Below are 72,089 nucleotides of genomic sequence, written 5' to 3'. Positions count from 1 at the left end.
GAACATGCGCACATAGAGTGCGCGTACACGCACACACACCACAAGCACACACATCCAAGCACGCGCCTCCTGCCACAGCAGCTGATTAGCTTGCGAGAACTGTCTACGGCATCCAGGGAGACAGAGCGAGAGGCAGCGTATCGGCTAAGCAGCATCAGCGAGTCTCATGCTGTGTGTGGATTAAACGGCTGCTGAAGAGAGCAACGTTATGCCAACAGGACTGGTACTGTGTTCCGTGGACTGTGCGCTCCAAACACAACTCGCTGGGAACGCTGGGCCCGGGTCCTAGAGCTCTGCGGTGGGGGAGGGGCGTCAACGCAGCAGGAGAGAGAAAGAGGATGTTTTTCCAGACCACCAATCTTTTGTAGTTTTACATTTGGCTAAGGGTTCTCTCGCTTCTGCATTTCCATGTCTCTCTGTTTGTGTCTTTTTCTGTCTGTCTCCTCTCAAACGTCTCCTCCTGCTGTTGCCTGTCTGACTGTTGCTGTTTTCATTCTTCATCCTTTCATACCTTAGTCTCCATCACCTGCTTCTCCTCTCTGTTAGCTGTTTGTTCGCCTCCATTTTTTCTCATTTCACCCTCGGTGTCTCTGTCCTCCTTCACACTGCATCCTCTCTGTGCCCTTCAGACAGTCCCCTCTCTCTGACTCTCCATCTTTGTCTGTTCCACCTCTCGTCGCTTTCTCCGCTAGACTGGGGTCAGCTCTACTCAGCTGCTGGGATGAGATGTAGTCCCTTTGGCCTGTGGATTTGGGTGGCTCCTGGCGGGCCATTCACAGGGGACATTTGTGTGCATATTGCCGTGGAACCAGGGCCTGATTACGGTAACACTTGCTGCATGTAGAGAGACAGTTTTTGCGAGTGCTCGCCGCCAAACTTCCGCCCTGCTTGCTCCCCTCCTGTTGGGGGCAGCCGTCACTCTGGAGCGTCCCGGCCGTCTAGGCTGCGGCCTTTCTGCCCACACCTTAACCACGTCCTCATGCCGCTGGGGCACCCGCCGTGCTTCTGCCCCTGTGCACTTCCGTGCCTCTTGCTTTTGCCAACGGCCCACACCGTCTGTCACCCTCAGCATGGGTGTGGTTGAGGCAATTGATGCTTCACCCTCTTCCTGCCCCTCACCTGTGCCCGGAGGCTACCGGCTGGCCCATTCCTCCAGCTACAGCCCTCTGCAGGGGAGAAGAGGGTCAGAGCTGGAGCTTGGGGCAACCGCAGATGGAGTGCTGGATGGAGGTGGCCAGGCCACCGAGCATAGGACCCCCTTCATGGATCTGTTCTGTGAGACCTGCTCCAAACCCTGGCTCATTGGCTGGTGGGATCAGGTAAGGCCAGTATCAACAGAAAGACGTCACTGAATATCTGTTAACAAAACTTGGCTAGATACTTAAAGGGTTAGTTCACCCCAAAAAGGAAATTCTGTCATCAATGGCTTATGTTGTTCCAAACCCAAGTGAACACAAAAGTGGATGTTAAGCAGAATGTTAGGGTTACTGACAGACTGAATGGAAAATAGATGCAATGAAAGTGAAAGATGACTGAGGTTAACATTCTGCCTATCATGAGGGTGAGTAAACAGAATAAACAGAATAGTCATGTTTGGGTGAATTATCCTTGTAAACAGAGAATGACTGATTGTTTAGGATGATGATGATGATAGGTAGAAATGCGGAAATGTAACTAGGGCAGGGAAAAGAGAAGTTGCTGAGGTGATTGAGCTGAAATGCTTCTGGATTTGACTACACGTGGGGCAGATGTTTGTTGTATGTTGGGTGGATCCAAATGCAATTCTTACACCTTCACGAAGCAAGAGAGAGCTTAGGTTTAAATCACAACTTGTGCACTTGTTCAGTGTCACTTTGAGAGGGAGGGTGAAAATGACTGCTGCAGTAGAATTTGACTTATGTTGTTTCTGTGCTAAAAGATGGATATGACAGAGAATCTGCATGCTAGGCTTGTGTCACAGGACGCCTCGACCTCACTCTTCCCCCTTCCTCCACACCTGCCCCCTCTTTCCTTCCGTCCAGCCTCCTCTCCAATGCTATGTCTCAAGCTAGCCCGGGCTCAGGCTCAGTTTGTCCAGTATGTGGTATAGTAGGCCCAGCTCTTTTTGCCTTTAAATGCTCTGTTGAATAGTTTCTTCATTCTATAGTTGTGTACTGCTGTTTGAGCTGCTTGACATGAATGTTTGTTATGTTAAATTTGGCAGAGTTACTCTTGGCTGGCAGTGCCTGTGTCCCACTGTTTTTAATTCCATTCTCTAGCAATGACAAACTTTGAGTTTTTGCCTGTGGTGTGGAATCGGATGCCCTCTTTGGTTTCAGTTAAATTTATTTTCTGTTCTTATTTCTATTTACCTAATCACTGAATGACAAACATGTTCTATCCAAATTTCTTAAAGGGATAGAATGCCCAAAAATGACATTTCTGTCATCATTTACTCACTCCCATGGTGTCCCAAATGACACACTATACACTGTGCACCTACACTACATGCTATGTATTCAGTCACATAGTGCATGAATTTTCAAAGTGTAGTATCGTCTCAAATGGAACTCTGAAGTTTTTTTTACTTAAGCTTTTTAAGCATTTGACATTTTTCAGCTGACGGAAGTGGTTTCAAATGCACACTGTAAAAAATTTACAGTATTTTAAAAGATGTAACAGTAATTTCTTACAATAAAATATTGCTTTCAACAACATTTTCTGTCATAACACAACATATTACTGTGAAAAAATAAATTACAATATCGCACTGCATTGTGGGATAATAGTGTTTCATTTTAAGTCACCATTACGGTGTTTAGTGTTCCCTTAGGATGGGAACTTTTACTAATTTATTTATAATTCATTTTCTTCCAGCTGGTGCAATTGTTTAAAAACACAATTTGTTGCACTGTGATGTATTCAGAAAATTAATTCAATTTAATGATTGATTTTGTCTGGTCATGATGTATAAATGAAAGTAAAGAAATACTATAAATTTAAATATAAAATGAGGGTGAGATGTTTGCAATGCTAGTCTATGATATGATTGGTTTTATCACTCAGGAACTTTTATTTAAAAAATTCAACCGTAGGCACCCACAGATATCAACACAGCATATAAAACTCAACAATGGTGACAAGTAACAAAAAAGCTAAAAATGTTTTAAAAAATAAAGATGATCAGTGTGATTCTACAACGCAGCATTGCTACATGACAGTAATTTCCTGGACCTGTTAACTGTGAAGTCACAGTATACAGTTGTCTATTAATTGTGATAAATTGTAGAAATACTACTGTAAAATATACTGTGAAAGTCAAGCAATTTGTAGCCAAGAATATACTTTAAAATCACACCAAAATATTTAACAGTGCATGTGAAGTGTTGCTGCTAGCTTTAGCATGTTAGCCAATCTCAGTCCAACACTTTTATCTCAAATGATGTACATATTCACACAGTGTGGGTTGATGGTAAAGCATTCAGCTTACATTTGCAAGGTGTTGTCTTCACAGAAATTTTGCTAGTTGCAACATTCACCATTAATTACGATTGTTTTGTCAGGCCAGCATTGCACCCAGGTAACACTGCCACTTCTGCTCCATACAGTAGGGCAAGCTGCGAGTGCTGAGTGCATGAATTGTCTGACATTACACACACTTTTATTTCGGTTGAAGAAATACATTATCCTGATACTCGTAGTAATCTTTTCGCTGGATTTTCAGTGTGAACACATTACTAACACAGCTTACAGTACAAAATGGCATAAAATAATGTAGAAGTATGGAGTCACACACCGGCCGCATCTGGCGGATGACATGGCGCATTCTAAAATTCAAAACATTTGTTTTTTATGAAGGTATGCACACCGCCTCTCGGCATCTGTCGGCGGTGCCCAGCGACGACTCCGGAGGCTGCTCAAAATCCTACAGCACCACGGAGTGCAACAAGCATAGTTTTCCATTAAATTCGACCCAAATCATAAAAAAGGACATAGATGATTTACTGTAGCCATCACTGAATGATATATTGTGTGTATGTATCTTTCATATAGCCTACACAACATATTTTCAGTTACAAATATGTCTTTTTGTGGTTTGATAGCTTGAATGAAACCTATTCAAGGCTACATGCACAAAAATTGCAGAAACGTTGCCATTAGTTCGCACAGTTACACCAGTTTAATACACTAACCTGCAAAGTCAACGTCACTTTGTTCATTTTTGAAGACATACAGAAACCTTTAGAACTTTTGTGGTGGCTATTCACAAATTTTTGACTGCCACCTGCACCGCATCGACATGTCCTGTCCTACCCGCGAAGAGGTGCTAATTTATGGGGAAAAGATGCAATAATAGTGAATGGTGATTGAGGCAGTTAATTAACATTCTAACATTCTGCCTAATATCTCCTTTTGTGCTCTATAGAAGAAAGTAAATTATACACATATAAAACAAATAAATAATGACAGAATTTTCATTTTAATGGATCTGCAGATAAATACAGTAGCACAAAATTTAAGTTTGGCATAATAAGAGGTGCCACACAGTATGCCTTATTATTATTATTATTATTATTATATTATTATTAATTTCAATTATTAATGTAATGATAATTAAGTATATTATAATGAGTGTTAAAAAAAACATTGGTATATGCCATATATTTACCATTAAGGATTTAAATATAATGTTGCCATTGCTTGTGCCCTTCTTTAATAGACACAACCAGCAGAGTCTGTCTTAGTCAATAAATGCAACAGATTGTATCATAGTCTCCTAGTAACACATATTTGTTTTGCTTTGGTCAGAATTTTCCCCACATGATCTGGTAGCAGCTTGGTCCTCCAGAGGATGCATATTAAAAACAGTTGGCAGTGGCACTCCGTGAATGTTTTAATAATGACTCAGGACAGTACGGACAGAGACTTGGTACAGTGTGTGACACGTACTTCCACAGAGAAAAAAAAAATGTAAATGAAGCTTTATATAAACTCAGACCTTGACTGCATGAGATAGACTGATAGACATGGTCTCTATTGATTCCTGAGGAAAATTTCAGGAAGATTCAGGTTTACGGTGTGCAAAATGGCATATACTATATATATGCTATACCATATTAATTGTTATTTTACCCATTGTGTCGTTTATTATAACTAACATGATAGATTCTGTCTTAAAGCCTGATGGGAGGAATATTACCATCGTAACATGTTGTTGCTTGCCTTGCATAATGTAACAATAACTTGTTGATGCATTATTTGCATATATCTATGTAAAAAGCATATTGTGGGGCAATTGAAGGCAGATCATGAAAGAAGAAGGAATCCAAATGCAAGCAATGGAAAAATATGACTGCAGAGGGCAATTGTATAGCTGTAGAATAATGGAGAGAATGTGGAGGACAGGGCTGAAGAGAGACAGGAAAGGAAGAGACAAAACAAGCTGACAGAGAGAGAGATAAAGACAGAATGGAGGAGAGCAGGAGAGATGGAGAGTGATACAAAGAGTGTTGACCTTGGAGGAGGTCAGAGACAGACACCTGCCTACTCTCTCAGATTGTCACCCAACCCATCGCATTGCTCCCATCATGCTGCAGGAGGGACTGTAAGGATGCAGTTGCTAAGGAAACCTGCTGGTTTCCATGGAGATTGTAATGTGTGAAGGACCAGTCAGTGGGACAGACCAGGGGTCTTTTCGGAGTCGTGCTGTGCGACTGTGTGGTTGTGTTACGCGTTGTCTGCTGAATTTGCACAATTTTGTTCATTTGAGGCAAACATATGGTGCTTATAAACAGCTAGTTCCTTTTATAACAAATACCTTTTTTCTCCTGTATGCTATAGCGATTTTTCCACTGTGCTCTCCCCCAATGGCCTCAACTTAATTACACTTTAATTAAAGACAGGCCTTTCTTCTAACCACACAATTTTACCATTGCTACATACGAATGGCCTTCATGGTTTTTTATTGTTTTATTTGTATGCGACTATCTCTAGACATAATACATATATAACCTTTCAGTACAGCAGTATACAGTGGTGTTTTGGTAAACATGACGCAGATATTTTCAACATGTGTGTTATTTTTGACCCTTTTAACTGTTAAAAACAGTGAAATAAACAACAAATCTTTATCTTGTATTTGGTCAAAATGCCTTTGGATTCTCCACTACAATTAATAAAAGAGTAAGTTAACAAATATATTACATTTTTATGATACTTGCTTATTTTTATGCAAAGTCAGGGTGTTTTGGGTGATTAATAGGGCGTTGCTAGGTGGTTCACAATGTATTCACAATGATTTTGCCGGCGATATGTAATTAAACAGCAATTAGCGCTTTTCCACCATGGGCCGAGAAGTTTTGAGCACAGTGATGAATGGTTCAAGCAGCATTTCTACTTAAGCACAAGTCAGCACGGTGTGATTACAAACCATTCTTGGTCCAGCCAGGTCTCCTAAGGAACCAGATTGGCCCGGTTGCTAGGGAGGGTAGAGTCACATGGGGTAATCTCCTCGTGGTCGCGATTAAGTGGTTCTCGCTCTCAATGGGGCGCGTGGTAAGTTATGCTTGGATCGCGGAGAGTAGCATGAACCTCCACATGCTGTGAGTCTCCGCAGTGTCATGTACAGTGAGCCATGTGATAAAATGTGCGGATTGACGGCAACTGAGACTTGTCCTCCGTCACCCGGATTGAGGTGAGTAACCGCGCCACCACGAGGACCTATTAAGTAGTGGGAATTGGGCATTCCAAAACTGGGGAGAAAAGGGGATAAAAACATTTTTAAAAAAAACATTCTTGGCCCAGATTTCTCTGCTCGGTAAGCTATTCCATACTCAACCGTGCTGGTGAAATGCCTTTGGTACATGTCTAATCGCAGGGGCGGATCTAGACATTTTTTTATGGGGTGGCAAGGGGGTGGCATGCAAACTATCAGGGGTGGCAACAGCAAAGCAAGCACCCTTGCGTAGTTCTTATGGATTAAGTACTAGTTCATTAATTGGAGTCACTGTCATATTACAAATGTCCATGAATTTACAATACAACTGCATTTCCACAGGAACCACCTAGTAACCATTTTGCAACATAATTTATGTATATATATATATATATATATATATATATATAATTATTATTATTTTTTTTGTCTATTAAACGCATCAACAAATTCTAAATGTTCCTAAGCTTCACATATAGAACCGGCAATCTGGACTAAATGTCACCACCTTATGCAGGCCAAATGTTTTTATTTTGTTAAGTGTACCCATGGATAGAAAATGCATGCATATCCCATCTTATTCTGCTAAAAAAAAGTCCTGTAGGCCTATCACCTTTGTAACAGCTGGAATAAGTCATTTGAAAGCGAAGATTAACACAAAGTTAGGTCTAAATAAAAATAAACTGTACAGAAAATTGTACTGTGGGGGGCAGTGCTGCAAAACTCATTAATATTAATTATGTTATGCACAGTAAAATATTCTTTTAAATTACCTGTTTCAATCAACAGTCATTCTTAATGACTGATTCAAGCACCCAAATATGTCACATAATATGGTTATTTCATCTCCACTGCCACTATCAGTCTTGGGATTTTGTTAGTTGGTAGATAAATACATAGATCAGCACTTTGATTAAGAACATGACTGATTGATCTAGTGGTAAATTTATTTAAATCTATTTCACCCAAATATAACTTTTTATTTTAATAAAACAAGATTGCATCTGTACATCAGTGGATGGGTGTTACACTTTAAAAATAAAATGCAATAACAGATGCAGGGAGATGAGAGTAGCGGAAACACAGACACATTTATTGACAGTTCTGTATATGAAAGAACAGCGGACTCCGAAATTTAGACAGCGACAACCACAAACTCTCCGCTCCAGCAGCAAGAACCCGGAAATCACACAACCCAGCCATGAAACACTCAAATTATATAGGAAGGAAACACACTGCGCACTGCTGCGCATCATGAACAATCAGCTCACCTGGTTACCGCACACCTGAGAGCGATTAAGAGAGAGGGCGAGAAAGAGAAAAGACAAACAATACGAACAAACAATACGGCCGAGAAGGCCATCACAATGTAGGAAACGGAAAAGAGAGGAGCTGCGGAAAAACTGCTGACACTAAACGACACAGATAACAGCTGCAACAAACATATATCATAACATTTAAAATAACACATTCCAGCGCCGGATCGCCAGTCGAAACACACAGATGAAATAGAAACTCCAACTCAAGAACTGGAGATGTTTCATCTAGATTATACACATACCTGACGACAGCTATTTCAAAAAGTGGTGAGGACACGTCCCACCTGTCTCAACCCATAACTGGCGATGTATCTAATAATCATTCAGTGAATACTTGGAAACAACTGAGAAATTCATCTTTTACCTCTTTTTTTTCCCACGTATTTGTCCATGTGTTTATTGTTGTTGAAGAAATAAGCTCATCAACCCGCGAGAGCCCAAACTCTGTACAGGCGCTGCAATAGTAGGTAGGCGATTAGATGATGTTGTGATTGGCCGCTGCAGCTGCTGTAAACAATCACGGGATTAGTTGCTGCTGTAATCAATCACGCTATGGGTCTGTAGTCATTTGTGCATTCGGTGAGAGTTTAAAATGAATAAACCACTACACAATGTCAACATCAACTATATTATACTTACATTTATATTTAATACATTTGGATACTTATGTTGGGGTGGCAGATGGGGTGGCATTGCTTTTTCTTAAGGTGGCAATTGCTACCCTATGCCACCCCGGTAGATCCACCCCTGGCGACTCGCAATTGTCAGTTTGCCAAGGTAACCCAGTTGTTTCTAGGTAGCTGGTCTAATTCAATAATATTTGAGCGAAGTCAATAAAAGTTAGTGTGTTTAGTGTATCATTCATGATTTTATGTTGATGGTTGAACTAGTAAGGTACATTATTTTGATGTACATGCTTTTTCATCAAGGAGGTAGATTATGATAGCCAGCTCATTTAATATATCAATCTATTACTCATACTGTATAATATTTTGTCAATAAATGTCCTTTTTAGCTAATCTGGAACTTTTACCGTTCTTTGTGTTGTGTCAGGTGACATCCACAACCCCTTACCATATGATGGTAATGCTCTCGCCTTTTTCTCTTTGCTTTCCTTTTTGCGACATGTCTTTGCTTTGCTTTAGCAGAGTTAAAACTAGGGAAAAAGTAGTCAAAAGAAAATTTGGAATATGTGATCATTCTCCATAGCGCACTCACTCCACCTCTCACGCCGTCACCAACTGATGTTTTTTTGTTGTTGTTGTTGTTGTTTTTTTACGTAAATTAATTATTTTGCAGGTCGTGGAAAAAGAAACCATAACCAACTGGCCCAAATTAGTACGGTTTCGCAATGGGAACCATTCGAAACGTTGGTGGAAAAGCGTCCATGAATACTGTGATGATCTGAATGCGCTTTTTAATTGACTGGCCATTAAGAATGTGCCATTATACTAGTTTCACAATCCTTCCTTGTCTCCTGAGTGTTAAGACAGAGATGATTTAATAGCATCTCTAATTTAAACTTTAATAGCAAAAATGGTGTTTGGAGTAATGGAATAAATTTGATTCATTACCATTAGTCAGTTCAAATCAGATTTGTTTTTGTCATCTCTCAATCTCTCATTATTTTTTGTGGAAGTCTCTGCATTGCATTTCTCTAAGATATTAAAGTGTTTTAGAAAAAAATAAATGTAGTTAAATATTGCTGTTTATTACTATGTACTGATATATTGATGCATATACATGACAATGAAAAACTACATTTCATTCTTCTTTGTATTCATGTAGTGGAAAACTGTGTGAAAATGTGCCCTGATTAATTTTAACTAGATATTTACAGTATTTTACCCCTTACATTAAATGTTCTGAATCTACTTGGCTACAAAGGCTACAAAGGTTTTAGGTATATTGACGAGCCCTATACAACATAGATTAATTTACAGTATGTCTGGTTTTAACATAGACTGACAAGCTGCATTATTACCATCCACTGTGTATCAGCAAAAATACTTATCACTCCCCCCTTTTCTCTGTCAATCTACCTCCATCTTTCCCTTTCTGATCTTTAGTTCAAGAGGATGTTAAACAGGGAACTGTCTCATCTGTCTGAGATGAGTCGCTCGGGGAATCAGGTGTCCGAATACATCTCTACCACCTTCTTAGGTAAGTATGTTCATGCTCTGTTCTGTAAGTCTAAGCCTTGCTTCTATTTTCAGAACCGTAGAACCTTAACTTCAGCAATGCAATTGTTTCCATTAGAGTACATTCACTGCTCTAAAATTCCTGAAGTTTCCTGATTTTAAATGAACTGTCATCTGTTAAAGGTTTATGTATTTTTTGTCTTAAAGACAAGCAGAATGAGGTTGAGATTCCTTCTCCTACACTCCGGGAGCGAGAGAAACCGATGTCTCACATCAGCGGTGTCAAGAAGCTTACTCATAGCTCAAGTCTCACTAGTGCAGCCCTGCCCCGCTTCGGGGTCAAAACCGAGCAGGAGGACGCACTGGCAAGGGTACGGCCACACTTATAAGCCACTTTCACAAATCAAACCCGTTCAATGGCAGTAAAATCGCTGGTGTGCCTTTTCTTGTAAAAAAAAAAAAAAAAAATCTGCTATTCACATAGGCAATGGCTTTCCGTCTTTTATCCATTTTGCTAGCATTCACATATCAGCACTAAAAATGCCGTTAAACTCTGGGATTTGCAGAGATACAGTATAACCTTTAAACAGCTGTGCCAGAAATGTAGGCTTTTGGTTTAAAAACATGGTGCAGTATGACTTCTTTGAGTCTGAACATACATGGTCCGTAATGTTGTTGATCTTGTCATTTTCTGGAGAATGTTTACATTTATGCAGTTGCTCATGACCCAATGACATCGTATTCAACAACTTCAAATGAAACTGTAAGGTACTTATTGCTACCATCCAAAGGCAGATGCTACCTGTGACTAAAAAGCATGGTAATGTTTATGCGTTAAATGGCGCGTAGTTGCGAAAAGTAATTGCATCATTTTCGTCAGAACTTTGTCGTTGGCCCAAGCAGACTTCTTACGTTAACACATCCTGACCTCATACATGCTCAAACCGTCAATCTTACGGCTTTGTTCACACATAGCATCAAAACTAAACTTTGCCGTAAATATTACAACTTCTCATCACGGGAAATTGCCAGAGCTGATTTACCGATATTTCCCAATGGGTCCTGTTCACACAAGTTAATACAAGTTAAACTCAATCGACAGCATGTGTGGCATAATATTGATTACCACAAAAAATAAATAAATAAATAAAAATATTAACATTTCTTAAAACAAAAGCTAAAATCTGGGTTACAGTGAGGCACTTACAAGTGAAGTGAATGGGGGCCAATCAGTAAATGTTAAAATACTCACTGTTTCAAAAGTATAGCCTCCTGAGAATCTGAGAGAGATGAGGGGAGGGAGAGGGGAGAGAGAAAGAGTGAGTTGGAGAGACAGAGAGAGAGAGAGAGGAGAGAGCGAGAGAGAGATAAAGAGAGAGAGAGAAGAAAAGAAAACACTCTTCATCGGCCCGGTCCTCAGCTGCTCCTCCTCCCCCTGGCGGCCAGCAGCAGCTCCTCCGTCCCCTGGCAGACGGCGGCGACTGCTCCGTCCCCTGGCAGACAGCATCGGCTCCTCCGTCTCCTGGCAGACGACAGGGGCTCCTCCGCCTCCTGGCGGACGGCAGCGGCGGCTCCTCCGCCTCCTAGTGGACGGCAGCGGCGAGTTCTCCTGGACAGCGTGCTCTCCTCCTTTCCCAGGTTTCGGTACAAATGTAACGCAGTTCAAAGGTGGGCAAGGAAGAGGCGGGAACTGGCTGAGCAGTCAATGTAAACTTTAATGGTACAAAGGAACTTAAGCATAACATAAAACACACACATGCACTCACATAGTGGCCGTGTGTGTCTCTCTCTTCCTCTCTCTCTCTCTGGCATCCCCTCCTTTATCTCTCTCACGCTGATTGGGCAACTCAGCGCCGGGCGTGCATCCTAACGGCCCAGCCACGTCCTCCTCGTCACATCCACAAATGCTGTCGATTGAGATGAACTTGTATTGAACCCAGAACATTATATGTGTGAAAGCGAATTTACTCGAACTCCAAACCTTCCCCACACCCAAAAAAATAACATCACTACTAATTGTCCGGTGGATTTCTTATGACTGAATTTACTGTATTTTTACAGGAGCTGGATGACTTAGACAAGTGGGGCCTTAATATCTTCCGTGTGGCTGAGTACTCCAATAACAGACCTCTAAGTTGCATCATGTTTGCTACCTTTCAGGTATGTGGTCCCTGGCTTTTGCTATAAATGTTGCTTTTAAAATATGACAAATGCAAACAGGGGACATTACTAAGATTTCTGTGAGGTTTCATTTGTCTTGTATGCTAGTTCAGGGTTCAACAATAAAGATTGTTTCTGCTGGCCCATTTGGGAAATTATAAGCTAAAATATCATTCATTGAAAACTATACACACACTTTTATTGGGAATTGATGGCATATTTATTTGATGCTTTTAAAACAATCACAAGTAATTCTTGAAATTTTACAAAAAATCTGTTGCCCAGCTAAATAATGTTTCTTTAGTGGCACATTATATCCACAGAATTCACAACAACCAAATTCAGTTAATCACAAAAAAACTAATGTTTATGTTTTCAAAGCATAAAAACGTTTCACTTTATTTCCTTAAACATTCTCTGTGTTCTATATACTTCATGTCCTCTATCTGTAATGTGTTAAAGGAAAGAGATCTATTGAAAACATTTCGGATTCCAGTGGACACGTTTATCACCTATGTGATGACACTGGAAGACCACTACCATGCCAACGTGGCCTATCACAACAGCCTGCATGCTGCTGATGTCACACAGTCAACACATGTGCTGCTCTCCACACCAGCACTGGACGTGAGTACATGCCAACAGGAGATATCCAATGAACATTAAAACAATTTCAAATAATTTTTTCATAATCTAAGTTCAAATGCTAAATCAATCTTTTTAAATAATGACCATTTTATCATACCACTGCATCTTCCCACCAGGCGGTTTTCACTGATCTTGAAATCCTGGCTGCATTGTTCGCTGCTGCCATTCATGATGTAGACCACCCTGGAGTTTCCAACCAGTTCCTCATCAATACCAGTGAGTCCACACTGTAACAACTAGATTTGAATATGCTGAAGAAAATAGCATTGTTTGGGCAAAAGAGTAATGTAAAACTTTTAGGCACTTTTAGGTACTAACTTTTTAGGTTTTACGCTTTGTTTCTGTAGCCCCGTTTATAGCTGTTTTTAAGATGTGTTTCAGGTGATTCTTTTAAAATGGGATGACGGTAAAGACAAGTGTTCACAGGGTCCAAACCTTTTTGAGATTTGTTCACTTCAACCACATTGGGAGATGGTTGAAAATGCATGTGACCACATTGGGCTTGTAGAGTAAACACTCATGTGTTAATGGATGATCTGAGGCTAAAAATCAGCCTGGGATCTATACCGGCCCATCACAGCCCACCGTTGTTGAACTCCCTCTATAGCATCATGCACATTATAATACAAGATCTTTGATGTTGTTTCAATCTCTCTAACATGCTTCTTATCACTTTTGTGCAAAATGGCATCAGATGGTTTAATTTTCTCTAAGTGGGGGGCATTACTCAAAGTACCCCTGGACCACATTCATATTCTATTTATCATGAAGGTCATATTTTTATGGCCCTATTCTTTGATGTTTTTTTTTCTCATGTGAACAAGCCACATCTGTCTCTCTCTCTCTCTCTTTCTCTCTCTTTCTCTCTCTCTCTCTCTCTCTCTCTCTCACTCACTCTCTCTCTCTCTTTCTCTCTCTCTCGTTGATCTGAAGCGAACAGTGTTGGCGGAATTAGAATGGACAAGTAATATAGGTTGTGAAAGTGTTGGAGAGACTCTTGAAATAAATATTTGATGATATCATAACTTTTTTCCCTCTTTGAAGAATTTGTTTATTAACAACTGCCAGAACCACAAGTTGACAAGTCCACAGGGAAAAGTCCCGGTACTCCTTATGGATAGCCACTGCATTTGTTAAAAAACATTCTTTCAATGTAAGTCAGTGGGTCATTTTCAAAATGTAATTTACATTTTCTTAATTTAAAAAAAAAAAAGGTTTATAAATACCAAAAATAGACAGCACACTTAGGGCTGAAATTATCTACAAAACAAAGTTTGAATGGGGTCTGCCCCACTTACACATTCCATTAACATACATTTCATATCCAGATAGCATGAATATTCATTACCTGGGTTGCATTTACACCTTGTTGTAAAAAAAAAAAAAAAAAAAAACACTTACATAATACATCAGAGGCTGTGGTAACACTGGTAGCAAATTATAAAAACAATGATAGATGCTTTCCATCACTTTGACAGTCAGTGTGGTCAGAATCAGTCCCTGACCACCTCCGAATGTGTTTTCAGTGATCCGATCATGATCTAATCAAAATGTGTCTTGGGTGCATTTACTGTACAACTATCATTTAATGTGTTTAAGTACTATCCAATCACTGAAAATGTAAGGTGTAAATGGGGCCTTTGTTAAACAGTTCGAGCTGAACTAAGAGCCCGTTTCCGCATGGTATTAAGATGCGGGTGATCTAAATTTAGGTCAGTGCTAAATTCAGATGTAAACCGGGTCTAAAAGCTTTTGTGATCAGATCACAAAAAAACACATACAAAGGTACTCAAAAATGCATGTGACCACAAAGCATTTGAGGTGTAAACGCTAATCTTCAAATGCTGAATGCTTCCCAGATAGCATCCCGAACAGCAGCAAAGCACCAAAAAGCACCACCACTAACCTGTCAATCAACTGCTGTGCTTAAACAAGAGTTTAAAACTTTGCCGGTTACAAGCCGCTTTAAAAAAAAATGTCCAATTGGAAAAATGTTATAAGCAAATACATACAGTATACAGTGCCAGCACGAGAACTTCAAGGAAGTTCTTCAGTGTGTCTGATATCAACATGCAGAGATGCAGATAACAAGCACACACATCTGAAGCTCAGCTAATACAGGTAATTTATTAAAATAATGGATAATTCAACTCGAAATGTTGCATTTGTGCTTTAATTAAATTTCAACTGCATCTGGGAGAAACAGTGGGTTTGTTATCATGCAGTAACACACTGACATCGTGATTGATGTATGTCGTCATGAAATCAGACTCTCCCATCTTAATCTGAACACAAGTGGTCACAGGAGACACCTTTGAGTGACAAGGTGTAAACAGCAATGTGTCTCGCCTGACCAAATGTGATCGAATCACCTGAAACGCATCATAACACCAGGTGTAAACGGAGTCTAAAGGTTTTCTAATACTCTTCTGGAACTTAAGCCAGACTTCGGACACTGAATTAAACACACCCCATCTTTCCAAAGCTACACCCTCCAAAAATGCTGTTTTACTGTTGTAATCAGAGATGGAGCAAGAAAGCAGCAATGAGTCATCTCAATGTTGTCAAAGTTGTCAAAAGCAACAGCAGCATAATAGCATTCTCAAACAACAAATTAACAACTGACAAAATGACAGTTGCTTATGAAGCTGAGCTTGTCGTTTTTCTTGAATGCTTTGCTTCAACTACTATACTCTCAGCTTCCTGCACCCAATATATAGGCTTCCTTGTCCAAAATGATTGACAGGCAGAAAGTCTTTTGATTGGCTAAACAAATAATTTCAAGACATCTATTCCATTGATATCTGTCAGGTGATAGGGACATTTTCTGTGTGCCATTTCATAAAAGTATTATACAGCACATTTAACTGCATAATTAAATACTTAGGAATTAATCATTAGGGTTAGGGATTATTTCAGTCCTTGGTTTAAGAATAAACCAAGGACTGAAATAAGAATGTTGGTAAATTTGCACCTTGTCCTGTATGTAAGACAAATATACTATATGTACTATATAAAAATGCCCTTGGTAAGTGCATCTGAGAACTGGTTCAGAGCATCACAGAATCCTCTGATAGCATTGTCTGCTCTGTTTCACAGACTCTGAACTGGCATTAATGTACAATGATGAGTCTGTATTGGAAAACCACCACCTGGCTGTAGGTTTCAAGCTTCTGCATGAGGAGAACTGTGACATCTTTCAGAACCTTACCAAAAGACAACGGCAGAGTCTGCGCAAACTGGTCATCGACATGGTGGGAGGCTGGACACACAATCCTCTCATTACACTGAACCTCAATTTGTTGTATTTATTTATGCAATTTGTTGAAGGGCTACATTTTTCAACCTCCTGTGTGCATGGTCCTGCTTGTCTTCTCAGGTTCTGGCGACAGACATGTCAAAGCATATGAGCTTGCTGGCAGATCTAAAGACAATGGTGGAGACCAAGAAAGTGACCAGCTCAGGAGTGTTGATGTTGGACCATTATAATGACCGGATACAGGTAAAAGCATGCATATCTCCATTGCCAGATTCATAAGTCTTGCATTGTCATAAACTGTGCAAACAGTCATGTCCCTCTTGCTTTCGGTTTCTGTCAGCCTCTGGGCAACATTTCATTAGTTTCAGGGTGGTTTATTCCTTTTCTGATGTCTGCAGCACAGTTCACTTATAAATGAAGTTACTTTTTACAATCAAACACTTGGGTTTTATTGGCACCCTAAAGAACTGCTTTCAATGGGCACTTCATTCAAATGTAATGATTTGGCTATATTTAATTTCCAAAGTGCAGCTGTGACAGATGTAAGGTCAAATATGATCTAAATCATCTTATAACACCATGTTAGATCTAACCGGACACAGTCTCCACTGCCACTGCTACTGTACCATATAAGCCCACTTACTGGTTTATTTTGAAATATAAAAATGTGGTTGCAGAGGAAATGCACACAATTGTTGGTATCTTGTTGGTAATTGTTGTTATTTTTTATTTGGAGCCAATCAAATGTTTCGGCTTGAGTTATTTGGGAACATGTGCTACCACTGTTCGATGGCCATTTTGGAAGTTGCTCCAAAGCTTCATTGTTTTTGATGACCTCAAAAAAAGCAATTTTTCTGGAGTCAGATGAACAAACCAGGTGAGGAATGATAACAACTGTAAAATTAAGAGATACATTTATCAAATTATACTTGATATTATTTATTTTCTTTGTGTTTAACAGCAATACTTTGTATTTGAAAAGATGGATTTCATGAGTATCTGGAGCTAGTGCAGGACACTGCCTGAGTGATGCTCACAAAGATAGATGCTGTAAAAGAAAATAAATGAATAAAAACTGCTGATAACCACATTAAATGAAAAAAATTTAAGAAGCTTCTTGAGCTCAAACAAGATTTAATGCTCTGTATGTAATTATAATCCAGAAATATAACTTTGATTTCATGTGGGCTTATAAGGAACAGGGGCCGGTTACACCAGCTATATGTTAGTTTCGACTTAGCCCTGTGGTGGTGTAAATGGGCACTAAGTCACAATTTATGCACTGATAAATATGTGAGCGTTGCGCCATTAAATTTAGGTAGGACGTAACACTACGTATAAACTAAATATTTACGGAAGCCTCCGACAAGGAGGAACTAAAAATGGAATAAAAAAAGCTGGGTCCATTGAATCTACAGTAGTTAAAACTGCTTCTGTCAATAGTTCTGAAAGTCAGTGAGTTGAAAGTCTAGTTGGTGCAATCACTATTATGCAACAAAACTATAATGTTAGAAACAACATTGGTCTGTAGGTGAAGACTATAAAAAAAATAATTTACTTAGTCATAAGTGTGTGTGTGTGTGTGTGTGTGTGTGTGTGTGTGTGTAGGTTCTAAGGAACATGGTGCACTGTGCTGACCTTAGTAACCCAACCAAGCCCCTGGCAGTGTACAGGCAGTGGACTGAGCGCATTATGGAGGAGTTCTTCCGGCAGGGTGATAAAGAACGAGAGCGTGGGATGGAAATCAGCCCCATGTGTGACAAACACACTGCATCCGTGGAAAAGAGTCAGGTACACATACGCACAAAAGAAATATCAATTCATGTCTTCTCCAGCAGCTCTTAAACTGTCTCTGTATATGTTGGATTTCCTGAATCAGGTGGGCTTTATCGATTATATTGTGCATCCCCTGTGGGAAACCTGGGGGGACCTGGTCCACCCTGATGCTCAGGAAATTTTGGACACCCTCGAGGACAACCGAGACTGGTACCAAAGCACCATTCCCCAGAGCCCTTCGCCACCACCTGACGGCCCAGATAACGAGCTTGAATCCTGTATGAACAAGTTCCAGTTTGAGCTCACCCTGGAGGGAGAAACGGGACAGGAAGACAACTCTCCTAGTCACAACCACATAGGAAACAATGGTCAAGAGGAACTAGAGGAAAAGAAAGAGGAGGAGGAGGCAGAGGAAGTTGAGGAGGAAGAAAAAATGGAGGACGAGGAGGAAGGGACAGAGGTAGTGGTAGAGAGGTCAGGACGGAGACGACTGCAGGTTCAGTCAGTGGTCGAGGAGGAGGACGAGAGACAGTCAGATGAGAGTCCTGTGGAGGAGGTGGACGAGGAGGAGAAGTCGTCCTCTCCTACTGATGACACGTAATATTTGAGACTCAAGGAACAACTGTCTGGCCCAGAGGGCTAAGTAGGGGATATACTTCAAAAACACTTTCCCTACTCTCTACCATTCACATAGGACTCTTCTGTTTCAGATAGATAACCAATTCAATAAGACATTTTATTTTATTTTTCAAAAAGGGAACAAAATAATATTGATATCAGAGAAGTATTTAACACAGCAACTGTAGATTTCACATTTGTGCTGGAGTTATCCCAGCCGAGAGGGTGAGATTTTATGGAGAAATTGAATTATGGTGGGGTTTGTAATGGGCCATTAAGTCAGTCTAGCACTCTGGATTTTCCACACACATACACACACACACACACACACACACACACACACACACACACACACACACACATCAGTCAATGTGTATACACACATTTGCAGTCACACATACATTTTAACCTAAAATAATGATACCACACACTTCATGCAAACACATGGTTGTGTGTCTGTGTATGTGTTCAGGGGGCTTGGATCTGAAAGGACTCTCTTTGGAAAAAGCCATCTCAAAAAATGGAGTATCAGCATCAATAATCAGTTTTTAAAGAATTCAAACAGGGACTAAAATCCTCAGAAATCACGTGATTAGTGAAATCTGAGATACTTTTTTCAATTTCTGTCATAAAGAGAACACAGTAATAACTGCAGAGAGAAATATAAGATTAGCCTGCTGTCCAGAAGACTATGGAGGAATGAGGATGTCTGAGCAAAGGAGGAAACACTGATGGCATGATTTGTTTGTGGGTCCCACCCCCTTTTTCCCTTTACCCAGGAGTGCTACCAGGGCGAGATGGCTGTGTGCCTTTCTGTACCACCAGCTTCAACTCTGGAGCTGTTGTGAAGCAATGCATCTTGGGACAGGAGTGTCTGCTTTTGTCTTCATTTTTGATTGTCTCTTTTTAAGCAATCTTATCTCCATCTACTATGCTTTGTGTGGACATGGAGTGTCTTTTGCATTGTCTTTGTGATAATTCCTTCTCTTATCTGTAAGTCTTCCTCGGTTGCTTTCAAGCTGGCTGAGCAGTTAGGGTCTAGATTAGGATTTATCACTGTCAATGCTCATGGACTGCCCTCATTTTCCGTGTGAATAATTAATGATGATCGTCACTTTTTGAGGATAAGCTATGGAATGCTTTGAAACATATGTTTTGCCTTCTTTTGTTTTTCTTTTGTTATATCCATTCCTGCCAAATTTGTAAAAGCACCACGCATTCACACAGATTCTCTCACCTTCACCCACTCACACTGGTAATACATTCTCTGTCTACACCACTAAAACACTTCATTATGTTTTGCTAAAGTAATGAGTGCCTAACTGGTCAGTTGGTGAAGCTTTGATCAGGGGGCTATACTGTAGGTGGAGCCTAAGACAAAGCATATCTAAGGGGCTGTTCAGACAAAACGTGTTCTTGCGAAAAAAAAATAAAATGCAAGACACAGTGCAAGCAGGTGTCTAATGATGCATTTTAAAAATTGTATGTTTTTTTAAAGGAATATTCTGGGTTCAATGCAAGTTAAGTTCAATCAACAGCATTTGTGGCATAATTTTGATTACCACAAAAATTATTTCAGCTCGTCCCTCCTTTTCTTTCAAAATAGCAAATATGAGTGAGACACTTACAATGGAAGTGAATGGGGCCAATTTTTGGAGGAATTAAAGGCAAAAATGTGAAGCTTATAGTTATATAAAAGCACTCACATGAATTCTGTAAAAACATGAGTATAATTTGAGCTGTAAAGTTGTTTAAAATGGTTTAAAAAAACATTTTAGGGGTTATGGTGATATGTCGTCATGGCAACAAAGTTGTAAAATTCTCTCTAGATAGAAAAGATTAGTAAGCGATTTTATCACTCTACAGTCATGCTAGCATGCATATAGTTTACGTCATGTTGCTACACTTTTGAAACAGTGAATATTCTAACGTTTACAGATTGGCCCCATTCACTACTATTGTAAGTGCCTCACTGTAACCCAGATTGACTTTTTTTAAAGAAAAGGAGGGTCGAGTCAAATCAACATTTTGCCACAAATGATGTCGATTCAGCTTAACTTTTATTGAACCCGGAATGTTCCTTTCACTTGACATGGCATCACAATAACAGCGCTCCTGCACGAGATGATGATAAAGAGTGAGACGCAGTGCAATGGTAAAAGGCGTCCATCTATTGCATGTCTACATAGAAAAACAACTGGAAAACAGCACAGACAGATGCAAAAACTGTTCGATGTGAACTGCCCCTAAGAGAAGAAGAGGTTGGTTGTCAGAGGGAGTTACATGCAGTCATATTGAGTTTGATGCTTTTTTGCCTTAATGTCAACTGCAGGGTTTCTACCTGTCACATTGTGGAATAATAAGATGTTGGCATTATATTCCAGAGTATTTGTTTCATGTCTATATGCCTTGCTAATTGTCTGTGAATACACCATATAGCATCATCTGCCCAGACATAGCTGGAGGTGTAAAGTAGTATTTTCTGCATGGCAAAGCTATACGATTTAGTACAACAGTCTTAAGAGCGAGCAAGCAGGTCATACCGTTAAATGAAACTTTTGCTCTAATGTATTTAATGTCTGTCATCTTTGTCTAGTTGTTTTTTTTTTTTTTTTGCACACATCACACATGTAATGAGAGGGAGAGAAAGTATAAAAATGAGAGAATGAGTTCTCAGGTTGATGTTAGAATTGCAATATTGCTTCTCTCTCAAATCTCAGAATTTCAGTTTGATTTTAGTTCAGTTGAATGAACCAATTGTTGCTACTGTATATTGTGTGGCAGCATTTACAAGAATCCCTCTTGAAACATGATGACAAGCTAGTTTCTGCTGGTCAGTAGCTTAGCTTAAGTCTGTGCCTGTCAGAGCAGAAACATGAGGTCATACCAGTACATATGTAATCACTGTCCTTGTCTGCGACAGGATTAAAGGATATCATGGTATGACATCTAAGTTTTACTTAGTGGACAACAAAAGGAAATCCCAAGGTTTCACGATCGACTTGTGTGAACTGACGACATTCCCATTTACATTTGCCTGTCTTACCTTAAATGCTTCGTTGTGTGGCTTTTCGTTAATGATGTGAGCGCTAAGCTAACAAATAATATTTGCCATTTTAACACGACACTGTAGCAATCGTTTCTTATTAAGAAATTATTCTAATTAATTCCTTGCTGCCATTCTTTTTGGATATCAAAAGGAAAAACAAGTGTTTTCTTTAAACAGTTTGTGTACAGTTTTTATTTTTGTATCATTCTGGTTTGATGGTTTGGAAATAAAAAAAACTACTATCTAATATAAATAGTAGGCTAATCACTGCTTGTTTTGTATATACTGTAATGTTGAATTGTAAATTTGAAATCTCTCAGAATCAATCATTGTCACAATTAATCATTTTTACTTGTAATGAACTATAGTTGAATTCTGGAATTTCATAAGCACCCTCCACTTTCCCATTTCTTTCTCTATCTCCCTGTCACTCTTTGGGGGGATTTCAGAAAATCTCCCATCACATTTATATGTGTATATTTGAATTGTATTGGAAAATAGACTATTAATTGGTTATTTCTAAAAAAAAAATTTTACCAGCACTTTATTTTCCGTAGGTTGTGAGATGGCCGATATCAGGGGGAATGATACTTATTGAATTGTGTATTGAAAGTAGTTGGATTGCGTGACACAGGGTGAATGGCTTGGTCCAAAATTCTTCATTTTGGTCCTAAATGCCATTTTCTGCTTAAGCACTGAGCAACATCAGCTCCTCTGTATCAATAATCCACATGGTAATGGCTTTTCACAGGGTTTTGAAATACTTCTGTGAGGTTAATAACCAAGTGACAGTCAGAAAGATGATGTGGCTTAATCAGAGAACAGTTTTTCTTTGTAATTTGTCATGCCTCATGAGACTCTCCAATGAAATTATTCTCTGGGCTTTAAATAATATGTTACTTGTTCACAAGTTGTGGTAATATAAATGAAAAAGAAAACACAGGAAAATGATTGTAATATTTGTACATTATATTGCTGTATGTGTATAATGTGTCCAAGTTATTTTATATTATATTATTTTTATGAAAGGTTTTCCTCTGAGAGAACTGAGTTGTCATTTTGTGAATATAATGCATTTAATAAGCAAACAGCTATATATAAAAAACAAATATATATACCAGTATATTTTTTTTCTTTCACTGTTCAGTACTGTAAAGTGTGTCGGAAATACAAATAAAGAATGATTTTTCTAATAAATGCAATAATAATATCAGAATTTCCCATTTATTTTTCCCATGTGCAGCTGTATGTTACTATAACAGTTTTGCATGTCATAAAGCCAGTTTGTGTGGTTCATTACACACCTTTTCACTGTACACATAATTTTAAAATATGCCACAACCTCCACCTTCAAGAATGCAATAGTACTATTCAGTGAAAACTGTAGTTATGATGTACTGTATGGGCTGTTTTGCCCAAACTGTGACACTTTACTGACACCTACAGACTAGCTTTATATAGAGACAAACATAAATGTCTTTAGTTATATTGAAATTCAGTTGATTTATTGCTTAGTATTGTTTTAATTAGGAGTTTTATTAAGTTTTATTCAGATTCATTTCACATCTTTAGTCGTTTATTAATTTACAGACTCAGAACCCTTTAAATGAAATGACCTGTGATGTAATTTTCATGGTCTGTATTTCTTGATCAATGGTTTTGGTCAAACAAAACATTTTGCAAATGGAACAGTGGTTATTACATTTAAATATAGAATGTTAATGTAAATGTAAAGGCATCGGCACTGTAATAATATTAATTATAAATGTTATTTCAAATATAACAGCATCTTAGACATGTTCTGCCACTATTTTAGTTATTTTGCTTTGTTTATTTATTTAAAACTAAAGTAGGGGAATATCAGTTCAAGGGATAGTTCACCCAAAAGTGAACATTCTCTCATGATTTAGTCACCCTCATGCTATCCTAGATGTGTGACTTTCTTTCTTCTGCAGAACACAAAGATTTTTAGAAGAATATCTGAGCTCTGTATGTCATACAATGCAAGTGAATGGTGACCAAAACTTTGAAGCTCCAAAAATGACATACAGGCAGCATAAAATTAGTCCATATCACTCCAGTGGTTTAATCCATGTCTTCAGAAGCTAAATGATGTTTGGGTGAGAAACAGATCAATATTTAAGTTCTTTTTTACTATAAATCTCTACCTTTAACCAGCCCTGACCAGTAGATGGTGATATGCATCAAGAATGTGAATTGCCAAAAAACAACAGAAGAAGAATGTGCAAGTGAAATTGGAGATTTATAGTAAAAAAAGGATTTCAATATTGATCTGTTTCTCACTCACACCTATCACATCGCTTCAGAAGACATAGGTTTAACTACTGGAGTCTTATGGATTACTTTTATGCTGCCTTTATGTGCTTTTTGGAGCTTCAAAGTTCTGGTTACCATTCACTTGCATTGTATGGACCAACAAAGCTGAGATATCCTTCTAAAAATCTTCATTTACTTTCAGCAGAAGAAAGTCATACACATCTGTGATGGCATGAGGGAATTTTCATTTTTGGGTGAACTATTACCTTAAGATGAAAATGCCTTTAAATTAAAGGTAGGGATCATTGGGGCTGCCTATAAATGAAAACACATTTGCATATATATATATATATATATATATATATATATATATATATATATATATATATATTCTTTTGTAGGATATCCTTTACAACAATAATACTTTACATAAATGTTTTAACTTTTTAATAGTTTAAGAATATGTATATGCTAATGAGTCATGAAAGGTATGTTACAACTGTAAACTAACATGTAATTTAATTCAATAAATGAGAGGAATAAGTAAGGGTTTTGGTGTTACTGGTAAAAGTCAGTTGTTCTTTTAGACAAGTTGCCCATTAACATCAAAATTTTCTCTTACATCAGTCACCATCATGTTAGCCCTCAAGCCTGTTTCCATTGTCCTGCTCTCTTCTTCCTTTGACCTGACTGCATTAAAGCAAATATTCAATAGTCATTCGATCATCATACCACATTGCTTAAAACTATCCAAACTAGAATTAATTTAAAATATGTTTGTTACAACTAGTCAAGTCAAGTCAAATTTATTTGTATAGCGCTTTTCACAACAGGCGGACTTCCTGTTCCGGTTGCTGCCAGCACGCTGCACGAGTGTTTGTAGCTTGCTAGCCTGCTTAGCATTGCTTATACCTATTCTTACACATTCATAGTTTTATCCTTTGCCATTTTACCACGCGCGTCGGGTTTCAACTGTGTGTATTTTATTTCCCATTTTCTCTCTTTTTTCTTTTTCCGCTTGTCTACACCTTGCGTCTCGATTGTGTGCACTCGTTTTCTCAACTGTGTTTTACATGAATTATTGCATCAGTCTCAAACATCTACTGATCTGGAACCACATCAAACCACATCGATCTCAAACCCTTGCCTCTCAAGAACAACCATAACAACAACAACAACAAACAATTGCGGTAAGTCATGGCATCTGCTCATGTGATTTCTTCCTGCACTGCATGCCACATGTTTACTATAGCTTCTTCCATCAGCAGTGAGGGATTCACATGTGATAAATGTAAGGAATTAGTCAGGCTGATGGAGAAGGTTAATGAGTTAAAGACATGCATCCAAACGCTAGTAGAGGTCAGTGAGAAAGAGAATCCGGTAGACACCGTCAGATATAAAGAAAAATCTCTGTCATCTTTTTCCCTTGCTACAGTATATAGATCACCCAGGCCGTACTCAGATTTCCTTGGTGAATTTGCAGATTTTCTATCAGATCTAGTAGATAATGTAGATAGAGCTTTAATTGTTGGTGACTTCAACATTCACATAGATAATGAAAATGACACATTGGGATTATCATTTAGCGATATTATCAACTCTCTTGGAGTCAGACAAAATGTGACAGGACTAACTCATCGCCATAATCATACGCTAGATTTAATTCTGTTATATGGAGTTGATGTTGATACTATAGAAATTCTACCGCAGAACGATGACATCTCAGATCATTACCTCATCTCTTGTTTTTTGTGATCAGCTAATGTTACTCAATCTACACCACGCTATCGTTCAAGTAGAACAGTTATTTCGACCACTGAAGATAGCTTCACTAATAATCTTCCAGAATTGTCTCACATACTCAGTAAGCCACAAAGTCTAGTAGAACTTCATGTAATAACAGAAAATGTAAATACAGTCTTCCCTAGCACTCTTGATAGTGTTGCCCCCCTTCGATTAAAGAAAATTCAAGAAAAAAGCCCTGCACCATGGTACAATGATCACACTCATGCTCTCAAGAGAACAGCTCAGAAAACGGAGCGCAAGTGGAAGAATACAAAATTAGAGGTATTTTGCGGTGCATGGAAAGATAGCGTCTGTAGCTACAGACAGGCACTAAAAGCTGCCAAGTCAGCATATTTCAGCAAACTCATAGAAAATAACCACAACAATCCTAGGTGTTTATTCAGTACTGTGGCTAAATTGGTTAGGAATAAAGCCTCAACTGATCCAGATATTCCATTGCAGCACAATAGTTATGACTTCATGAATTTCTTTACTGATAAAATTGAAGCACCTCAGAAAACAGTGTCTCATAATTTTCCTCATGAGCAGCTTCAATCCTTCACTGTCATAGGTCATGAAGAGCTAACAAAACTTATCGAAACATCAAAAGCCACAACATGTATGTTAGATCCAATACCAACTAAGCTCTTAAAAGAGGTATTCCCTGTAATCTCAGAACCTCTTCTTAATATTATTAACTCCTCACTAAAGACAGGCTCTAAAAACTGCCAGATCTGCATATTTGAGCAAACTCATAGAAAATAACCACAACAATCCTAGGTGTTTATTCAGTACTGTGACTAAATTGGTCAGGAATAAAACTTCTTTTGAACCAGATATTCCATCTCAACATTGTAGTAATGACTTTATGAATTTCTTTACTGATAAAATCAAAATCATCAGAAACAAAATTGGAATTACACATCCATCTGCCACAGCACCCAAGAAGACTAAATTATTCCCTATGAGCAACTTATATGTTCAAAGCATCAAAATCAACAACATGAATGTTAGATCCAATGCCGACTTAACTCCTAAAAGAGGTGTTTCCTGTAATCTCAGAGCCTCTTCTTAATGTTATTAACTCCTCATTATCCTTAGGACATGTCCCAAGAAACTTTAAACTGGCAGTTATCAAACCGCTTATCAAGGAGCCACAGCTTGATCCTGGAGCATTGGCTAATTATAGACTGATTTCAAATCTCCCATTTATGTAGAAAATACTAGAAAAGGTAGTGTCCTCCCAACTATATTCATTTTTACAGATAAATGGTATATATGAAGAATTTCAGTCAGGATTTCAGCCCCATCATAGTACAGAGACTGCACTTATCAGAGTTAAAAATGACTTGCTCTTATCATCTGATTGCGGTTGCATTTCTCTTCTAGTGCTCTTAGATCTTAGTTCTGCCTTCGACACCATAGATCATGACATTCTCTTGGATAGGCAAGAGAACTATGTTGCCATTTGTGAACAGAGATTAGCTTTGTTTGAGTCCTATCTCTCTGACTGCTACCACTTTGTCTGTGTAAATGTGGTCTCCCTATATATGCTCCCCCTGGGAGACATTATCAGGAACCATGAAATTAGTTTTCACTGTTATATCCAACTTTATATTTCTTCGAAACCCAATGAAATTTCACAATTTTCCAAATTAACAGTATATAAATTATATCAAAGAGTGGATGGCTAGAAATTTCCTTCTACTCAGTTCCGATAAAACAGAGGTACTAATTATTGGAACAAAAACCTAAAAAAATAAGATGCTAAAATACAGTCTGGCTCTTGATGTATGTACTGTAAGCAAAAAATGTAGGTGTTATATTTGATAGCAATCTAATCTTTGAAAAACAAATTTCCAATATTTGTAGAACTGCATTCTTCCACCTCAGAAATATTGCCAAGTTATGGCACTTGCTTTCTGTTTCTGATGCCGAAAAACTGATTCATGCTTTCAAGACCTCAAGACTAGATTATTGTAATGCATTACTTGGTGGATGTCCTGCAGGTTTAATAAATAAACTTCAGTTGGTTCAAAATGCAGCAGCGAGAGTGCTAACTAGAACCAGTAAAAAAGATCATATCAGCCCCATTTTATCTGTTACATTGGCTACCTGTTAAGTTTCGTATTACTTTTAAAATTCTGTAAATGGTTTTAAAGCTTTAAATTGTCTAGCTCCAGAGTACTTAAGTGACCATCTGTCTCGCTATAATCCATCACGCTCACTACGATCGCAAAACTCCGGCCTGTTAACAATACCGGGAATATCAAAATCCACAAAAGGAGGTAGATCATTTTCATATTTGGCTCCTAAACTATGGAATAGTCTTCCTATCAGTGTTCGGAACTCAGACACACTCTCTCAGTTTAAGTTTAGACTAAAGACTCATCTATTCAGCCAGGCATACAACTAATTTATCCCTCAATTCATAGCTATGCTGCTTTAGTTAGGTCTGCCGGAACCGAAAACACTTCTCGTATTCTTTAACCCTGCTTTAAATTGAATGGCTTCTACGCTAATTTTATTCTATTTCTTTCCCTGTCTAAACCTCTGGATTATATCCCGAGGTTACCAGAGCCTGCCAGATCGATCTCTGATCCTGCCTGATGTCCGATTCACACTGTGTTGCTGAGTGATGATGACCAACAGCAGCATGTGCCAGCCAGACTTCACTTCAGTCTACTAAGACAGACTCCACAGAGGATGAATTGATGCAAACTCAAAGACATGGGATTCTTCATGAGCCACTCTGCCTGAAGCATGGGCTCAGGATGGAGTTCACCAAAATTACCTGCCATAAGCTTCCAGCTGGACTGCAATGGTCCTAACTGAATGATCCCTATATTAATTTGGTCAAAGGAGGGACAACACACTCCTAAACTACATAGAAAATGAATTAACCACTAACAAAACCCTTCATCTGCAAAAATCAAAGGACAATGCATCTACGAACATTTCCTCAGTTAATTCGGGATGACTTCAAGGACTTTAACACTAAAACTTATAGTTAATATACAATCATTTTGTTTAATCATTGACCCACAACACTTACTTAGTTTACTAATTTTAACCACTAATAGTTCTAAACATAAATAACTAAAATTGGCATTATATTCTTTCATTTTCTGTTATAGCATCATTTCATGTACAGCTGCTTTGAAACAATGCCTGTTGTGAAAAGCGCTAAACAAATAATGAACAAATGACTTGAAAATTTGACTTCAGATATGATTTCTTGTTAGACATTGATCACTTGATGAACGCACTTATAATTAATAATCAAAAGAGCATGACATTTATGAATAGGTCTTTCTTAAGACAAAAAATAATTTATAAATGTATAATAGTATTTTATAAGTTTTGGAATTTTTAATGTTTACTTGTTTTTATTATAACGTCATTTTTTTTATTTTGATGTTTCTGACATATACATTTTTTATATTTCTTTACTGAGTGACTAAATTTTGTCTCAGTTTGTACTGAATTGCGTTTCATGTATATAACTGTTGAATGTTTGTACGGACTAAGGTTCTGAAGAAAAACAAACAACATCAACAACTTGAAAAGCTTGGAAATCAGACTTCCGGTTATGTTTTTAAGAACTACATTACCCACAATGCCATATAAATCCTCTTCAAATCCAATCCACCAATCACACGAGAACACCGCTTTGCCTACTGACGTCACATACGCTGCAAGAGCTTACTACGGAAGTAGGTCAGCGACTGTTACATAGATATTTTAAATATTTTTGTACAGTCGCACTCTTGGTTTAAATGACTTGAGTTAACACACAATAAATACTGCCGTAGTGATACTGTACCGTTTATAAATTCGGACTAGTCTGTACTAGTGAGTATTTCAGCGGAAGCCATTTCAGATTGAAATAACCAGGACGAAGCGACTCAGGATATTTTAAAGAACGTGTTTTGTAACCCTTTGTAATTAAAAGTATATTTATGGGTTTGACGTTACAAGGGATTTCTTATGCTGTCGTGTTACATTTAACTATTGTGTATTCATTGTGTTCCGAAGTCACGCACCTCTAGTGGGAGTCTCGACATTTTCCTGAGGCATCATGACCTGTGTGCACCTGCTGTTGACCTTAGTCTTTGCTGTCAGCTTTGGGACACCTGTAGAGATTCAACGACCACGAGGAGTACCACTGTCAAGTAAAGTCATTTCAGTTATTGCAAATCCTCCTTTAAACCTGCACAGGTTGCAATACATTCTGGTGCATCTCATTGAATATGCCATCTAACTCTTTATTTTTTATTGTTCAACGTAAAGGGAGACCGTTTTATGCGGAGAACAAGCCATTCACGTGTCTTGATGGATCCCGGACCATTTCCTTTGATCGAGTGAATGATGACTACTGTGACTGCAAAGATGGTTCAGATGAGCCAGGTACTAACAATTAATTTTTTGTTTCATTTATGAATTAAAGGAATAGTTCACCCCAAAATAAAAATTCTCTCATCATTAACTCATCCCTGTGCCATCCCAGATGTGTATGACTTTCTTCTGCTGAACATAAAGATTTTTTAGAAGAATATTTCAACTCTGTAGGTCCATACAATGCAAGTGAATGGGTGCCAAAATTATGATGCTCCAAAAAGGACATAAAGGCAGCATAAAAGTAATCCATACAACTCCAGTGGTTAAATCCATATCTTCTGAAGTGATGTGATAGATGTGGGTGAGAAACAGATTGATATTTAAGTCCTTTTTGTTAGAAATTCTTCTCCTTGCCCAGTAGGGGGTGATATGCATGAAGAACATGAACCACCAAAAACACAAGAAGATGACTGTGAAAGTTATCTGTTTCTCACCCACACCTGTCATATCACTTCAGAAAATATTGATTTAACCACTGGAATCTTATGGATTACTTTTTTGCCGACTTATGTGATTTTTGGAGCTTCAAAATTTTGGCACCCATTCACTTGCATTCTATGGACCTACAGAGCTGCAGTATTCTTCTAAAAATCTTCATTTGTGTTCAGCAGAAGAAAAAAAGTCATACACATCTGGGATGGCATGAGGGGGAGTAAATTATGAGAGAATTTTCATTTTTGGGTGAACTATCCCTTTAAGGCTAAATTGCTCACCAGCTTTTCAACTCAGATTCATATCCAACTTCTAAGTAATTTATTTGACACATATTTACATGGTGCACAATCGGTGAAATGTTTTACATACAAGTACATTTGAACTAACCTAAACTTGAAAAACTCAGTATCTATAAATTCATACATATATGGACTTATAAATACAGCTAAATTAGTGTAAGTGAAATGGTGCAATTGTGCAAAATGACAAGTTGTTCTAGTAAAAGTTTAATATTTATCTAACAGCATGGTTATTTAAAAATCTAAGGCAGATGAAAAGAGGTTTTGATTTGCATTGTGTGCATAACAGTTGCTTATGTCCATCCCCAGGCACTTCTGCTTGTCCGAATGGTCACTTCCATTGCACCAATGCTGGATACAGGCCCACATTTATCCCATCCTCCCGTATTAATGATGGTATCTGTGGTAAGATGACTCGGCATCTGGATATTTCTCTTCAGCAGTGTTCAGGGAATGAAATGGCATTGCATTTGAAAACTTTTCTTCCCACAGATTGCTGCGACACCACTGATGAGTACAACAGTGGAGCCAAATGTGAAAATACCTGCAAGTGAGTTCTAATTCAAACATAATCACTTTCCAGAGAGAAAAGCATTACAGTTTAGTAGAAATAAATATTTCAGAACAGAACTTTATTGTATGAGCACTTGCAACAGCATGCTATTATAATTGAAGTCACACATTACTGTGATTTATGTTTCATTGTTTCATGTTTTGCTTCCCGTTTCCATTTTTTCTTATTCTTGAATCACTGGCTCTGAAATTATCTCTAATACAGTGACTTAAAAAAACCAAACACTTTGATTTGCAGGGAACTGGGACTTAAAGAGAGGGAGGTTCTGCAGAAGATGGCTGAGATCACCAAAGAGGGCTTTCTCCTTAAACAGCAGCTCATCGAGGAGGCCAAGAAGGGACGGCAAGAAAAGCAGGTGGAGAAATACGGGACAGAAGATTTTCACTGATTTGCTCAGTGCACATGTCAGTCCAGTGTCATGTCAAAATCCTTTTGCTTAATTTCTAAGCAAATGCAGAGTACATTTCTGTTTCAGCTGCTGATGGCATTGCAATAATATATTCTCATCCATTATTTAATGCTTCCTCTCATTTATGCCACAGAAATCATCAATTTCTGAATTGCTTGGATAATTTGCAGCTATCAAAGCCACATTGTGAGTTTTGGCAAATGTAATATGCTGTGTCTCTTCTGTAGGGTAAAGTGGCTGATATGCAGGAAAATAAGAAACAGCTGGAGGAGAAAGTTGAAGCACTGAGGACCATTAAAGAGACTGCAGAGCAACCTGAGAAGGAAGCTAAAGAGCGCCACCTAAAGGCCTGGGAAGGTGAGTGCAGCTGTGTAGAAACACTAAGTCAAATCTCCTGTTTGCCATTGGAGTCTCTAACATATGTATAAGGATAGTATATGCCATTTATTCTTTGCAGTTTTCAATTTAATATAAAAATGTAATAGAATTTCATGTTGTATTCAAAATCCTTCACTATTTAGTGTGCAGGTTGGCTCTTTTCATTAGTGGTTCATTATTATTATAGGTCTAAACTCTGATTTATCTTCATTCCAGAGCAAAAGGCAGCTATTCGCATAGAGAAGGATAAAGCCAAAATGGCAGAAGCCTTTTTGGAGCTGGATGACGATGCAGATGGCTTGTAAGTGCAATTGAAAATATTTTATTTTCTCTCTGATTGTTTGTGTGGAGAATAAATGAAATAATACCGTGTTATCTGTGTGTGTCAGTGTGTCTGTCTCTGAGCTTCAGTCCCATGCAGAATTGGACTCTGATGCTGATGGCACACTAACTGAAACCGAGGCCCAGGTATTTTCACATCTAATCACTTCTCAGTTTTAATGCACCACTTGCCAAAATGTGAAAAAACAAAAAATGAGCTTATCGAGTTGCCAGTTCAGATCAATGATTTGTTTTACACAGGGACTAATGGGAGGAGCTGACCGGGTGGACACATCAGCATTTGAGAATATTTGGGCCAACATTAAAGACAAATACCACTCGGAGGTCTGTAGAGAAGAACCAGACATGTCACATCTAGAATCTTGCATGTTTCAAATTGTTCTGCCATTATTTTTAAGCAATGTCCCATTTTTATTGGAATGTGAAAAATTTAATATGTTAGATAATCTGTTATATAACATGGGATGATGAGTAGCTAGTTTTAAACACGTCAAATGTTTTAACCCTAACCTCCGAAAAGTGGTGATTTTGGCCTGTCGACCTTGGTGGGTTTGACATTCTCGACTGCATCCAACTATAAAATCATAAAACAGTGTTACAATTTTGACGTAGTCTGATATATACTGTATGTGTGTGTGTGTGTGTGTGTGTATATATATATATATAATTCCTGATATTTAATCTTAGAAAACATTCCCTGTCTTATTTCAGTAAGGATCACTATTTTAAGAATGTGAAATGTCAGAACAATAGTAGAGAGAATTGTTTATTTCAGCTTTTATTTCTTTCATCACATTCCCAGTGGGTCAGAAGTTTACATACACTTTGTTATTATTTGGTAGCATTGCCTTTAAATTATTTAACTTGGGTTAAATGTTTTGGGTAGCTTCCACAAGCTTCTCACAATAAGTTGCTGGAATTTTGGCCCATTCCTCCAGACAGAACTGGTGTAACTGAGTCATGTTTGTAGGCCTCCTTGCTTGCACATGCTTTTTCAGTTCTTCCCACACATTTTCTATCGGATTGAGGTCAGGGCTTTGAGATGGCCACTCCAATACCTTGACTTTGTTGTCCTTAAGCCATTTTGCCGCAACTTTGGAGGTATGTTTGGGGTCATTGTCCATTTGGAAGACCCATTTGTGACTGAGCTTTAACTTCCTGGCTGATGTCTTGAGATGTTGCTTTAATATATCCACATGATTTTCCTTCCTCATGATGTCATCTATTTTGTGAAGTGCACCAGTCCCTCCTGCAGCAAAGCACCCCCACAACATGATGCTGCCACCCCCATGCTTCACGGTTGGGATGGTGTTCTTTGGCTTGCAAGCCTCACCCTTTTCCTCCAAACATAATGATGGTCATTATGGCCAAACAGTTAAATTTTTGTTTCATTAGACCAGAGGACATTTCTCCAAAAAGTAAGATCTTTGTCCCCATATGCACTTGCAAACTGTAGTCTGGCTTTTTTATGGTGGTTTTGGAGCATTGGCTTCTTCCTTGCTGAGCAGCCTTTCAGGTTATGTCGATATAGAACTCGTTTTACTGTGGATATACATACTTGTCTACCTGTTTCCTCCAGCATCTTCACAAAGTCCTATGCTGTTGTTCTGGGATTGATTTGCACTTTTTGCACCAAACTACGTTCATCTCTAGGAGACAGAATGCGTCTCCTTCCTGAGTGGTATGATGGCTGCGTGGTTTATACTTGCATACTGTTGTTTGTACAGATGAACGTGGTACCTTCAGACATATGGAAATTGCTCCCAAGGATGAACCAGACTTGTGGAGGTCCACAGTTATTTTTCTGAGGTCTTTTCTGATTTCTTTTGATTTTTCCCATGTTGTCAAGCAAAGAGGCACTGAGTTTGAAGGTAGGCCTTAAAATACATCCACAGGTACACCTCCAATTGACTCCAATTAGCCTATCAGAAGCTAATTGGCTAATTGCCTAAAGGCTTGACATCGTTTTCTGGAATTTTCCAAGCTGCTTAAAGGCACAGTTAACTTAGTGTATGTAAACTTCTGACCCACTGGAATTGTGATATAGTCAATTCAAAGTGAAACAATCTGTTTGTAAACAATTGTTGAAAAAATTACTTGTGTCATGCACAAAGCAGATGTCCTAAATTACTTGCCAAAACTATAGTTTGCTAATATTAAATATGTGGGTGGTTAAAAAAATGAGTTGTAATGACTTCAACCTAAGTGAATGTAAACTTCTGACTTCAAGTGTATAAACACCAATCAGCCACAACATTAAAACCACCTGCCTAATATTGTGTAGGTCCCCATTGTGCTGCCAAAACAGCATCAACCCGCATCTCAGAATAGCATTCTGAGATGCTATTCTTCTCACCACAATTGTACAGAGCGGTTATCTGAATTACCCTAGACTTTGTTATCCATTAATTGGCTCTATCACTCTGCTCTCTCCTCTCCACCAATAGCTGGTGTGTGGTGAGCGTACTGGTGCACTATGGCTGCCGTCACATCATCCAGGTGGATGCTACACACTGATGGTGGTTGTGGAGAGTCCACTGTTCACTGTGTAAAGCGCTTTGAGTTTAGTGTCAGAAAAGCGCTATATAAATGAAACGTTCGTTCATTCAGTCGAACCATTCTCTGTTGACCTCTTTCATCAAGAAGGTATTTCTGTCCACAGAACTGTCACTCACTGGATGTTTTTTTGTTTTTGGCATGATTCAGAATAAATTCTGGAGACTGTTGCGTGTGAAAATCCCAGGAGATCAGCAGTTACAGAAATACTCAATCCAGCCCCTCTGGCACCAACAATCATGCCACGCTCCAAATCACTTAGGTCACATTTTTTTCCCCATTCTGATGGATGAAGTGAACATTAACTGAAGCTCCTGACCCGTATGATTTTATGCACAGCACTGCTGCCACATGATTGGCTGATTAGATAATTGCATGGATGATTGTTGGTACCAGACGGGCTGGTTTGAGTATTTCTGTAACTGCTGATCTCCTGGGATTTTCACGCACAACAGTCTCTAGAATTTACTCCGAATGGTGCCAAAAACTAAAAACATCCAGTGAGCAGCAGTTCTGTGGATGGAAATGCCTTGTTGATGAGAGAGGTCAACAGAGAATGGCCAGATTGGTTTGAACTGATGAAGTCTACAGTAACTCAGATAACCACTCTGTACAATTGTGGTAAGAAGTATATTATCTCAGAATGCTATTCTGAGATGCGAGTTGGCGCTGTTTTGGCGGCAAGAGGGGGACCTACACAATATTAGACAGTTGGTTTTAATGTTGTGGCTGATCTGTGTATATATCTCCTTGGATATATTTATTTATTTATTTATTTATTTTTACTTTAAAAAAAAATATAGTTAGCTGTGTTTTACATTTTTACACATTCTAGTATTGCATCTGACTGCATTTGTCAAGCTCAACCATTCAAGACTTACCCGAGTTATTGTAAGACAATTGCCAGTTTTTTTCTTTTTATTTTATTTTTTATGTGAAATATATATTGATCAATCTACAAACCAAACCACAAGTTTGGCCCTTTTTTATGTATTTATCTATTTTGATTTTAAATATATATATTAGATTTTTGTTTAACTGATGCTTATCGCTAGAAAATAAAATGGTTCATAATATTTAATTTGACTTCCTGAGGTGGACAAAAACTATTTATCTTAAGATTAAACTCTTCCTTTCACCAGTCCTTTGGTGAAAATGCCTTTTTCATACTGTTTTTTTTTTTTTTTTTTTTTTTTATACTTTTGTTCCTCTGTTGTGTCTCAGTCCCAGCCTGTGGAAGCTGCTCCTGTGGAAACACCTCCTGAAGAAGTGGGGGAGCCAGTTGTAGACAATGACTCTGAGCCGAGCCCAGAGGAAGACATCTCTGAGGAGGAGGATGATAAAGATGATTATCGTGAAGAGGATGATAAGGTGAGAGGTTATATCATATAAGCTATAGCTACAGAGATGTTTACATCCGCAATGACATTGTGAGTCTTCTTTTAACACTTCAGTGCTGAACTTTTAACATGTGCATATCCTTTAACTCAAGAGGTGTGAAAGACAGCCCATAGGCCGAATGTGTTTCCTGGAGGAGTCAAATAGTAAAATAGTAAATTTGTAAATAGTAAAATGCTAAACAACATTCACATCTATTATTATAGCGCTTTGACTTTTATAATGTTGTATTTTGGTTACAGCAGGGTGGATAAATTAGCTGTGTTGCATGTTATAATTTGCTTCTGAATGTGGGAGAACTTATTTTACTGAGAACCTTTTGAGGATATTTACACTTGGTCACTTCATGCATTTTTACTGATCTGATTGCTATCCGATCATGAAAAGAACAAGTGTAAATGCCCTCCAAGAAGGATTCGAGAGATCCCATCATGAGAAGGTGGTTTGAGACTCTTTCCATTCGTGTAAGTGTAAATGTATTTGGCTGTTCAAGACACATATGTAAACTTTACTCCACCCAAACAGAGCTACGTCAGCATTGGAAAAACATGAAACATAACAGCTGTTACCGAGCGTTGGGCTCGTGTTGCACAATAAATAATAACAAATTAAGAAATGGATGTAGAAGAGAGAAATATTTTCTTCATTTAATTGATGCAAATAAATTACAAGTGACACAATTGTCCCAGAACAAACACAGCTCATTTTCCCACTTTTGGGAAGTTTGTGTCTCTCTTGACAATAATGTCCACATTGAGAGGTACATGGAAAAATATTAGTGGTAAATAACTAATGAGAGATCTTGTGTGTTGTGCAGGTGCCATCAACCATCAAGACTCCAGAGAATAATCATGAAGATGAAGAAGCCATGCCGCCTTATGACGCAGACACCCAGGCCCTCATCGATGGTTGGTTCAGCTGCCAGTCCTTCAGACACTATTTGTACAGACATTATAGAGAAATGTGATTGCTCTTGATCATTTTAATTGGATGTTTTTTGTTTCACTCTGACCGACTGTTCTCTGTATCACAGCTGCTCAGAAGGCTAGGGATGACTTCAACGAGGCTGAAAAAGCTTTTCGTGAGGTGGATGATCAAATTGGGTTTGTTCAATAGCATCACCACAATCTTCCTTCTATCTTCTTAGGACATTTGGATAGCTAGTGCTCCTTCCTTTTATATTAATCGTAATGTTTTAGGGTGCCTGCACACTGGAGAAAGCAGGTTGAGAACTGTTTCGGCATGGTGTCAGCATGCTAAAAGCACTGCATTGAGGTTTTCTCTGAATTGTGTCACAGAAATATTGAAAAAGAGCTGTCCTTTGATTTTGGCCCTAATGTGGAGTTCACATACCTGTACAGCCAGTGCTACGAACTTTCCACTGGCGAGTAAGTGAAACCAATATTGAATTGGAAAATGTTTTCTTATTTTAATTTTAATTTAATACTTTAAGTTGTTTCTAGAGAGTTGTGTGTTGTGTTTGCCTTCAGGTATATCTACAGACTCTGTCCTTTCAATCGGGTTTCACAGAAACCCAAGTACGGAGGCTCAGAGACCAACCTTGGGTAAGAGTCATCGCAAAGCCTTCATGAGGTCACTTTGTTTTCATACCTGTAATAGCATGATGTGATTGTTTTTGACAGTCCTCAGTGTGCTATGAAACCCCTCATTTTAGCATTAGACAGTTTTGAAAAATGTGAAAAAATTAGGCTGCAGAGTGGAAAGGAAGAACTCAGCAATATGGTATCAACTCTTTGTTCACTCAAAAAAAAAAAAAAAACACTTTGTCCAAACTTGATTTAATCATCGATGTTGGTTCCACATGTTTGAAGTAAGTTTTCTTAAATTAAAATTACAAGGTAATTTCAACATAATTACTTCAAGTAGAGGGAACCTAACTGAATCGAGTAAACCCAACAGAACTAGACATGTTAAAGGAACTCAAATGAATCTCTTTCAGTTACATGCTAGCTAGTGACATTCAAGTCTTTCTAGCAAGTCAGTCCACTGGCGGCCATAAATGGAATGCTCCCAGGAGGCTATTTGCAGTCATGACAGTGCAGCTCCCATCTACTTGAATGGGGGAACACCGAAATCTCAAAAATGGTTGGTCAAGATTACAATCATAAAACATATTTCAAATCAGCTGTAAAATCTAACAATGCTGGTATCATGAATTGTGCTGCTTTACCTCAGATTACCCTAAAAATGCAATTTTTCCAGCTTGTATAGCTAATGCGCATGCGTGTTCTCTAGATGATTGACAGGCAATGTCTGTATCTAAACGGCGATTGGCTCTTTTACCTGTAAGGCAGGACTGACTTTCTACATCCGTTGGGTGCTAGAGCTTCTTGGTGGGGCGTTCCAATTTCTCCCATTCATTTTAGAAGAAGTGGCCCATCTCTGCTAAATAGTTTCTGACAGTGAATGTTAGCGTGCTAAATACATGCTGGTGGGAATTCAAGAGACATTTATTTAATTTCCATTTATGCGTTTGGCAGACACTTTTATCCAAAGCGACTTACATTCAGTGCATTCAAGGTATACATTTTAACCAGTTTGTGTGTTCCCTGGGAATCGAACCCATGCTCTGGGAAGCACTACCAAGTGCAATTTGGTCACATACAGTGCATTCATAAAGTATTCAGACCTCTTCATTTTTTTAATTGAAAATTCAACATTTTATTATGTTGCAGCCTTATGCTAAAATGTTTTAAATTATTGTTATTTTTCACATCAGTATACACTCCATACCCATGATGATGAAGCAAAAACCAGATTTTTGATAACTTTGCAAATTTATTAAAAAGAATAAACTGAAATGTCACATTGACATAAGTATTCTGACCCTTAACTCAGTACTAAGTTGAAGCACCTTTGGCAGCGATTACAGCCTCAAGTCTTTTGGGGTATGATGTAGAGTTGCCATGGTGTACGGTGTTACCGGTTTTACTTGGTACAAGGGACAACAACGGTGTGAAGTTTTATACCAGGTAAAAGGGGGAAACATTATGAATGGAACTTCCAATATCAATACTATAGCCGAACGAATAGAATAGCCTTAAATAAAGAATAGTTGCCTAATGAAGAGTTTACGACCCATGATAAATGAACCTAAATAACGCATTGAAAGCCAGATGTTCTTTACCAACATGTCAAATTACACAGGCAGCAAAGTATGCACACTGACAGAAGACATTTAATTGCAGGTAGCGAATACAATGTGCATGGTGGGTAACTGTAAGACATCTCAGATTCAGAATGACACAAGAAATGCTGTTAGACACAGACATGCACTTGATGAAACACACTTTTTATTATATTTGTAAAAACAGATTACAGAAAAGCTGTCTATGTGCATGTCTGTCGCGCTGTTTGTTCGGAGGTGTGCAGCCTTGTGGAACACTCATATGTAAAGGGTTCTCTTTCTTTGTTTCAGTATTCGTATTTTTTTTTTTGTTTTGTTTTTTTTTTTTTTTGCAAGAATAGTATCGTCTATGCAAATGACCTAATATGAATATAGCCTATACATCTGTTTTTTTTTTTTTTTTTTTTTTTTCGTTTCATTTGAAATGCAAATTGAATTTAGAAATGTCTTTTGGTTTAAGTTTTTTTTTTTTTTTTTTTTTTTTTTTTAAATTTAATTTTCAATGCAAAATCACTAAAGCAAGAATATTCACCTATCCCTCAGATTAAATACATTTTTTTTTTTTTTTTTTTAAATGCTCTGGCTGGGCCATTCGAGGACATTCACAGAGTTGTCCCTAAGCCACTCTTGCATTGTTTTGGCTGTGTTCTTGGGGCCATTGTCCTGTTGAAAGGTGAACCTTCGGCTCAGTCTGAGGTCCTGAGCGCTTTGGACCAGGTTTTCATTAAGGATATCAAGGTATTTTGCTACGTTCAGCTTTCCTTCAACCCTGAACAGTCACCCAGTCCCTGCCACTGAAAACCACCCCCACAGCATGATACTAGCACCACCATGCTTCACCGTTGGGATGGTATTGTGCTGGTGTTGAGCGGTGCCTGGTTTCCTCCACACATGATGCTTGGAATTGAGGCCAAACAGTTCAGTCTTCATTTCATCAGACATTGAATCTTGTTTCTTACAGTCTGAGAGTCCTTTAGGTGCTTTTTTCAAAATTCCAAGCTGACTTTCATGTGTTTACACTGAGGACAGGTTTCCTTCTGGACACTCTGCCAGAAAGTCCAGATCGGTGTAGTGTTGCAGTGATGGTTGTCCTTCTGCAAGTTTCTCCCATCTCCACACGTGATCTCTGGAGCTCAACCAGAGTGACCATCGGGTTCTTGGTCACCTCTCTTACCAAGGCCCTTCTCCACCGATTGCTCAGTTTGGCCAGGCGGCCAGTTCTAGGAAGGGTCCTGGTTGTTCCAAACTTCTATTTAAGAATTATTGAGGCCACTGTGCTCTTGGGAACCTTCAATAGAGCAGAAATGTTTTTGTAGCCTTCTACAGATCCATGCCTCGACACAATCCTGTCTCTGAGCTCTGCAGGCAGTTCCTTTGACCTCATGGCTTGGTTTTTGCTCTGATATGCATTTTCAGCTGTGAAACCTCATATAGACAGGCGTGTGCCTTTCCAAATCATGTCCAATCAATGGAATTTGCCACAGGTGAACTCCAATCAAAGTGTAGAAACATCTCAAAGATGATCCAGAGAAATGGGATGCACCTGAGCTAAATTTCAAGTGTCATAGCAAAGGGTCTGAATACTTATGTCAGTGTAATATTTCAGTTTTTTCTTTTTAATAAATTTGCAAAGTTATGAATTTATGAATGCACTGTATGCTATGATCAGCACAGCAATTGCTCAATGGATAAAGCAATAAGCAGAATACACAATGTGTATTGGTCCTCAACCTATGCTCAAGCTCCACTCTTCACTATGATGGTGACCCCCAAAAAACCAACATAACAGAAACTCTTCTGAATATCAACTGAACAAAACATTAAACACTCCCTTTATATTTTATATTTATCTTACACAAAGACATAAAATAACACTTAATTTTAACATTTAATTGAGTTTTTGGTTCCCTTGCACAACTTGCTGGGAACGAGAAATCCCTGCCCAGTTTAATTTAACCACACAAAAAATATTGTTGTGTTGTCTTGTCCCAATGCAAATGAAATAAGTAAAGCTGACTAGACACATTTTCTTGTTGAAACAACTCAGTTAATTTAAGTTTGCTTGGTTTACATGTTTTTTTAAAATATAAACATGGGAGGATTAAGGAAAACTGATGATAGTGAAAGTTCTTTATTCTTTTTTTAGCATTTATTGCTTAGGAAAAGATCATGTGATATATGTGAATAATTATGAGATAGTGCCTTCTCATAGGTTATGGTCTCATGAATAATTATTAGACACTGCTGATATAGGTAAGCACTATAGTGCATGAAAATGTCAAATCCTGTTGATTTCAAACCTGAAAAAAATAATGTTAACATTGTCCTCCATCATGTGCAACACTTACATATCAGTTAACATCTAAAAAAAAGATGTGTTGTAGTGTTTTTATGACCTTGCGATAAGAGATGCCCATGTTTGCAGCACCTGGGGAACATGGGCAGGGCCTGAAAATAATAAATACTTGATGATGAAATATGAGCACGGCGCTGGGTGCTGGCAAGGACCAAACAGATCAACTACAGTAAGTACTTGAGTCTTTCATTACCTCCACTGCACCATTCATACTGAGAGATTTGTTGACTAAAGTGGAGTTTTGTGTGTCAGGTGAAGCTGACTTGTGGGAAGGAGACTGTGGTGACCTCTACATCGGAGCCGAGTCGCTGTGAATATCTAATGGAATTCACCACGCCTGCCGTGTGCCAAGAACCGACCAATGTTGACCTCTCACCACATGACCATGAGGAGCTGTAGAGTCGTTCCAGGGTGAGCCATGAAATGGACGCATACATATTTGACGTGTTTAGAACATTATTAAGATTAGAACACTAGAAGAAAAAAAAACAAGACGTGTTTTTCACAAGATACCTGGGTTGTTGAAGGGTCCTATTAATTTTGAAATTGGCTGATGCATTTTTCCCACTTGGCATGTAATAAGGTTTGGGTTTTGCCATAGTGATGATAATTTGCTGCCTGCTGTATGCTAATAAATTCAGTTGGCTTTTGCTTTGCCTGAGTGCAACATTATGTAATAAATATACAGAAAGAACATTGATTTAATATTGCAAAATAAACATTTTCAGATAGATCTGTAGATTATGTAACATTCTACCAAAGTTTGTATTGTACTATCACTTAATTAGCAATATTAGCATTCTGTCCAGTTTTTCAAACGGTCTGGAACAATTGTGGATGTCTCAGGTATTACATAAATCAGATTATCTTGTTTTTTTTCTGGATTTGTTCTGAAAAGCCTGTGACTTAAAATTCCTTGAAACTTTAATGAAAAGCATGCAGGGGCAGATAAAATCACAATTAACCTAGCTTGCAAATGTCCAGGAATTAGCATTTCTGTTCATAGTGATGCACATAGTGCAATATCATCAATTTATGACCACAAAGTGCAGTTAATTAGATGTTCTGTTCCTTAATGTTAAATGTGCATGTTTTTATTAAAATCAATTAATATCAATATTAATATACTGTTTTCCTCTTCTGGTCTTTAGGTTACTCTGTGGGAACATTATCTTCATTTCCTGTTAGCTGTTTAAGAACCTATTTCATTAGTGTTGCATCGGCCAGAAGAGGCTGGGCATTAAGGGTAGCATAAAGTTTGTTCTTAAATGTAATTTTCTTCTTTATATTGACGTAAAATCTGATTTCTTTACATTCCGTGGATGAAATAAATGCAACTTTATATTGAAAAAAATGGTTGTGATTTGTTCAAACAAGACCACTTGACCTCATACTAGGAAATTCACAACCAAAATTGACATTGGATAGTTGATAATTAACAGAGATTAATGTGTAGCATGCTAGACTATGAACAGCACGATATCTGTTGTTTATCATAGAAAGTGGCAGACCAATTAAATTAGGGTTCTCACAGTCATGGAAAATCAGGAAATATCAAGAAGTTTTCAAATTGTGATTTCAAGGCCTGGAAAAGTCATAACATTTAAAAAAATAAAATAAAATCATGGTCATTTTCGAATATGCATGCTCTGGTTATGCTTAGTTCTAAAATAGAAATAGATTTTGTTGAGTGCATCTTTATAAAATAATTTTTAAATATGATTATAATAATGACTGACGAGGTCATGGGAATTAATTGGTCAAAAATGAATGGGAACCCTGAAAATATTACACTGTTCATTAGCTTTTACTGTCAGTGACCGGGTCTGAATTTAAATCCCTTCACTCACTATGTTACATGTATGCAGAAGTGTGTAATGTACTTCATGCACAAAACCCCACAATTCCCCCCCAAAAAAACAACAACAAAGAAAAACTGAGATTCATATCTTTTATTTTTTCCGGCATGTAAAGTACAAATAATTAAACAATTCCATGAAAAAGTCCTCAAGCATCTTCAGCTGAAATCCCAGTAATAAATATCCTAAACTAAACTGAAAGGTTTATTATTTTTTCCCTTTGTAATGTGTTTGTCTTTGTTCGTTTGTTCATGTTTGGAAGTATGAGATTTTTATTTGTGACACAGACACTGAGATCAGGAGTTCTGTTTTTGATAATTTCTTTTGTTTGTTTATTTGTTTTACTCTGTTATTGTTCTGATATTTCTGGAAAATTGTTTCAGAAGAACATTGCTAAGTAACTCTGTGTCCCTTCTAAATTAATTGACACAAAATACAACTGGTTGAGAAACAGAGTGACCACTGACCCCTTTACTAGCTCAGTGCCTTGCCTTGCCCGTCTCCTCCTGCTGCCGTTTCTTCGCCCATGTCTGCATCATTGTGACCTAGCCCACCATTGACTCCCATTTTACTTCCTAGACTGTTCTCTCTGTCAGATACATGGCTGTGTGGCAGCAAGATGAGAGGTATTTGGCAAGTGTTCTAAGCCTCAGACCTGACTGCAGGTCCAGACGGTAGACTGGACCGCAAATCGCCCCCAGCCCCAGGCCTCGCCCCGGGCCCTGACTCACTATGGGGTTCTGAACGTGGCTGGAAAAACAAGACTGTGATTAGAATAAATAATCAAAAGGTTTTCATTTAACAAGACAAACAAAACACAGGCATTAAAGGCATAACATCTAGCACACAGCATGTATGTTTATACACTTCAATTAGTTTAATATAGCAGTGCATTCTTTGCCTATGGAGAACTTTTCCAAATTGTAATTCTAAAGCAGGTGTTTTTTTGTTTTTTTTTGTTGTTTTTTTTTTTTGTCTTTTTGTTTTTTTCCTTTTTTTTTTTTTTTAATCTTTTTTAAATCTATTTGTTTCCTTTAAAAAAAAAAAAGAAAAAAAAAAGAAGTGTAACCACATTTTGGCAGAATGAAAGGTAATTAAACTTGCAAATATAATGAAATAAACCATAAATATACACAAAACATACTTTCATACGAGGCAATAATAATAATCATAATGATAATAAATAGTTTTTAAGTTAACAATAAGTTAAAACTACAAGCTTAAAGTCGCCCAAATAATACAAGTTCATTGGCGCTATATTGAATTTTTTTTCAGTTTAAATTATTTATGTTGCAACAAAAGCTACCACAGACTGTTACAAACACAATTAAACACATTTTGATTGAAATGAAATAATTCTAACTAATTCTAAAACCTGCATACACTGTAAGAACAGCAACTAATTATAAATAATGGAAACAAATATAATAAACCGTACCCAGTAAAAGGAATAAAAAAAAATATTCGACCCACGTGTGTCCTCTATGGCAACATCAACAACACAAATACACTAAGTCAATGTGATTCTGATATGTAAAGTACCGTAAATCAATAAATTACAGGAAAATGATATTCAGAAATCAACATGGGCTAAAACCGATGATATTTTAGACCGTATTCCTTTCACGGTGTTTTAGATTTGCTCTTTTCTGTACCATAGACGGCTGTTTGTTTTAGCTTGCATGGTCAGAGCACTAATAAGGGGGCGGAGGAAGGGATTATGGACATGTTTTTTTTTTTTTTAGAGATCAGAGCTCTCGGTGCTTGTTTGATTCTTTTAATGAATCTGTTAGTTAACACTTTTTTTTCGTTGTTCATTACATTTGATCCTTTCACTATTCTGCAAACCATTCCAGTGTGACGTTTAATTTCTTTTTTTAAAAAATATATATATCTTTTGTTCTCAGTCAATATAAAAACGAAGCACATTGCACTTACTGTTCCATAGGAAAGTTTTTTTGTCTTTTTTTTTTTTTTTTTTTTTTAAATGATTATTATTGTAGTTGCTCAAGCGGTGCAGTATGTTTGTTTCCTGCCATTGTCCTTGGCTCTCTGAGGTTATGGGGAGGATTGAGAGGTCTCTGGATGTAGCTAAAGGGCTCGTTTGGACACTTTGCCATAGGGATGACACAACTACGCCTATCCCTTTGGTTTTCAGGTGCACTACAGATCTGCCCTGGTTGCTTATTACTGTATCTATCCTTGCTTGCCCTCACCGTTGCTAATTGTAAAGGGTGGACAAATCTTGAATTTTTTTTCCTCTCTAGAGCACACCACTGATAAATTCCATGATAAGTTGCAGTTGTAAAAGAAAAGGCTGTTTTGTGACATCAATGTGGTATGTAAGCTGAGAGGGGTTACCTGTTGTTTAATGTGTATCACGGTTTTGATTCAATGTACATGATGTAGAGGGCTCAGAGACACTTGGATATGTGCGATGTGTGTGCGCGTGCTGTCAAACTCTTGCTAAATTCCTTAGAACGACTTTTCCCTTTGTAAGTGACAAAGTTAAGATCCCTTGGTTGGTTAGTGCTTGTGCAAAGGATCAAAATCAGGTGCTAAGATATGAACTGATGATGGGATACCGAAGATATGTGGAGAAGAAATTAATGATAGATGACATTTGCTTTGTGTGATGACATACTGGCGAATAGAATTAATAAAGTGCAGCTACATTTTATTTAGTCAATTTTCTGCTTTTTTGGTGCACTGAACATGCTGAAGCATTAAAGTGTATTCTTTATTTCATCTTTGTTGCCGATAAGAGATGAAATGCTCTGGATGTAGTGCTCCTCCTGGTTTATATTGTTCAGTTCGACGCCATAGAGCTTCACTGCACCGTCATTGAAGCAACGCTTGATTTCACTGTAAAGGTTTTAAGCGTAGTCTTTTTTTTTCTGTCTTAATGCATACATTTACCTGTCTGCTGATTCTTTTTTTTTTTTTTTTTTTTTTTTTAATGTTTTTTTTTAAATGAAATGGTTTCACTGCATGTAAATCTTAGTCCCCTACCCTCCGATCCCCTCCCTAACACCGCAGACTGACCCTCTATCCCAAAAGTTGATAGCTCTGAAAATAAAAGCCATGCGGTGTGTCCAAAGATTTCCACGCTTAAGAATCAGTAAAAATGTTGCACAAGGTCTTGTTTTTTTTTATTCGTTGATATAAAAATATATTAATCTCTAATGTAATCCTTTCAAAGAGATCATTGTCCTCTTTGGCTAACACAGCGTTATTTAGAAAAGCAAAATGTCACGTGATTTGAACACACATTTACATCTTTCAGTTCTTTTCTTCAATGATGTGAAGTTTTGTGATTTTACAGCAATGTCTCTCCCTATAGAACAGTTTGTTTATCCCATGACTAGTTATGGACAGCTAGTCCATATTTGGGATTTTCATCATTAATATAAAAGGGAATTTGTCATTTGTGAGATGCGTATTTTGAGATAACATCAGATTTTTTATGGTCATGTGGCTGTGACTTGCTAATAAGGGCATTAGATGTACAAAATTTGATTTTAAGTTTGATATGCAATTACTTTTGGATATGTAGGGGCTGAAAGTGAAGCCTGTCAGAGTAATTTAAGAGGTCATTATGGATGCAATTCCGCTTAAATGAATAGAGCTAAATGCATCTGAGAAAGGTTATGAAGGCCAAAGGTGACCCCTGACCTCCATTACAACTTTTCCCATTCAACATGAACTTCTTATGGACAGCTCAAAGTCCACTTGAGAGGTTAACAAGGAGAGCTTGGACACAAAGCCCTACCTACTCCAGGGCCATTCGTACATATCAGCATGTTTAAATGTTCTAAAACGGTTCTGGATTCCGCTGTTGGCCTCTTATTGGTTGGCAAGATTTTCAAAAGAATTCCAAATGCCATCACTGTTTGAAATGCTCCTAGTTACACAAACGATTGCATGTGGTGGAATCAATTCTAGATTTTAACTATAAAACTCAGAGTGGAAAAATACAAGAGATTCTTGGTCGCCATGTTTGTGATATGCTTGGCTATGCCCTCTTGTAGAGGTGCGTGTGTGTCTCTGTGATGAATGTTGTCTTTTAGTGTGCTGAGGTGATTATGACCCCCAGGTGACCTCTCGATTTGTGACTACAATCCAACACAGTTTGTTCAGTGGCTGTCCAGTTGGAGCTCAGGTAAGGTGTGTGTGGTGCCATAAGGCAAGGTTGCAACCTAATGTAGAGCCAGGAAACCGTACTCAAAGTTCTAGAAAATGCTTACATGTTTGGCTATTATAACCACCTTAAATGTTGAATATATAGTTATATCATAATATATATATATGTATATGTGTGTGTGTATATATATATATATATATATATATATATATATATATATATATATATATATATATATATAAAGAGAACACTGTTATTTAATAATTTTTTTCTCTAAAAAATCAATGATTCAAAATGCCCAAGTGTAAAAAAGTGACTACATCCTCTGAAGCCAGACAGGAGAGTTACTGGGGCAAGATTTTAGGTAAATTGCACATATTTGATTCTTCTTTTTTCAGTATTTCATTGACCAGTTCTCTTTCTTTGCCTGAATTAAATCAAAGCTCTCAGCAGACATTCTCGGTCACATTCATTAGACTGTCCTCCATGTCATCCCCAGCCCGCCTCACACTTCTGCTAATTCAATACAGGCAAACATTGGGAAGGACTAGCATGTTGTGTAAAGAGAAAAGAAAATAAACTCTACTTGTGTGTTTTTGTCCGAAAACTAAATGTGTGTGTGTGTGTGTGTATGTATGTGTGTGTTAGAGAGAGACTCAGTCCAGGCCCATGTAGAGTGAATGTACAGGGAGCTCAGTGGCTACCCCTGTGTGTTAAAGAGCAATAGTGACTAGGCCTTCCTTCAAGCCTTGTGCTGTTTGCTGGTCTTGAAGGAGACCTGCAGAACACGGTCACCAAGGCGATAGCCGTTCAGGCTGGCGATAGCCATGGCTGCCTCATCGTAGTTGGTCATGGTGACGAAGCCAAAGCCCTTACATTTGTTGGTGGTGAAGTCACGGATGACTTTGACGTTTGTGACGGCGCCAAATGGCCCGAAGAGCTGCCACAGGACGCTTTCGTCAGCTTCTGGGGACAAGTTGTAGACGAAGATGCACCAGCCGGCTCCAGTGGGACCGGTCAGGTTGACTCCGGCTAGACTGGTCATGCTGTCAATGGTTATTGGGGAGAATCTGGGTAAGAAAGGAGGAGAGCTACCATGGGTGTCATTCTGAAGTTCAACACAGGATGCTTCTCATTACCACATGTTCCTGCCAATTTGGTATGTCTGTACACTCGAACTTGATATCCTCAGCCTTAAGTCGATAAAATAATGAGCAAGAAACAACCAAACTATCTGCTTTCTACCTAAAACATAAAAAAACTTGGCTTGCTAACACACATTCTCTGCACCATTTTAGTCATATTCCCTGTTGTTGACCAAAGTCTCTGCGGAAATAGGACATGAAATTCACAATGTCCAACAAAATCACAATATATAGCAAAACATAGAAACCTAGAGAGGGATGAAGGCAAATCAGAAACAAATCAACAGAAAATTGGAACGAACAAAGGAGACGCAAACCAATCTTGTATGTCCATGCTGGTGGAAAAAAGGATATTAAAGCAACCAGAACTGAAGAAAAATAATGTTAGTTTAATACAGAAATGCATACAAATCAGTTCAATCGAGGAATCAACCAAAAGAACGAAAAAGGTTCAACAAAGCCATGCCAGAATGTCCTGCTGTGAGCGACTTCAGCTCTTCCTTTAACTGGATGTGAATTGGCTATGTAAATCTAGTCTACTAAAATGGTATTTCTCTAATTTTAAAGTCAGCAGGTGGTATTCAGGGCACTTTGTTTGAGCTTATTTAGGCATGGATGCTTTTGAAAGGACACCTTTTTTTTACAATTACCTCTTGACTCCGTAGCTGGCGTTTAGTAAATTGTCGAGTCTGTAATGCAAGAGGGAGAGTGACGGAGGTGAAGATATTAGTTGCAAGATCCAACAACCAGGGAAAGGTGTTTAAATACAGTCCATTCAGCCACCAGGGGGAGCTCTTTACTGAGCACAGTGTCCACCAATCAGCAGGCTGGGCCCACCCATCCTACAGATGCAGTGCTTACAGAGCCCTCAGGTGATGGATTGCTAGTACTGCGCACATGTTTGTGCAGCAATGAATGCTTCTGAATACATCAGTGCCATGACTGATTCACACACACTGTGTTTTGTCTAAATGTATTCCTTAGAAGGGCAGTTGTTTGGAAGCACTCTTTATGAATGGGTTAAAGAAGATTTGTTGCAAATTTACACACTTTCCTCAAATCCCCCTGATAGTGTGAATGTGCTGCAGTTTAAAGGGATAGTCCACTGAAAAATGACAATTTTGTTGTCATTTACTCTCCCTCATGTTGTTCCAAGTCTGCATTACTTCTCTGAACCTTTTGTGTTCTGGTGAATAAACTTATATGAGTTTGGAACAACATGAGGGAGAGTAAATGATGACTGAATTTTCATTTTTGGGGTGAACTGTCTTTTTAAAGAAAAGACCGACAGAGGAAGAGGGGTACAGTAGGGTTAAGGGCTGCGGGTGGGGTCAGTACCTGAAGCGCTGTGTCTGGTGGTGCAGAGGGCCGGTGTAGCGGCGAGCGGCTGTCTGATAGAGCTGGGTGAGCAGGGCTTGTCCCGTCTTCTGACTGGGGTTGTTGGCGAACTTGACGGTGATGGGCTCGGCAGCTCCGAGAGGTTTTTGACCGTTGAGGCCTTTGATAGCTTCCTCAGCCTCGTTTCTCTTGTCGAACCGGATGAAACCGACTCCACGCGATATACCTGCTCCGGACAGAAAGCAACGCAATGTTAGTACTTAAGCTGGACAATCATGAATGAATTTGATGGGTGATAAACAGGCCTAGACAGAATCTGCACACCTTTTTGGCATTTTCTGCACCGATTTTGTCGGAAAGTCTGCAGAATGGATTTAGACATGGTAAAATGAGTTAAACTGAGTTGAGAGTACTACAGTCTTAATGGCAGCTGCAAGGCTTATCAAATTAGCTAAATGTTGGATAAACAAACACACAAGGGATGGAAATGCATAGAAATTTGAGAATGATGGGTGTCCCAAATCGAGAATGCAATTAAATTCCTCAGTTGAAATTGCAGGATGCAGTGTTGGAATTTGAATTTTAATTAAAGGAAGTTGAATCAACGGAATGCAATTTTCTAGAAACATTCATTCATATTTGAAAGGCCTTCAAATCAAATTTGTTTTGTATTACTTTGTCTTTATATATGTATATATATACACCAATCAGCCACAACATTAAAACCGCCTGCCTAATATTGTGAAGGTCCCCCTCGTGCCGCCAAAACAGCGCCAACCCGCATCTCAGAATAGAATTCTGAGATTATATTCTTCTCACCACAATTGTACAGAGCGGTTATCGGAGTTACTGTAGACTTTGTCAGTTCAAACCAGTCTTGCCATTCTTTGTTGACCTCTCTCATCAACAAGGCATTTCCATCCACAGAACTGCCGCTCACTGGATGTTTTTTTGTTTTTGTCACCATTCAGAGTAAATTCTAGAGACTGTTATGTGTGAAAATCCCAGGAGATCAGAGTTACAGAAATACTCAAACCAAAACTTTTATTTTATGGACTATGCTAGAAGAACATTTTATTTCCCAGAATGGACTTATTTACCCCAAAGTCTTCAGAATGTACCCAACAACAAGAAGCAGTTTTACAGATGGAAATCTTAAACAGAATATCTAATAAGTTGTTATTGCCCATTTTGTGGTTGTGCTGGATGAATGCAATTCCTCTTTTGTGTGACTGCGTTGATTTTCTTTAAATTACTATTCAGTAAATTCCTCTTTCTGTCATTTCAATTCAAATTCCAATTGAACATCCTGGTGGGTGCGGCCAATTCAATTCAAATCCCAACTTTTGAATTAAAAAAAGCTGATTATTAAATTCTGAATTTTGCCCAACTTTGCATATAAGTGAATGCTTTGGTCGGGTATCACTTCACAGTCTGCGTTAAGAAACCCTTACAAAGACCTTATATCACATACACTGAAAAATGTTAAAGCATATGGCCTAGTTTTACCGTTACATCCACCGCTTTAATTAGTTTTTGTAATCTTCCCCAAGGGAAGTGCGTGTGCTTTTTGTGGAAGTGAGTTAACGTTTACCTGTGACCTGGTCAACCAGGATGCGTGAAGTGATGATCCGTCCATACTGAGAAAACAACTGCTCCATGTCTTTCTGACTCATAGTTTTGGGCAGCCCACTCACGTACAGGTTGGCATCGCGAATGGAAGCTGAACTGGGTCTGGCATAAGACACCTATAATGCAGACACATAAAATAAGAAATAATAGAAATATTAAGAAGCATGCATCAAGACAGCTATGACAGTCCTAAAACTCCCAGCACTGCACTTTCAAGTGTAGTCAAAACAGATATGTCACAGCACTGCCATGCTCAAAGGCAAGACATCCGCCCACTCTCCTTGAAATCCACATTTCTTACACGAATTTCACTCGAACCAAACCCGGTTGCCTTATTAAACTCTATTTCAGCTTCACAGTGCTCCTGACAGCACACAAACCTGATCTCACCCTCACAGTCAGCCCACAGACACATCCACACCCTCTGCACTGATTTGAGACCAGCTCCCTCAGGGAGCTGTGAGGAAAATTTGATATCATGAGCTGTTATTCTGTGCAGTGATTTTCCAGAAGACCGCAGCATTTAGGACCTGTTACTACGCATTGGGACGTGTCATGTTTTATCAAGTCCAATTAGGCATTTGTTTTGACGTTAAAATATGAATCTAATTTTTATATCTTGTCTATATTCACTATAAATCCCCCACCGTGCCAACTCGGTCGTATTTGAGATGCGAACAGATTTTTCTCATAAAATATGTATATTTATGAGTTTCTGCTTGAATGAGATTGACTTTGATTGATGGTGTCAGTGTGTGTGCACATGTGGTTTTTGGAGATAGAGCGATTGCACCCCCTCCTTCTCCTCCATCTCTCCTTTGTCTTCATTCTCAAGGGGAAACTGCTCCACTGGCAACCGGCAAACCAAGTAAACAGATTACAAGATGTCCAGCATCACTGACAACTCCCTAACACATGTCCTCACAAAATGTCTCACAAAAAAAATTAAAGCAGTGCAAACAAAAAAGCACAAAACCAATTCATGCTCTATTGGAACTATAGCATCCTTACTTTCCAAAACATTCTTGTGTCATTGTTTCTATTCAACAGTATTACATTGTGTTAACACAGTGTATGCTTCTCATTTACAAATAGACTACTAATATTTACTAATATTAAAACTGTACTTTTCTTTTTAATGCATTACAACTTCCATTTTTTTACTCATTGCTACTTTGTATATAATTTATTTTCTATCAAAGATTTGTAGACGCCTAAAATTTACACATACAGTACAACTTTATATTACATTATGCACTGTAAAAAGTGGTAACCTGCAACTGTTACCTTAAGGAGCTATTTCTACCTGATCTAACCCTTAAAATTTGTTGTGTTGGTGTAACAATGTAGTCAAATTGATTCAGACATGTTTTATATATATATATATATATATATATATATATATATATATATATATATATATATATATATATATATATATATATATATATATACTTTTTTTTTGTTTGTTTTACTTGGATCATACCAGTAAATTTAGATAGTTACCACATGAAGCACATTTTTTAGATTAACTTTTTCTTTTCAGTGTAGCAGTATACTTTTTATTGTACCCTTTCTTTTTCTAATTAATTTAAATATTTTTTAAATATATATATATAGAGAGAGAGAGAGAGAGAGAGAGAGAGAGAGGTGTGTGTGTGTGTGTTTAGAATATGTGTGTATATATTCAGTATATATATATATATATGTATATATATATATATATATATATATATATATATATATATATATAGTTGAGAGAAGGTTAAGCACCTACACAAAAAATAAATAAAAATAGGAGCATGTTTTTAATGTTTCCTAAGCATTTTAATCAAGTTAATACATGTTTCGCCATCAGATCTGGCAGAATTCTGTGTGTTTTTCCACCATATGTGTGTTTGTGTGTTGAAGGCAAGTATGACTAAGCAGCAGCGGTATTGTTGAGGTAGGGGTGTAATTGTGCAGTGAGTGGGTGAGTGTACAGCAGAAACTGGAGGAAGGGGGGTCGATGTATTTGAGGGATAGGATGCTGCCCCATAATTAACCCTCTCCCTGTCTCTCCCACAGTACAGATGGTGCCTGCAGCCCATATGGCCTCTAATCCCATCATTGGCATTCGGCTCCCAATGCTGCCTCCTTGCCTTTGCTCCTGCGCCTTGTCTCCCTTTCTCCCTCCCACCCTCTGTCCCCACTCTCTACCTTTCTAACAATGCCTTATTGACATGGAAAATTTGACATTTGCTCAGCTCAACGATTTGAGAGCAACAGGCACACAAACATTGTATGTCAGTGAACAGTGGCGAAAGCTGGCTGAATGCATTGAACAAACAAGATGATTAGGACAATAGCAATAGGACTCAGTGTTGTTTAAATAACTATGCCAATGATGTCATTGTGCAGATTGCCTGTGGCTTGTGGTCGTTATTCATCGAATAACAGTGCTTCAGGACTTGGTGAATAATGGTCAATAACTGTGCTTAAGGATGTAGAAATAGCCTGTATGTTGTAGTCTTTTAATAAAAGTGTTAGGAATGAGACTGCTCTGAATGCAGAAAATTACACCTGACATAAACGGTCATCACGATCTATGATATTATATATATTCATATCCTTAAAGGGATAGTTCACCTGTTACTATTTACTATTTATGTTGTAACAAACCTGTAAGATAGCCTCAGTCACCATTCACTTTCATTGTATGGAATAAAAATGCCATAAAAGTGAATAGTGACTGAGGCTAACATTTGGCCTCCTTTTGTGTTCCACGGAAGAAAGAAAGTCATATGAGTGAATAACATGAGAGTAAATAAATGATGACAAAATGTTCATTTTTGGGTGAACTATCCCTTTAAGAAGACTCCTCAAATGCTGATTCTTACTTTGGATTTGGTGTAGTCTTTGATGCGTGGTGATCAGGTGGAGGAGGAGATCGGACTGTTTAATCTCTTGCTTTCAGAAGCCCAGTCAAACCTTCCCCATCCCCAAAACCCAGCTGGATTTGGGACAAAGAAAGCCCTAATTAGCCAAGATTGGAGGCAGATGGGGCTCTCTGTGCTGACCTCCAAGCTTCACATTGCGTCCCCCTAATTACATTTCCATTACAATCACCTCTGCACACAACCCTTTGCTTTCTGACCTCCACTTTCTCTTTTCTTTTGCTCCTTTTGTTCCTGCCACCAATCTCTACCCTGCCCCTCCCTTTCTCCTCCTCTCCTGCTGTCTCGTCTGTCTTGAGCCGTGTTTCACTCCCTGTTTTGGTTTTATTCCCCACTTCCTCCCCGTTGAGTGATTGAGGAGCATGGGGTTGAGCTTCTCTTACCTTGATTGTTTTGGTCTGCAGTTTAAGACCGTTGAGTGTGTTGATGGCCTTGTCGGCATCATTGGGATCCACGTAGTTTACAAAGCCGTAGCCCAAACTCTGACCTGGAACAAGATGAATATAAACGCATTTGATGTGTTTCTGGTGATGCACTGTAAAAAAAAAAAAAAAAAGTGCTTCGTGTGGTAAGATCTAAATAAAAAACTAAGTCAAAAATGTATTTAATCTGACTAAATCAACCTGACAAAATAGGGTACAACAGCCAAACAAATCATTCTTATGGGTTCAATCAAGTAGAAATAGAACCTTGAGGAAACAACCGCAGGTTAGGTTTTACTGCTTTGAAGGCAGGTCGAGAAATTAACAGCTGTTGCAAGAAACACCTTAAAGGGATAGTTCACCCAAAAATGAAAATTTTCTCATTTATTCACCCTCATGCCATCCCAGATGAGTATGACTTTCTTTCATCTACTGAACACAAATGAAGATTTTTAGAAGAATATTTCATCTCTGTAGGTCCATACAATACAACTGAATGGGTGCCAAAATTTTGAAGCTCCAAAATGCACATAAATTCAGCATAAAAGTAATCCATAAGACTCCAGTGGTTAAATCCATATCTTCTGAAGCGATATGTTAGGTGTGAGTGAGAAACAGATCAACATTTAAGTCTGTTTTTACCATAAATTCTCCTCCCTGCCCAGTAGGGGGCGATATGCACGAAGAATGCAAATCACCAAAGATAAAAGAAGAAGGACTTAAATATTGAACTATTTCTCACACCGACCTATCATACCACTTCAGAAGATATGGATTTAACCACTGGAATGGATTACTTTTATGCTGCCTTTATGACCATTTTGGTGCGTACAGACGTACAGAGCTGAGATATTCTTCTAAAAATCTTCATTTGTGTTCAGTAGATGAAAGAAAGTCATACTCATCTGGGATGGCATGAGGGTGAATAAATGATGAGATAATTTTTTATTTTTGGGTGAACTATCCCTTTACGTTAAGAAAACCCTCAGTTATAATTGGAAGGGTATTGTTACTAAAAGGGTTCTTGCAACCAAATGCAGTACTTAGGGCAAAAATGTCAACAAAATGACAAAAGTGCCACCAAAAATGTGCTTGTAATGCATTCATCTGTTTTGTATTTGTAGCACTTGATGTACTTCTTGATATAGTTCTAATTCTGTCTTCTGTAGTTCTATTCTAGGCCTATTTACTGATTCAAATTGTTCAGATTGAGAATTTATTTAAATAAAATGGAAGCATTTGACATAAAAGTCACTCAGTGTGTTTTATGTTTTATACGTATAAAATATACATTGTCATAGAGCTAAACAATGAACCTCCAAGGGGCAATTATTTCCCCTTGATCCAAAAGTAAATTTCTGACACTGTTACAGGACAATTTTCACTTGCATGGATATATTTGGCCCATAGAGAGAGGTGTTCCTTGGTTACCTGTGATCTTGTCTCTGACTAATTTGCAGGACTCAATCTCTCCAATGCTGCCAAACAGGCTCTTGAACTCTTCCTGGGTCATGTTCTGAGGCAGGTAGTTGACGATCAGGTTGGTTTTGCTGTCGTCTGTAGCACCGTTAGTGCTAATGACGGGGCCGTTGGGCAGGCTGGTTCCGCTCGGACCATTGGACACCTGAGTTTCCATGGTGCTAATTATCTGCAGGTGTAAAAAAAAATGGTAAATCACACTCTAAGACTGTGTGTTTGGATGAAAAGGCATCATTTGTGGGGCGTAAAGCTTGGCTCTCCAAGAGCTTGCTCCTCAAGCACCACCATATCCTCTTGGAGAGGTTACAAATCGAAAGGGTTGAGGACTGGAGGAGAACAATATCCCACCTCCCCTGACCGCTTTCTCTGGCCTCCTTCCTCACATCAACTCTCTATCTGCCCCTGGCTCTGCAGATGTCACCGTCCTATCCCTCTGTCGCTGCCCCCATTTTCTCTATCCAGGGTCAAACAACATTACATCACTAGGACAGGCTCTGAAGAAGAGGACAATGGTCGGAGATGACAGATAACCATCTTTCCAAAAAAGACAAATGAAGATCAGGAGTTCACTTTGCCACCTTGTTTATGTGAAAAGCAAGAACGTGTGCGTGTGTCTGGGTCTGGTTCATCTGTGTTGCTGTGGAGCACGGCATGTTGCTCAATTTGGCCTATAGAGATTTTCAAAGAACACATGTATGCAGGTTATAGACGCCACTTCAATCTTTAACGGTCCCTTCCTTTCACTTCCTCTGTCAGCGTATGACTTCTGTGCTCGAAAGCAGTGCCTTGCCTTGTACCAGCTATCTGTCTTTGTTAGCATTTATATTTATTTATTTAGTTGATTTTTTTATATTTTTCCCAAGGCTGGTATGATCCACAATTCACAAACTGATGTGTGTAATGTATGTTCATGTATTAGTCATCCACAGTTGACTGAAAGGACTCTTTCCTCAGAACTGGCCCCTGGGGTGAAACGGGGTGTTTCACTAACTTAATTAACAATGCATCCCTGATCTTTTCATTGAATACCCACCATCAACAGGCATAATCATATGCCACAAGTGTCCTTTACATTTTTATTATCAAAATTCATTTTGACATCACGCTGGGGGCGTAATTGGAAATAAATTAAAATATTCTTGTCAAACTGGTGTTTAATTTAACATCTCATCATAATGCCAAATGAACAATCAACAGTTGCGCAAACAAGTGAATAAATAGTAGTGTGGGTAGTCTGTTCTTTTGTTCTCCCTTCAGTGTTGCCTCTTCCTCTCATCTCTTTCCGTTACGCTCTGTCTCTTCTCCAGAATGATTTATTCTTGCCTTGAGCCTTACCTCTAACCAGGTTGCCCAGGTAACAGCAGCTTGACGACTGTTGCTATTGGCTGGCTTCTTGACTTTTAGCCAATGTTGCATTGTATGTGTGAGAACACAGTTAAAACTGAGATCTACTGTAGCTAGCTTAATATCACTTTTTGTTTTGCATTAGCAAAATAAGCTTTCCGGCAGGCAGAATGTAAATCTCAGGCAAATTGACACTGACAAGGAGGAAGCTCAGAGAGGCAGAGATGAGCGAGTTATTACAGCCTGCAAACATGGATCTAGGCAAAACTGCTGGCCATGATGACAACCAAATATACTGTCATCTGAATCTGAATTTCCAAGTGAAGGGTGTTCCAACGGTTGTCTTAAAACACAAATTGTGAGAAACACGGCATTTTTTGTGCTTTGGCAGTCACCCTTAGCCTGTAGTCTAAGAAATATCTACAAAGCCTACTCGAACAGGCACTGTCTATGCGCTGACACAAACAGAGCGAGTCTTTACACAAAGTGACAGGATCAGGGCAAATGTGATGCGTGAACTGAAGTAAACCTCCCCATGGCAAGCCACCCATCCTCAGCGACAAATGTAGCGAGTTACACAATGCTCAGGCTCTTCAGCCACAGAGACTGACAAAAACGCTATCTAACTGCCCAGATACTGGCACCGGGATCGGCAGAGGTAGAGGAGCACTTCATCCCAAAACACATGACTCACAAAGACAGCTGAGAGATTGCTTACTGCAGGAGTTCTTTCAGTTGCGCTCCTTATCCATCTTATCAACTGTCCCTGAATTTATACTACTAAAAATAGGGCTTACGAAACAAAAGTGAAAGCATGGCCATGGAGGGCATTGGACACTCTTGTCCCAGCCTGTACTTTTCTATTTGTGGGAGAGTTCTCCTTCAATATTTAATGCACTGCATCAGCATCGCCTACACAAGGACCCAGACTCGCACGCAAACAAGAGCCCTGCATTTCATACGCAAAACCTATTAACTTCCCACCACCGCACTGATAAAGATAAATGACTGTAAAAATTCCTCTTTGTGAGTTTGTAATTAGAGTCTGCTGAAATGACCGTCAAGTGCTGTCAGAAAGATTGGGGAAATTTAAGGCAGCAAAGTTGACTTTGTAGAAAAACATCCTGTTGATTTACTTTATACATTTTGTATTAAATTACAGTGCCACAATAAACAAAAGTAAGATAAAGGCACTTTATTCATTTAAAACTGCTGGCAATTTTCTATACTGGTATATGTGTATAAGTACTATATGTGGCTTTACAATAAATCTAACTGATGTTAAAAATAGATTTCCATTATATACACCCCAGAGGATACCATGCCACTGCTGATAAAAAACAGGCCTGATGGCAGTGTAAAATAAAGAGCATTTTGACTGTGAAGACTATCGCCTCACGTCACTTCCTTTATGTCCCTGTGCTGTGAGGGAGCCATTTTCTTAAAATAAACCCAGTCTCACACAAGATCCCTTGAGGTAAACAAATAAAGCATGAGGCAAGTCTAATCTCTAGCTTTATAGGTAACATTTCCACATTCATTTTCAAACTGCAGGACAGTGATTCCAAGTATTGCCTATCAGCATTATGCTTCGAAGAAATCTATTTATAAACACAACAAATTAATCTGTCCTAGTGACATTTCTCATATGACAGCAGACCTTAATTTTTAATTCAGAAATGTATGGGTCTGGACAGCCTCCTGACTGAAATGTGAATGCTGGATTGCCAATAGGGCGTTTCAGTAACAGAGATTACAGGATTATCCTAAACAAAAGGCATTAACCACACTCTCACTGCATCTTAAGGGATCACAGTGGCAGCTGTAAAACAACAGGACACAAGTCAAAGCCCAATTTTCGCAAGCAGACAGAGAGCGGATAAACCCTTCTCTTTCTTATTTATTTTTTGCGGTGGTGAAAAAACAAATAGGCTAATCGGGTTAATTTCGCATGTGAAAATTTCAACTTAAAGATTTATCACGCAAATAGACATTTCTTCCTCACATTGCCCCCCAAATTGTGTTTAAATTAGTTTTACTTTTCATGTATTTATTTTTAAATGTGTTGATATCATTTTTGCAATAACGCTAAGAACATTTAACAGAAAAGATAACGCATCGGGAAAGCAGGAGACTATTTCAATGTCGCTGTCCAGAGTGCTGAAGTCGGGAGTGGCTCAGAGGGGATCCCGTTTGAAATCAGTGCCTTCGCCTTCCTTCTCAACAACATGGACAACAACCTTCAAAACAGCCTTCGTGCTTTAGGGTTCATTTTGTCAAGTGGACACTAAACTCTTGATGTCGTCTTGATAAATCAACACTTTCTTCTCGGTCCAGCCGTTTGCGAATCGTTTAAAATCGTTATCCACTCGTCCTTTGATTGGACAAGTACGCGTGTGCTCTGTGGGCATTCATAAATCCGAGCTCCTTTTTGCTGAATAAACGTATTGACACAAGCGAACAAAAGAGCCACCCGTTCCTCCTCTACAGAGACCATGGCAGCACTATGAATATTAATGTAAACAGTAGCGCTTTGTGTCGAGGCCAGAGGCTGCGGGACTCTCCGGGAACAATGAACATTGCAGCCTTCACTTTCTCTCGATTCTACAGTCTAATAGTAATACTACTACTACTAATAATAATAATATATTTTATGCATTTAAATAATATGCCATCCACATCCATTTCTGCATGAAATAGCAACCTACAGCTCACATAATTTCTTTCTCTTGTTAATAAAAAAAAATTCTACAATCATATTCTATATCGTTAAAAGGCATTGGCTTGCTTTTTTTTATTTTTTATTTTTTATTTTTTTTTGTCGAAAATCTGAACATGTAACAGTAATAATCATTAACCACAGCTGTTAATTTAATTATTTTGCCTGTGAAATCAGTACTGTAACTTATATGAAAGCCCATTCAGCCGCATATAAAACATTGTTCTTTGGTAAGTCATAATTATGCAATTAAAAATTCTAATTTTTGAGATAAAAAGTCATAATTATGAGATAAAAAGTCAATTATGAGTTATGAGATACTGAGTGTAAATTATGAGATAACGGTCAAAATTATGAGATAAAATCATAATGTGAGATACAAAGTCAATTTTGAGATACTACGTGAAAATTATGAGATAAAAATAAAAAATATGAGATAGAAAAGTCAATTATGAGATGCTGAGATACTTAATAATAACGATGTCATACCAAGTCATAACTGAGTAACTAAATCATAATTGTAAGATGACTATCTCATAATTTTGACTTTTTATCTCAATTGTCTTTTTGTCTCCAAATTTTGACTTTGATCTCATTGTCATGACTTTTTAACTCAAAATTGTGACTTTCCTCATGATTCTGACTTTTCACATAATTTTGACGTTTATTTCATAATTATAAATTTTTAACTCAATATTTTTGCTTTAATCTCATAATTATGATTTAGCTTCTCAATTATGACTTTTTATCTCAAAATTATGATTTTTTCCCCCTCATTGTTTGTTTTTTTATCTTTATTAAATTCTATCTCATAATTATGACTTACCAAAGCACGATTGCTATTTTATTATTATTATTATTATTTATTATTATTATTATTATTTGTTTGTTTGTTTGTTTGTTTGTTTGTTTGTGTGTGTGTGTGACGGAATTGGGCTTCCATGGGGAGGGGGGGGGGGTGTAACTCAACTATGCAAAATAAAGATTCTTTTTTGTAGCATTTCATTTCACTTTGACACAAGAGGAGGCCTGATGATCTTGTAACGTGTATATTATCGAGCCAATTCTTTCACATTGATTTATTGACGCCGTTTCTTATTTCTCTGCTCAAAAACGTCCGTTTGCACATTACCGATGAACTGGGAGCTCGTATATATTTATACGATTGTGTTGCGTTGTGTGTCGGTTGTGACGTCCGTGTCCTTGAATTGTGTGAGCGCTTGTAGAAGGTTATCTGACTCAACGTTTTTAAGTGTTTGGCACTGCGGTAGAGGCGGAACAACATGCCGCGAGGCCTCCATCCATCACAACCCATAGACAAGTCAAACAATCTATTGAGAATTAATACGAGAGGGAAGCGCGTAATTTCGTCGCCTTTTGTTGGAGGTCACTGTAAAACAAGGCAGCCTGTCCTTAAAGCATCCTTTCAGGGTGCCAGTGATGAACATATATATATGTCTGCAGCCTCTAACGTCAAATGCAAAGGAGTTCCATTCCACGTGTGATAAATATTGCCTTAAAGTGAGTATTAAATGAATAATTACAACGTGGGCTACAATTTCAACGAATATAGCGTCATTACTGGGTGATATTTGCGGTGATTTATTCCTGACAAGGAACAAGGTTACTCGCTTCACGCAGGCAGAACAGTCAGAAACTAATCTTAACATTTAAAGTAGCTAATTGTCCATGCACACGACTCAAATGTGACGTCAGTGTTCATGTTTAAAGACTAGCTGTTTTGTTATCGTTTTGGCAATGCAAATCGTTTTGGTTTTGAGCGCGTGCCATCGCTGTCTTCCTTCCGAGAAGACACGCCCAAAAAGCCTGCCATCAGGCCTCCATATTCCCCTCACATGCTTTATTTCAACAGGCAGATTTATTATGAAACCCCATCGGTGTCTTTTTCTATGCATATATTTGCAGGCTGTATGTGACATTTCTCCGTTTCCTTTCTCGCGCGTCGCTAGCCTTAGGAATTTCGCACTGACTGATTCGATCCAAAGCGATGGATGCATACTATCTCCCCTCCCCCTTCCGAGTGACTCGACCCTTTTCTTTGCCTTTGCTCTCTATCGACTCTCAGCCTCCGAGGCATCGTGTTTGGTCTCCGAGTTTCAGTCTTGAGCATCCTTTTTGCTGCGCAAGGCGGAGAGAGGCTGAACGCCCCCATCGCAGCTCCACAGCATGTGCCCTCTTACGCCCTTCTGCCTTTAGACAGCACCTCAGCTATTCCTGAGGAATTCCTCCGCTCTCTTTGTTATTAATGCCTAATTACTGCTCGAATATATTTAATTAACTGATGTATAATAAGGCTGAAGGCCTGCTGTACGCAGTGCTTATTACGAATAGTTAATGTGGCTGAAGAAAGCAATGTTTTGGTTCACCACAGTTAACGTCGATGAAGCGAGCTCGGCTGTTGCGATGTTTGCGCATGCCTGTATCACATTACTTATATCCAGGGCTAATCGTTAATCTTGTTTACTGAATCCGCGTCTTGCTGTGCCAGTATGTGTGAATTTTGTCCACATGCATTATTACCATTATTTGGTTGCATGCATTTAAATACATTGTCAAGTTATTTTGATATCCAATATTTGCTAATTCTATGTAGATGTCTTCCAGACATTGTGGTCAAGGTTGTGAGGATGCAAAAAAAAAAAAAATAATAATAATAATAATAATAAATAAAATAAAAAATGGTGCTGTAATTACTTCCATATTATTGCAGTATTATGCTTTAGATATGAGGCAAAAAATGGCATACGTACAGTAACCATTCTTGATGCACAAAGATGATAGTGATCTAGGTCCTTCTATTCGCAGGTCTTCAGGTCGGCTTGCAGTTATTACACGGTGGTGTGGATGGAGAAACGTCAGTTTCCAAACGAAAAGAAAAAAAAAGAAAAAGGAAAAAGGACAATCTTTGTCAGGAAATCTCAGCCCGTGCGTTTGTAGGTTTCCTCAGCAGTGTGAAAATGAGGAGAAGGGGGTTTTCTTTCAGGATGATGATGAGAGAGAGATTTCTCTCCGTGTGGCGTGGGCGATGGTCTCGGAAAAAAAGAGAAGCAGTGATCCCCAGTAGGGTGTGTCCAAGGGAGGGTGTTGTGGCTCTGCTGTTGGTGTATTTCCCAGTTCCTCGCAGGCTCCTTGTGTGCCTCTGCTGCAATGTTCTTCTTTTATGTGTCCTCCTGGCTGGCAGAGCTTGCTGCTGATTGGCTAATTGTGCAGGGAGGGTACTTCATGGCAGCCATTGCAATGCGCTCCTCACCCATTATCCCCTTCAGGAGAGATCACGAGAGCCCCCCGTCCCTCCACCCCACCACCATCTCTCCAGTCTTGCTTTTGCCCTCCCTTTCTTCCTGCCCCCCCAACACACATGCAGAGCTGAGTGAATAGAGCTCCACCTGCACTCAGAGCAGATGGGTGCAGAAAAAAACAGGAGCCATGCTTTCTCCTTCTCTTTGCCCTCTCTCTCTTATTCGAGGCTGAATATTTTCTTTATTTCGCATTATTTGTCCTCCTCTAGCTCTTTTGCGTCCTCCTCTTAATCTGTCATCTAGTCTGGTGCATTGCCTTTCTAAAGCGGAGTTTTGTCCAACAAGGAAGCGAGTTGTAAAGAGAGTAAATGGTGTGAATAAGGCCAGCATTTGTTCAGTACTGAGAAGGTAGAATGGCTGTGTAGTATATAAAGGCATAAATGTGTGAAGGTCATTTCTGGACATAACATGGCTCGCTGTTTTAATACCTGGCCGGTTTATGTGTCCGACAACAAAACTGTGTATTTAGTTAAAGGAATGTTCCTGGTTCAAAACAAGTTAAGCTCAATCGACAGCATTTGTGACATTATGTTGATTACCACAAAATTTGATTTTGACTCGTCCCTCCTTTTCTGAAAAAACATTTGCAAAAAAAGAAAGGTTACAATGAGACACTTAAAATGGAAGTGAATGGGGCCAATTTTTGGAGGGTTTAAAGGCAGAAATGTGACGATTATGATTTTATCAAAAGCATTAACATAAATTTTTTCTGTTAAAACTTGTGTATTATTTGAGCCGTAAAGTTGTTTAAATCTTCATTTTTTATGGTCATTTTAGGGCTTTAGGGTTTACAGTGTTTAAAGTTGTTTAAAATGGTAATTTTAGGGGTTACAGCATTACATTGTCTTGGCAACAAAGTTGTAAAATTCATAGATTACATAATTATACACATACATCATTTCTAGCCATACCTAAAATGAGGAAGATATTTACAGTACACTTTGTGTATATATTTAGATACAATTTTGGGTGTCAATATCACATAGATGTCACACATGAATATTCCTGTTACATAATCACACACAATGCGTGCAACAATGCAAGCAACTCCTGAAATGTGGCTATAAGCAAGTTCCACAGACTCCAGCTGTGCCTCCTTATTTTTCCATGCTGGTACTGATATTAAACATCGACACACTGATTGCAGTGGTTGTTATCTCAAGCTCCCCTCCCCATCCCCCTCCAATCTCAGGGAGTGGGTAGAGCTCACTGAGACAGGCTGTTTGGTCTCATCTATAATGCATCTCCTGCCCCAGGACTTGATGTGTGACAAATGACCTATTTCTGCACAGACCCCCACAGGGCCTTGACCTGAGGGAGTGCGTGTGGTGGTGCGCTCAATTCTTGCATGTATATCTCTCTTTGCGATTGCATGCATGTGGAGCAGAGCGGACTTTGTTGGCTGTTTCATACATGTTGAGCGTCTGTGTGGATGAAGTTGGAGTGTTGCAGAGCATGTAGGCATATGGAAATGTATGCTGAGGTGTGAGGGGGCTGTTGTTTCAGTAGAGAATATCTTTGTTTGTGTGTTTACGTGTGTGGTGGAGATCGCACGTCACCTACATGTACATCGGCCTTGGATGACTTAGTAGAAATCTCACTAACACTGTGTCTTCAACTGAATTTCTTGTCTGATTATGCAGATTGCAGACAGTCACAGTACAGGTATCAGGCATCAGGAGTCAGAGAGTTACTGTGTGGGTGGTACTGTCATTGGTATGCAAACGCGTTGTAATGTAGATAAGAAAAATAGCATTTTCACAGTGCGGCTGCAGTGAGTAATGTACATAATGATGTATATTTTGGCTGATGAGGGCTAAGGAAATCATTTTAGATGAGCAAGTGGGTAGATATGTTCAAACTTTAACCCTCAGACAATCTAGAGTATAGAGATGGCTGTACATTCCAGGGTTACAAGTTAACAGGCCAAGCATTCTCCAGTAATCTTGACTCATTGTGAGCTTTGGCATGGATGGAGATTCACAGAAAGACTGCAGCTTACCATGCCCGACATGCTCCTCTCTCATGCTCTCTTTCACTTTCAATTCTTCTTCCTCTCAGTCCTTGTCCTGCATCTCTAACCCAGTCAGACTGTGAGTGCGGGCTCTGTCTGATATTTTACATAATTGCCTTACATAAGTAGCCAGCACAGCTCAGAGCTTGGATGATATTAGTGGCGATGAATATTGCATGAGTAAGGCACTCGTTAAGCGTTAATAAGAGGATAGAGATGGGCTCTGCTGTCAATCTGTCTTAACCCCGCCCACTCTGCGCTGTCAAGCCATGACTTTGCTCAGACTGTACTGTGAGTGCACGTAAGGATCAGTCACAGAGATGGAGGAGGGGACAAGGGCGACCGAGTGAGAGGGAAAGATTTAGCCATTAGGTGCGGGTGTTGTTTTCTGCTTTGTTTGGTGAATAAAGGCGGCACTTGTGGCACAAAGTGCCCAGGTCCGTTAGCTGCCTACGGTTCTAAATGCAACCCGTTTACACTTAACGTGAATAAACCAGCTTAATTGCAGAGGCTCATTAAGGGTCTTCTTCACTGGCAGCGGGGCAGCTGAATCCAGCCCGTGGGTAAGAGGGCATGTAAAGGACCTATTCACCACACTGATTCAGAGGATCAAGCATGGCAGTTGCTTGAAGCTCTTTTGGTAATTTTACTGATGATTTTTAATGTTCAGGAGCCCCTCCAGAAGAGGTGATTAAGAGACTGTTGCTTTTGTCCACTATGGCATTACAGCATAAGAGATTCTAAGGCTCTTATTTGCTCTTTCAGTGATCATTGATTTTAGTCACTTTTTATGGCCATCAAAACATGGTTGTTGTGTATAATTGGCTGGTTGAGAAAACTGAACAATGCACTTTTTTTTTTAATAACCTGCCTGTTTTACATTTGTGAATTTGAGGGGGGGGGGGGGTCGCACTGAATCTATTTAGCACTAGCACAGGAGAAATGATTGTGTGAAACAGATATGTTCCATTGCTAGAGGTAATGTTATCATGCTTATTATGGTCTCAAATTTCTGCGCAAGAAGATTATTTTTTTCTGGATTTGTATTTAAGTATTCGGTTGGCAGTATTTTTAAATAGTTTAAATTGAATTAAATGTGTAAATTTTAATGTTACTCATAATTACCCAAAAATATGCTTATTGCAAATAATAAATAAAATGTACATGTATACCTCAAAACATCTTAATTTTACATGCACAGGCATACTTACAATAAATGTCAAATTGCTTTCTACCCCCACGTGTATGTGATCTATCGTCAGACCCAAACCACCTCATCTTTCTTCTTTTGACCTACCATTGTTTATTTTTCAGTATCCACTTTATGGATTTTTTATTTTTTTTAAATTAGCAATACTTTTTACATAGTTTAATTTTAATGAAATGAATACAACTTTTTATGTGCGAATTACAGTTTATATTGAAATAAAAGGTAACACTTTCCAATAAGGTTCCATTTAACATTAGTACATGCATTAGGTATTATGAACAATAAATGAACACTATATATATATATATATATATATATAAAATATTACTTTTATTAATTTTTGTTAGTTAATAAAAAAGAATTAGTTAGAATAAAAGTTAAGAATGTAAAAAACAACAAAGTCAGTTTAACTTTTTAATACTTTTCAGTATTATCGGTGTAATGAACACTGTAGGGTTTATGTTAAATATATTTAAATATTTATTTCAGTAGTTATTTGGAGCACCCATTCTACATTTCTTTTTTTTTTTTTTACAGACGTGTCATGAATTAATATCTCTACTTAAGAGCAACATTTCACATAATTTGCACCTCTCCTCATGTACTGAGAGCTGTAACACAGGATGTAAGAACTTGTAATGAAGAGGAATATCATTACCAGCTATGCTGAGCGTGACTGCTCATATAATCATTGCCAATACACTGTTTGGCAATTGTGACTGGCTTTCATTGAGGGACTTGACTCATGATCACATAGAATGCTGTTTTAATGATGAGTTTACATGTAACGTTGTCAACTACAATATGTGCAAACTGTAAGCGGCACTAAATGCATCTGTCAAATGATTTAAATATGCAGTGAGGCTGACTGAAATTCTGAAATTTTAATTTTTTTCATTTACACCAAGAAATAAAGTTTTAGGATTTCAAAAAATGTTAAAACAAGTGATATGACTAAATAAAGAAGAAATATCTGAGATTCTGCACATTTGCAGGTCATTAATATGCACATTTTGATATCCTTTGACAAAGCACTACATTTCCATACTTCCACTGAAACACATAAGATGCTCTTATTAGAACCTTGTAAAAAAAAAAAAAATCAATCGTGGATCATCAGGTTTAACACTAACTTGTGGAGTCCATGATAGATCAAGTTCATGCTGTCAAAAGGGTAACAATAAAATTACTAAGAAATTGTAAAATTTGTGTCAGTTTTTCAATTCAGAATTTCACTCAAATTGTTATGCTGAAATATCATTTGTAATGTAAAAAAAATGAAAAGAAATACAAAAAGGAAGCATTTTCACAAGTGGTTTTGGACTCCATTGTAAATATAGTCATTCATCTCAAATCAGCTTTGAGGCACACCTGGTGTATTATTCATTGTGATACTGTTGTATCCTATTATTTCCAAATTGAAAGCATAACCAAAGCTTTATTAGATGTGGCTGAATGTGAATTTTTACAAGTAGTAGCCCACAAAATAAAAGAGAGATTTGGACATGCTTGTAGGCCTTCTCTAAACAACACTTTAGCACATTTGTGATAAGGTGTGATAAGAATGCTTACTATATTAGGCAGTTTTAATAAACACTCGTAATTAATAAAGAACTCAAATTCCTCACATGTCCAATCACCCTTCATTTTACAGATTCATTTATCTAAAATCTCATTTCAATTTTACACACATAACCTCCTAACATTAGTGCATTACACATGACAGAGGTTTTTCTGTAGTGCTGTTGAGTGTTTGTGCATTTCAGAGGCTGTTCTGATTTTGCTGTGCTTTTAGGAGCGAGGAGGGGAGCTGCTGAGTCTGATAGGATTAGAGTGAGAGATGGGTGCCCTGGGCCTGTGCTCCCACCGTTTAGTGGGCTCCGAGCCCTAGGGTAACACTCCCAGCCCCTCAGGGTGGCATGGGCTGGTGGGAGCAGGGGGGTGGGGGTTATATTGGGTTGGTACAGCAGTTCTTAGAGCCTCGCTGCATAGTTCTGGGCCATTTTTGGGTAATGGATATTGGCCTAATTCGACCCTGCATGCATTATTTGGCATTTTCTCCCCCTCACTCTGTTTTTCCTCCACTGTGTTTTCTCTAGGCTATTATTAGAGCAGACAGGCTGGTGGGAGGATGAATCTGACTTAGACATTTCTTGTCATCTTTTTACTTATTGATTCTCTTCAGCTTTCCATGCATCGCATACATAGCTGTTTGTGTTGGCATGCACACGTTATTTTGTGTGAGGCACAATAAACACATGCATAAACTTGGAAGATTTTTCCCAGGTCCACGCCTATACAACACTTACATTTATGCTCCATCCATTGTTAATATATTGCCGCTGTGGGTGGGATGTAGGCTGCATATCTACTAGAGAACATGTTTTACACCCAATCTTGTTAAATATAGAAATGCTGTTATTAATCTTTCATCTAGACTCGTCTGCGTTGGTATCCAGGGAGAAAACCTTTAATATACAAAGCACCAGAATGCCCTCTTTTTTTTCGGTCTTGCTTTCCATCTCTTCCACTTGCACAAGCACTCGGGCTCTTTCTCATAACACATAAATGAGCACATCTAGATGCAGCATTCACCAAGGAAAGCAAAGCCCCACTCTAACATGTCAGTGTACTTACAGTACCTTTAAATTAAATGCATTTGCAAACTTTTATATTCAACACATGCTGCACTAACCCTTCACTGCCTTAATGGAATTTTTGAGTTCCTCAAAAATGTTTCGAGCATAAAAATAATTGTTTAAGAATCAGAGGCATCAGATAGGGAGGAAAAACTCCAAACATTACACATAATTTTTTCTATTTATTAAAAATACGGTCATATTTCTCGAATGTCAGATCGCATTCGACCCCCGGTCATATCAGATTTATCTTCAGTCCCAAACTGCCCCATCTTTCTCATCTCATCTTCCTGCCTAGCCTTGTTCAGCCCTCAGTATTCAATCCCTCATCTTTTCCTTTCCCTGCTTTCCTCTCACCCCACTGTAATGGGAGACTTGCAATCAATAACACATTAGTCTGGCCGGAAACTCTACTTCAATTAAATATGAATGACTGAGATTGCGGCTCTACCTGCCACTGAGAGCGCAGGATGAGGCCTCGAAGGGGGAGGGGAGACTGTAAATATCCCACTTATAAGACAAACCATCAGGCTATAGGGGTGTGATACATGGTGCTGTGGTTTTATCCGAAGCATGCTGCCAAGGTTTTATCAGGTAGAAAAGAAAAAGGCTCACACAGTCCGATTTTAGAGCATGCTGACTGTCACTCTTAAATTATATATACGATACATCTGAGGCCTTGTGAGGCTCTATTGCGTGACCCTGGGCGGCAGTCATTTAAGTGGATGGTCAGTGCAGGGCCTCGGTAAATTGAACGCTGCACAGCTTTGATCATGTTTATGGCCCAACCCATCAATAATGCACAAATGCGCTGGAGTAACACGTTGTTTGATTTACTTGGGAGCCACATTTCATCTTCGCAGAGATGAGGCTGTTTGTGACAGATGGAGTGATATTGTTCCCATTCCCATCCCACGAGTGAACCCCTCCCTCTCCTGTTTCTTGACAGATGCAGAGGGAGGAACAGGGCCCACTTCTCTTTCTTCTCATTGATTTGCCTGTTTGAACTCTCGTGGATGGTGAGCAGGGCTGTGAGGGTTGGTGGTTTCCTGAGTAATGCAAATCAAAATGATGCTTTGTGGTTTAATGCTTATTTTTTAATGTTTTTATCTGTATTGCAACTGTTTTACTATAACATGCTTTAGACCAATCAGTCTCATGACAAGTTGTAAAAATAGTACAAGATAGCGAAAACATAAGAAATTGTATGAGTTGGCTCATAAAAATGTGTATGAGCCAACTCAACCAATGATCTATGTTAATAAGATTTTATGAAGTTAGCCCATAACCCAAATCTAAACCTAACCATACTGTAAAGTGTAACCCCTTACCAAAATTCTAAAACTAAATAAAGTGTTGGATAGGAGGCTAGCTAAAACTGGATGCCTGTAATGTATCGATTTAAAATTCATTTTGTTGATTGTTGGTCTCTAGGGGAATAAAATTTGTTCCTTTTCATATGAGCAAACTTGTACGACACCTTAGGATTGTACGAATTATTAAGAGTTGTCATGAGACTACTGTATGCTTACTAGATGGACGTCTTTGACCGCTGCACAGCGTCTCCCTGTTTTTTTCAGCATGTCACACAGCCACGTTTTTAGATGCCAAGTCAAGTTAAAAAGAACTTCAGCTGTTAAAAAAAAGGTCTCAAGACAGCTGCGTTATGATCTGTTTGTTGTGCTGCATCTTGATTTTTTTAGCACATTCGGTCTGAATGGCCTATGGACCTTATTCACAAAAGCAGCATCTGGAATTTTTTATGAGAATGACAACGAGGCTGTGAGAGAGACTTATGGTCTATTCGATAAGTTCTACTGTTGCTTAAAGTGTTTTGGATCATTCTGCTGAAGAAGCATTGAGGGG

The 72,089-nt window shown here is 38.4% G+C and overlaps 3 protein-coding genes across 11 annotated transcripts in view; 2 read left to right on the top strand and 1 right to left on the bottom strand.

Moving 5' to 3' along the window:
* LOC127449952 (cAMP-specific 3',5'-cyclic phosphodiesterase 4C-like) overlaps positions 1 to 22,874 on the top strand; it is a 76,651-nt gene extending 53,777 nt beyond the window's left edge. Inside the window, exons 7-15 of the mRNA XM_051713604.1 lie at positions 10,083 to 10,176; positions 10,362 to 10,525; positions 12,216 to 12,314; positions 12,777 to 12,941; positions 13,079 to 13,178; positions 16,062 to 16,216; positions 16,342 to 16,464; positions 17,830 to 18,012; positions 18,101 to 22,874. Coding sequence (XP_051569564.1) covers positions 10,083 to 10,176; positions 10,362 to 10,525; positions 12,216 to 12,314; positions 12,777 to 12,941; positions 13,079 to 13,178; positions 16,062 to 16,216; positions 16,342 to 16,464; positions 17,830 to 18,012; positions 18,101 to 18,598 — 1,581 coding nt within the window. The 3' untranslated portion in view covers positions 18,599 to 22,874. The remainder of the gene's footprint in view (positions 1 to 10,082; positions 10,177 to 10,361; positions 10,526 to 12,215; positions 12,315 to 12,776; positions 12,942 to 13,078; positions 13,179 to 16,061; positions 16,217 to 16,341; positions 16,465 to 17,829; positions 18,013 to 18,100) is intronic.
* Positions 22,875 to 29,319: 6,445 nt separating this feature from the next.
* Positions 29,320 to 43,376, top strand: LOC127449961 (glucosidase 2 subunit beta-like). Of its 3 annotated transcripts, none has more exons than XM_051713618.1 (18): positions 29,320 to 29,442; positions 29,765 to 29,901; positions 30,020 to 30,136; positions 31,171 to 31,266; positions 31,354 to 31,411; positions 31,673 to 31,790; positions 32,072 to 32,201; positions 32,439 to 32,523; positions 32,612 to 32,690; positions 32,805 to 32,888; positions 36,345 to 36,491; positions 37,336 to 37,426; positions 37,552 to 37,621; positions 37,817 to 37,906; positions 38,009 to 38,083; positions 42,092 to 42,191; positions 42,275 to 42,433; positions 43,174 to 43,376. In XM_051713618.1, exons 2-17 carry the CDS (start codon positions 29,808 to 29,810, stop codon positions 42,419 to 42,421), a joined length of 1,581 nt encoding a protein of 526 aa, XP_051569578.1. In that variant the 5' UTR covers positions 29,320 to 29,442; positions 29,765 to 29,807; the 3' UTR covers positions 42,422 to 42,433; positions 43,174 to 43,376. The 3 variants fall into 3 exon arrangements, with proteins under 3 accessions (XP_051569578.1, XP_051569577.1, XP_051569579.1); XM_051713617.1 differs by having other exon boundaries at positions 29,322 to 29,446; XM_051713619.1 differs by lacking the exons at positions 29,320 to 29,442; positions 29,765 to 29,901; positions 30,020 to 30,136 and having other exon boundaries at positions 31,173 to 31,266; positions 31,673 to 31,839.
* Positions 43,377 to 48,281: 4,905 nt separating this feature from the next.
* LOC127449970 (ELAV-like protein 3) lies at positions 48,282 to 64,266 on the bottom strand. 7 transcript variants are annotated; one of them, XM_051713633.1, is made up of 7 exons: positions 63,812 to 64,265; positions 56,930 to 57,146; positions 55,460 to 55,563; positions 52,103 to 52,256; positions 50,509 to 50,737; positions 49,821 to 49,859; positions 48,282 to 49,116 (listed from the first exon to the last, which is right to left on the bottom strand). In XM_051713633.1, exons 1-7 carry the CDS (start codon positions 63,818 to 63,820, stop codon positions 48,768 to 48,770), a joined length of 1,101 nt encoding a protein of 366 aa, XP_051569593.1. In that variant the 5' UTR covers positions 63,821 to 64,265; the 3' UTR covers positions 48,282 to 48,767. The 7 variants fall into 7 exon arrangements, with proteins under 7 accessions (XP_051569593.1, XP_051569595.1, XP_051569594.1 ...); XM_051713635.1 differs by having other exon boundaries at positions 48,282 to 49,095; positions 63,812 to 64,264; XM_051713634.1 differs by having other exon boundaries at positions 50,509 to 50,734; positions 63,812 to 64,263.
* Positions 64,267 to 72,089: the final 7,823 nt, after the last annotated feature.

Source organism: Myxocyprinus asiaticus, chromosome 13 (genome assembly GCF_019703515.2).
Source record: "Myxocyprinus asiaticus isolate MX2 ecotype Aquarium Trade chromosome 13, UBuf_Myxa_2, whole genome shotgun sequence".
In the NCBI taxonomy this organism is placed as follows: Eukaryota; Metazoa; Chordata; class Actinopteri; order Cypriniformes; family Catostomidae; genus Myxocyprinus; species Myxocyprinus asiaticus.
The sequence above is the reverse complement of the archived record's forward strand: the minus strand, read 5'-3'. Positions and strand labels throughout refer to the sequence as shown.

Excerpts from the sequence above, each read along its gene's own strand:
- LOC127449961 (XM_051713618.1), top strand. The coding sequence starts at position 29,808 with ATGACCTGTGTGCACCTGCTGTTGACCTTAGTCTTTGCTGTCAGCTTT. Across the intron at positions 29,902-30,019 it reads ACGAGGAGTACCACTGTCAA|GGAGACCGTTTTATGCGGAG; the intron begins GTAAAGTCATTT and ends TTCAACGTAAAG. Across the intron at positions 42,192-42,274 it reads GACCAAACAGATCAACTACA|GTGAAGCTGACTTGTGGGAA; the intron begins GTAAGTACTTGA and ends TTTGTGTGTCAG.
- LOC127449970 (XM_051713633.1), bottom strand. Across the intron at positions 49,860-50,508 it reads CACCAGACACAGCGCTTCAG|ACTCGACAATTTACTAAACG; the intron begins GTACTGACCCCA and ends CTTGCATTACAG. Across the intron at positions 49,117-49,820 it reads GCCAGCTACGGAGTCAAGAG|CTCTCCTCCTTTCTTACCCA; the intron begins GTAATTGTAAAA and ends CACCCATGGTAG.